Source organism: Vulpes vulpes, unplaced genomic scaffold (genome assembly GCF_048418805.1).
Source record: "Vulpes vulpes isolate BD-2025 unplaced genomic scaffold, VulVul3 Bu000000655, whole genome shotgun sequence".
NCBI lineage: Eukaryota > Metazoa > Chordata > Mammalia > Carnivora > Canidae > Vulpes > Vulpes vulpes.
In genome coordinates this window covers 163,712-235,800 of record NW_027325691.1, presented here as the reverse complement: position 1 = coordinate 235,800, position 72,089 = coordinate 163,712, and the positions used below count along the sequence as shown (strand labels likewise).

At 33.0% G+C, this 72,089-nt stretch overlaps 2 protein-coding genes and 1 long non-coding RNA gene across 7 annotated transcripts; 1 reads left to right on the top strand and 2 right to left on the bottom strand.

The window, feature by feature from the left end:
- Nucleotides 1-29,773: 29,773 nt before the first annotated feature.
- LOC140596641 (small ribosomal subunit protein uS11) lies at nucleotides 29,774-40,657 on the bottom strand. Of its 3 annotated transcripts, XM_072745160.1 has the most exons (3): nucleotides 38,884-39,021; nucleotides 38,592-38,717; nucleotides 29,774-30,706 (listed from the first exon to the last, which is right to left on the bottom strand). In XM_072745160.1, the coding sequence occupies exons 2-3, from the start codon at nucleotides 38,645-38,647 to the stop codon at nucleotides 30,241-30,243; spliced, it is 522 nt and encodes a 173-aa protein (XP_072601261.1). In that variant the 5' UTR covers nucleotides 38,648-38,717; nucleotides 38,884-39,021; the 3' UTR covers nucleotides 29,774-30,240. The 3 variants fall into 3 exon arrangements, with proteins under 3 accessions (XP_072601261.1, XP_072601263.1, XP_072601262.1); XM_072745162.1 differs by lacking the exons at nucleotides 38,592-38,717; nucleotides 38,884-39,021 and adding an exon at nucleotides 40,508-40,657; XM_072745161.1 differs by lacking the exon at nucleotides 38,592-38,717 and having other exon boundaries at nucleotides 38,884-39,025.
- On the bottom strand, nucleotides 38,780-41,278 carry LOC140596637 (uncharacterized). Its single transcript, XM_072745156.1, has 3 exons — nucleotides 41,215-41,278; nucleotides 39,562-40,573; nucleotides 38,780-39,074 (listed from the first exon to the last, which is right to left on the bottom strand). Exons 1-2 carry the CDS (start codon nucleotides 41,276-41,278, stop codon nucleotides 39,618-39,620), a joined length of 1,020 nt encoding a protein of 339 aa, XP_072601257.1. The 3' UTR covers nucleotides 38,780-39,074; nucleotides 39,562-39,617.
- Nucleotides 39,005-71,298, top strand: LOC140596642 (uncharacterized). 3 transcript variants are annotated; one of them, XR_011998538.1, is made up of 4 exons: nucleotides 39,029-39,143; nucleotides 51,864-52,064; nucleotides 69,181-69,228; nucleotides 69,650-71,298. It is a non-coding gene; the product is annotated as an uncharacterized lncRNA (long non-coding RNA). The 3 variants fall into 3 exon arrangements; XR_011998537.1 differs by lacking the exons at nucleotides 51,864-52,064; nucleotides 69,181-69,228; nucleotides 69,650-71,298 and adding an exon at nucleotides 47,402-47,506 and having other exon boundaries at nucleotides 39,005-39,143; XR_011998536.1 differs by lacking the exons at nucleotides 51,864-52,064; nucleotides 69,181-69,228; nucleotides 69,650-71,298 and adding an exon at nucleotides 42,755-44,206 and having other exon boundaries at nucleotides 39,008-39,143.
- The last annotated feature ends 791 nt before the right edge of the window (nucleotides 71,299-72,089 follow it).

Here is a 72,089-nt window from a genome sequence, read left to right as displayed (position 1 = left end):
TTATTTTCATGTCGATTCGATTATTTTGGTTGCGACTCGATAATTTTCATTTCGATTCGGTTATTATCGATTTGATTCGATTATTTTCGTTTCTATTTTATTATTTCGATTCGATTATTTTCATGTCGATTTAATTATTTTGGTTTCAACTCGATTATTTTCGCTTCTACTTGATTTTTTTCATTTCGATTCGATTATTTCCTATTCAATTTGATTATTTTCGATTCGATTCAATTATTTTAGTTTCGATTCGATTATTTTCGATTCGATTCGATTATTTTCATGTGGATTTGATTATTTTGGTTTCGATTCGATTATTTTTGTATCGATTGATTATCTTCGTTTCGATTTGATTATTTTCTATTCGATTCGATTATTTTCATGTCGATTCAATTCGTTTCTTTTCTATTCGAATTTTTTCGATTCGATTTGATTATTTTCAGTTAGATTTGTTTATTTTAGATTCGATTCAATTATTTTTGATTCGATTCGATTTTTCTCATTTCGATTTGATTATTTTCAATTCGATTTGATTTTTGTCGATTCAATTCAATTTGTTTCTTTTCGATTCGATTATTTTCATTTCTATTTGATTATTTTCGTTTCAATTCGATTATTTTCTATTCGATTCGATTATTTTCATGTCGATTCAATTCGTTTCTTTTCAATTCGAATTTTTTCGATTCGATCCGATTATTTTCTTTTCGATTCGATTTTTCTCGTTTTGATTCATTATTTTTGTTTTGATTCGGTTATTTTCTATTCGATTTGATTTTTTTCATGTCGATTTGATTATTTTGTTTTCGATTTGATTTTCATTTCGATTGATTATTTTCGTTTCGATTTCATCATTTTCTATTCTATTCGATTATTTTAGTTACTATTTGATTACTTTCGATTCGATTCCATTATTTTCATGTCGATTTGATTATTTTGGTTTCGTTTCTATTATTTTCGTTTCGATTGATTATTTTCGATTCGATTTGATTATTTTTGATTCAATTTGATTATTTTTGTTTCGATTTGATTATTTTTGATTCGATTTGATTTTTTTCATGTCAATTTGATTTTAGTTTCGATTTGATTATTTTCAATTCGATTTGATTTTTTTCATGTCGATATGATTTTAGTTTCGATTTGATTATTTTCGATTCGATTTGATTTTTTTCATGTGGATTTGATTATTTTGGCTTCGATTTGATTTTCATTTCGATTGATTATTTTCGTTTCGATTATGTTTTTATTCGATTCGATTATCTTCGTTTTGATTCGATTATTTTCGTTTCGATTCAATTCCATTCCATTCGATATTTATCAATTCGATGCGATTTGATTTTCTTCAATTCGATTCGATTCCATTCCATTTTTTTTCATTTCGATTTGATTATTTTTCTTTTGACTGTATTCTTTTTATTCCATTCGATTATTTTCGTTTTGATTCGATTTTCATTTCGATTGGATTATTTTTGTTTCAACTCAATTATTTTCGTTTCAACTCGATTGTTTTTGATTCGATTCGATTATTTTCGTTTCAATTCGAATTTTTAAATCGATTCGTTTATTTTCACTTCGATTTGATTATTTACATTTCGATTCAATTATTTTCGATTCGATTCGATTATTTTCATTTCGATTCGATTATTTTCGATTCGACTCGATTATTGTTGATTTGATTCGATTATTTTGGTTTCAATTTGATTACTTTTGATTCTATCTGATTATTTTCGTTTCGATGTGATTATTTTCGATTCAATTCGATTATTTTCATGTTGTGTGATTATTTTGGTTTCGATTATTTTCGTTTTGATGCGATTTTTTGTTTCGATTCGATTATTTTCGTTTCGATTATGTTTTTATTCAACTCGATTATCTTCATTTCGATTCGATTATTTTCATTTCGATTCGATTTTTTTCGATTCGATTCGATTCCATTCCATTCGGTTTCTATTGATTCGATGAGATTTGATTTTCTTAGATTCGATTCGATTCCTTTTTTTTATTTCGATTTGATTATTTTTGTTTAGATTCTATTCTTTTTATTCCATCCGATTATTTTCGTTTCGATTCGATTATTTTCATGTCGATTCGATTATTTTGGTTGCGACTCGATTATTTTCGTTTCTATTTTATTATTTCGATTCGATTATTTTCATGTCGATTTAATTATTTTGGTTTCAACTCGATTATTTTCGCTTCTACTTGATTTTTTTCATTTCGATTCGATTATTTCCTATTCAATTTGATTATTTTCGATTCGATTTGATTATTTTAGTTTCGATTTGATTATTTTTGATTCGATTCGATTATTTTCATGTGGATTTGATTATTTTGGTTTCAATTCGATTATTTTTGTATCGATTGATTATTTTCGTTTTGATTCGATTATTTTCTATCCGATTCGATTATTTTCATGTCGATTCAATTCGTTTCTTTTCAATTCGAATTTTTTCGATTCGATCCGTTTATTTTATTTTCGATTCGATTATTTTCGTTTCGATTCGATTATTTTCATTTCGATTTGACTTTTCTCATCTCGATTCGATTATTTTCATTTCTATTTGATTATTTTCGATTTGATTATTTTTGATTTGATTTTTTCGCTTCTACATGATTTTTTCGTTTCGATTCATTTATTTTCGTTTCGATTCAATCATTATTGTTTTGATTCATTTATTTTCGTTTCGATTCGATATTTTCGATTCAATTCGAATCGATTTTTTCGATTCGATGCTATTCGATTGGATTTTTTTCTTTTCGATTCGATTATTTTTGTGTTTCAATTTGATTTTTTTTGTTTCAATTCGATCATCGTCGTTTTGATTATTTATTTTCGTTTCGATTCAATTATTTTAATTTCGATTCGGTTATTTTCGTTTCGATTTGATTATTTTCTATTCAATTAGATTATATTCGTTTCGATTTGATTATTTTTAATTTGATTCGATTTTCGTTTCGATTGATTATTTTCATTTCGATTCGATTATTTTCTATTCGACTTGATTATTTTCGATTCGATCAATTATTTTCATGTGGATTTGAATATTTTGGTTTCGATTCGATTATTTTCATTTCAATTGATTATTTTCGTTTCGATTTGATTATTTTCTATTCGATTTGATTTTTTTGATTCGATTCAATTCGTTTCTTTTCTATTCAAATTTTTTCGATTCAATTTGATTATTTTCAGTTAGATTTGTTTTAGATTCGATTCAATTATTTTTGATTCGATTTGATTTTTCTCATTTCGATTTGATTATTTTCGATTCGATTTGATTTTTTTCGATTCAATTCAATTCGCTTCTTTTTGATTCAATTATTTTCGTTTCTATTTGATTATTTTCGTTTCGATTTGATTATTTTTATTTCGATTAGATTATTTTCGATTCGATTTAATTATTTTCGCTTCTACTTGATTTTTTTCATTTCGATTCGATTATTTTGGTTTCGATTTGATTATTTTCGATTCGATTATTTTCATATCGATTTGATTATTTTGGTTTCGATTCCATTATTTCCGATTCGATTTGATTATTTTCGATTCGATTTGATTATTTTCGATTCGGTTCGGTTATTTTCATTTCCATTTAATTATTTTGGTTTCGATTAGATTATTTTCGCTTCTACTTGATTTTTTTCATTTCAATTCGATTATTTTCTATTCGATTTGATTTTTTTCGATTCGATTCAATTCGTTTCTTTTCGATTCGAATTTTTTGATTCGATTCGTTTATTTTCGTTTTGATGTGATTATTTTCGATTCGATTCGATTATTTTCATTTTGATTGATTATTTTGGTTTCGATTCGATTATTTTCGTTTTGATGCGATTTTTTTCGTTTCGATTCGCTTATTTTCGTTTCGATTATGTTTTTATTCGATTCGATTATCTTCGTTTTGATTCGATTATTTTCGTTTCGATTCAATTCCATTCCATTCGATATTTATCGATTCGATGCGATTTGATTTTCTTCAATTCGATTCGATTCCATTCCATTTTTTTCATTTCGATTTGATTATTTTTCTTTTGATTGTATTCTTTTTATTCCATTCGATTATTTTCGTTTTGATTCGATTTTCATTTCGATTGGATTATTTTTGTTTCAACTCAATTATTTTCGTTTCAACTCGATTGTTTTTGATTCGATTTGATTATTTTCGTTTCAATTCGAATTTTTAAATCGATTCGTTTATTTTCACTTCGATTTGATTATTTACGTTTCGATTCAATTATTTTCGATTCGATTCGATTATCTTCATTTCGATTCGATTATTTTCGTTTCGATTCGATTTTTTTCGATTCGATTTGATTCCAATCCATTCGATTTCTATCGATTCGATGTGATTTGATTTTCTTAGATTCGATTCGATTCGATTCCATTTTTTTCATTTCGATTTGATTATTTTTGTTTAGATTCTATTCTTTTTATTCCATTCGATTATTTTCATTTCGATTCGATTATTTTCATGTCGATTCGATTATTTTGGTTGCGACTCGATAATTTTCATTTCGATTCGGTTATTATCGATTTGATTCGATTATTTTCGTTTCTATTTTATTATTTCGATTCGATTATTTTCATGTCGATTTAGTTATTTTGGTTTCAACTCGATTATTTTCGCTTCTACTTGATTTTTTTCATTTCGATTCGATTATTTCCTATTCAATTTGATTATTTTCGATTCGATTCGATTATTTTAGTTTCGATTTGATTATTTTCAATTCGATTCGATTATTTTCATGTGGATTTGATTATTTTGGTTTCGATTCGATTATTTTTGTATCGATTGATTATCTTCGTGTCGATTTGATTATTTTCTATTTGATTCGATTATTTTCATGTCGATTCAATTCGTTTCTTTTCTATTCGAATTTTTTCGATTCGATTTGATTATTTTCAGTTAGATTTGTTTATTTTAGATTCGATTCAATTATTTTTGATTCGATTCGATTTTTCTCATTTCGATTTGATTATTTTCAATTCGATTTGATTTTTTTCGGTTCAATTCAATTTGTTTCTTTTCGATTCGATTATTTTCATTTCTATTTGATTATTTTCGTTTCAATTCGATTATTTTCTATTCGATTCGATTATTTTCATGTCGATTCAATTCGTTTCTTTTCAATTCGAATTTTTTCGATTCGATCCGATTATTTTCTTTTCGATTCGATTTTTCTCGTTTTGATTCATTATTTTTGTTTTGATTCGATTATTTTCTATTCGATTTGATTTTTTTCATGTCGATTTGATTATTTTGTTTTCGATTTGATTTTCATTTCGATTGATTATTTTCGTTTCGATTTCATCATTTTCTATTCTATTCGATTATTTTAGTTACTATTTGATTACTTTCGATTCGATTCCATTATTTTCATGTCGATTTGATTATTTTGGTTTCGTTTCTATTATTTTCGTTTCGATTGATTATTTTCGATTCGATTTGATTATTTTTGATTCAATTTGATTATTTTTGTTTCGATTTGATTATTTTTGATTCGATTTGATTTTTTTCATGTCAATTTGATTTTAGTTTCGATTTGATTATTTTCAATTCGATTTGATTTTTTTCATGTCGATATGATTTTAGTTTCGATTTGATTATTTTCGATTCGATTTGATTTTTTTCATGTGGATTTGATTATTTTGGCTTCGATTTGATTTTCATTTCGATTGATTATTTTCGTTTCGATTATGTTTTTATTCGATTCGATTATCTTCGTTTTGATTTGATTATTTTCGTTTCGATTCAATTCCATTCCATTCGATATTTATCGATTCGATTCGATTCCATTCCATTTTTTTCATTTCGATTTGATTATTTTTCTTTTGACTGTATTCTTTTTATTCCATTCGATTATTTTCGTTTTGATTCGATTTTCATTTCGATTGGATTATTTTTGTTTCAACTCAATTATTTTCGTTTCAACTCGATTGTTTTTGATTCGATTCGATTATTTTCGTTTCAATTCGAATTTTTAAATCGATTCGTTTATTTTCACTTCGATTTGATTATTTACATTTCGATTCAATTATTTTCGATTCGATTCGATTATTTTCATTTCGATTCGATTATTTTCGATTCGACTCGATTATTGTTGATTTGATTCGATTATTTTGGTTTCAATTTGATTACTTTTGATTCTATCTGATTATTTTCGTTTCGATGTGATTATTTTCGATTCAATTCGATTATTTTCATGTTGTGTGATTATTTTGGTTTCGATTATTTTCGTTTTGATGCGATTTTTTGTTTCGATTCGATTATTTTCGTTTCGATTATGTTTTTATTCAACTCGATTATCTTCATTTCGATTCGATTATTTTCATTTCGATTCGATTTTTTTCGATTCGATTCCATTCCATTCCATTCGGTTTCTATTGATTCGATGAGATTTGATTTTCTTAGATTCGATTCGATTCCTTTTTTTTATTTCGATTTGATTATTTTTGTTTAGATTCTATTCTTTTTATTCCATCCGATTATTTTCGTTTCGATTCGATTATTTTCATGTCGATTCGATTATTTTGGTTGCGACTCGATTATTTTCGTTTCTATTTTATTATTTCGATTCGATTATTTTCATGTCGATTTAATTATTTTGGTTTCAACTCGATTATTTTCGCTTCCACTTGATTTTTTTCATTTCGATTCGATTATTTCCTATTCAATTTGATTATTTTCGATTCGATTTGATTATTTTAGTTTCGATTTGATTATTTTTGATTCGATTCGATTATTTTCATGTGGATTTGATTATTTTGGTTTCAATTCGATTATTTTTGTATCGATTGATTATTTTCGTTTTGATTCGATTATTTTCTATTCGATTCGATTATTTTCATGTCGATTCAATTTGTTTCTTTTGTATTCGAATTTTTTCGATTCGATTCGATTATTTTCTTTTCAATTCGATTTTTCTCGTTTCGATTCATTATTTTTGTTTCGATTCGATTATTTTCTATTCGATTTGATTATTTTCATGTCGATTTAATTCGTTTCTTTTCGATTCGAATTTTTACGTTTCGATTCGATTATTTTCTATCCGATTCGATTATTTTCATGTCGATTCAATTCGTTTCTTTTCAATTCGAATTTTTTCGATTCGATCCGTTTATTTTTTTTTCGATTCGATTATTTTCGTTTCGATTCGATTATTTTCGTTTCGATTTGACTTTTCTCATCTCGATTCGATTATTTTCATTTCTATTTGATTATTTTCGATTTGATTATTTTTGATTTGATTTTTTTCGCTTCTACATGATTTTTTCATTTCGATTCATTTATTTTCGTTTCGATTCAATCATTATTGTTTTGATTCATTTATTTTCGTTTCGATTCGATATTTTCGATTCAATTCGAATCGATTTTTTCGATTCGATGCTATTCGATTGGATTTTTTTCTTTTCGATTCGATTATTTTTGTGTTTCAATTTGATTTTTTTTGTTTCAATTCGATCATTGTCGTTTTGATTATTTATTTTCGTTTCGATTCAATTATTTTAATTTCGATTCGGTTATTTTCGTTTCAATTTGATTATTTTCTATTCAATTAGATTATATTCGTTTCGATTTGATTATTTTTAATTTGATTCGATTTTCGTTTCGATTGATTATTTTCATTTCGATTCGATTATTTTCTATTCGACTTGATTATTTTCGATTCGATCAATTATTTTCATGTGGATTTGAATATTTTGGTTTCGATTCGATTATTTTCATTTCAATTGATTATTTTCGTTTCGATTTGATTATTTTCTATTCGATTTGATTTTTTTGATTCGATTCAATTCGTTTCTTTTCTATTCAAATTTTTTCGATTCAATTTGATTATTTTCAGTTAGATTTGTTTTAGATTCGATTCAATTATTTTTGATTCGATTTGATTTTTCTCCTTTCGATTTGATTATTTTCGATTCGATTTGATTTTTTTCGATTCAATTCAATTCGCTTCTTTTTGATTCAATTATTTTCGTTTCTATTTGATTATTTTCGTTTCGATTTGATTATTTTTATTTCGATTAGATTATTTTCGATTCGATTTAATTATTTTCGCTTCTACTTGATTTTTTTCATTTCGATTCGATTATTTTGGTTTCGATTTGATTATTTTCGATTCGATTATTTTCATATCGATTTGATTATTTTGGTTTCGATTCCATTATTTCCGATTCGATTTGATTATTTTCGATTCGATTTGATTATTTTCGATTCGGTTCGGTTATTTTCATTTCCATTTAATTATTTTGGTTTCGATTAGATTATTTTCGCTTCTACTTGATTTTTTTCATTTCAATTCGATTATTTTCTATTCGATTTGATTTTTTTCGATTCGATTCAATTCGTTTCTTTTCGATTCGAATTTTTTGATTCGATTCGTTTATTTTCGTTTTGATGTGATTATTTTCGATTCGATTCGATTATTTTCATTTTGATTGATTATTTTGGTTTCGATTCGATTATTTTCGTTTTGATGCGATTTTTTTCGTTTCGATTCGCTTATTTTCGTTTCGATTATGTTTTTATTCGATTCGATTATCTTCGTTTTGATTCGATTATTTTCGTTTCGATTCAATTCCATTCCATTCGATATTTATCGATTCGATGCGATTTGATTTTCTTCAATTCGATTCGATTCCATTCCATTTTTTTCATTTCGATTTGATTATTTTTCTTTTGATTGTATTCTTTTTATTCCATTCGATTATTTTCGTTTTGATTCGATTTTCATTTCGATTGGATTATTTTTGTTTCAACTCAATTATTTTCGTTTCAACTCGATTGTTTTTGATTCGATTTGATTATTTTCGTTTCAATTCGAATTTTTAAATCGATTCGTTTATTTTCACTTCGATTTGATTATTTACGTTTCGATTCAATTATTTTCGATTCGATTCGATTATCTTCATTTCGATTCGATTATTTTCGTTTCGATTCGATTTTTTTCGATTCGATTTGATTCCAATCCATTCGATTTCTATCGATTCGATGTGATTTGATTTTCTTAGATTCGATTCGATTCGATTCCATTTTTTTCATTTCGATTTGATTATTTTTGTTTAGATTCTATTCTTTTTATTCCATTCGATTATTTTCATTTCGATTCGATTATTTTCATGTCGATTCGATTATTTTGGTTGCGACTCGATAATTTTCATTTCGATTCGGTTATTATCGATTTGATTCGATTATTTTCGTTTCTATTTTATTATTTCGATTCGATTATTTTCATGTCGATTTAGTTATTTTGGTTTCAACTCGATTATTTTCGCTTCTACTTGATTTTTTTCATTTCGATTCGATTATTTCCTATTCAATTTGATTATTTTCGATTCGATTCGATTATTTTAGTTTCGATTTGATTATTTTCAATTCGATTCGATTATTTTCATGTGGATTTGATTATTTTGGTTTCGATTCGATTATTTTTGTATCGATTGATTATCTTCGTGTCGATTTGATTATTTTCTATTTGATTCGATTATTTTCATGTCGATTCAATTCGTTTCTTTTCTATTCGAATTTTTTCGATTCGATTTGATTATTTTCAGTTAGATTTGTTTATTTTAGATTCGATTCAATTATTTTTGATTCGATTCGATTTTTCTCATTTCGATTTGATTATTTTCAATTCGATTTGATTTTTTTCGGTTCAATTCAATTTGTTTCTTTTCGATTCGATTATTTTCATTTCTATTTGATTATTTTCGTTTCAATTCGATTATTTTCTATTCAATTCGATTATTTTCATGTCGATTCAATTCGTTTCTTTTCAATTCGAATTTTTTCGATTCGATCCGATTATTTTCTTTTCGATTCGATTTTTCTCGTTTTGATTCATTATTTTTGTTTTGATTCGATTATTTTCTATTCGATTTGATTTTTTTCATGTCGATTTGATTATTTTGTTTTCGATTTGATTTTCATTTCGATTGATTATTTTCGTTTCGATTTCATCATTTTCTATTCTATTCGATTATTTTAGTTACTATTTGATTACTTTCGATTCGATTCCATTATTTTCATGTCGATTTGATTATTTTGGTTTCGTTTCTATTATTTTCGTTTCGATTGATTATTTTCGATTCGATTTGATTATTTTTGATTCAATTTGATTATTTTTGTTTCGATTTGATTATTTTTGATTCGATTTGATTTTTTTCATGTCAATTTGATTTTAGTTTCGATTTGATTATTTTCAATTCGATTTGATTTTTTTCATGTCGATATGATTTTAGTTTCGATTTGATTATTTTCGATTCGATTTGATTTTTTTCATGTGGATTTGATTATTTTGGCTTCGATTTGATTTTCATTTCGATTGATTATTTTCGTTTCGATTATGTTTTTATTCGATTCGATTATCTTCGTTTTGATTCGATTATTTTCGTTTCGATTCAATTCCATTCCATTCGATATTTATCAATTCGATTCGATTCCATTCCATTTTTTTCATTTCGATTTGATTATTTTTCTTTTGACTGTATTCTTTTTATTCCATTCGATTATTTTCGTTTTGATTCGATTTTCATTTCGATTGGATTATTTTTGTTTCAACTCAATTATTTTCGTTTCAACTCGATTGTTTTTGATTCGATTCGATTATTTTCGTTTCAATTCGAATTTTTAAATCGATTCGTTTATTTTCACTTCGATTTGATTATTTACATTTCGATTCAATTATTTTCGATTCGATTCGATTATTTTCATTTCGATTCGATTATTTTCGATTCGACTCGATTATTGTTGATTTGATTCGATTATTTTGGTTTCAATTTGATTACTTTTGATTCTATCTGATTTTCGTTTCGATGTGATTATTTTCGATTCAATTCGATTATTTTCATGTTGTGTGATTATTTTGGTTTCGATTATTTTCGTTTTGATGCGATTTTTTGTTTCGATTCGATTATTTTCGTTTCGATTATGTTTTTATTCAACTCGATTATCTTCATTTCGATTCGATTATTTTCATTTCGATTCGATTTTTTTCGATTCGATTCCATTCCATTCCATTCGGTTTCTATTGATTCGATGAGATTTGATTTTCTTAGATTCGATTCGATTCCTTTTTTTTATTTCGATTTGATTATTTTTGTTTAGATTCTATTCTTTTTATTCCATCCGATTATTTTCGTTTCGATTCGATTATTTTCATGTCGATTCGATTATTTTGGTTGCGACTCGATTATTTTCGTTTCTATTTTATTATTTCGATTCGATTATTTTCATGTCGATTTAATGATTTTGGGTTCAACTCGATTATTTTCGCTTCCACTTGATTTTTTTCATTTCGATTCGATTATTTCCTATTCAATTTGATTATTTTCGATTCGATTTGATTATTTTAGTTTCGATTTGATTATTTTTGATTCGATTCGATTATTTTCTTGTGGATTTGATTATTTTGGTTTCAATTCGATTATTTTTGTATCGATTGATTATTTTCGTTTTGATTCGATTATTTTCTATTCGATTCGATTATTTTCATGTCGATTCAATTTGTTTCTTTTGTATTCGAATTTTTTCGATTCGATTCGATTATTTTCTTTTCAATTCGATTTTTCTCGTTTCGATTCATTATTTTTGTTTCGATTCGATTATTTTCTATTCGATTTGATTATTTTCATGTCGATTTAATTCGTTTCTTTTCGATTCGAATTTTTACGTTTCGATTCGATTATTTTCTATCCGATTCGATTATTTTCATGTCGATTCAATTCGTTTCTTTTCAATTCGAATTTTTTCGATTCGATCAGTTTATTTTCTTTTCGATTCGATTATTTTCGTTTCGATTCGATTATTTTCATTTCGATTTGACTTTTCTCATCTCGATTCGATTATTTTCATTTCTATTTGATTATTTTCGATTTGATTATTTTTGATTTGATTTTTTTCGCTTCTACATGATTTTTTCGTTTCGATTCATTTATTTTCGTTTCGATTCAATCATTATTGTTTTGATTCATTTATTTTCGTTTCGATTCGATATTTTCGATTCAATTCGAATCGATTTTTTCGATTCGATGCTATTCGATTGGATTTTTTTCTTTTCGATTCGATTATTTTTGTGTTTCAATTTGATTTTTTTTCGTTTCAATTCGATCATTGTCGTTTTGATTATTTATTTTCGTTTCGATTCAATTATTTTAATTTCGATTCGGTTATTTTCGTTTCGATTTGATTATTTTCTGTTCAATTAGATTATATTCGTTTCGATTTGATTATTTTTAATTTGATTCGATTTTCGTTTCGATTGATTATTTTCATTTCGATTCGATTATTTTCTATTCGACTTGATTATTTTCGATTCGATCAATTATTTTCATGTGGATTTGAATATTTTGGTTTCGATTCGATTATTTTCATTTCAATTGATTATTTTCGTTTCGATTTGATTATTTTCTATTCGATTTGATTTTTTTCGATTCGATTCAATTCGTTTCTTTTCTATTCGAATTTTTTCGATTCAATTTGATTATTTTCAGTTAGATTTGTTTTAGATTCGATTCAATTATTTTTGATTCGATTTGATTTTTCTCATTTCGATTTGATTATTTTCGATTCGATTTGATTTTTTTCGATTCAATTCAATTCGCTTCTTTTTGATTCAATTATTTTCGTTTCTATTTGATTATTTTCGTTTCGATTTGATTATTTTTATTTCGATTAGATTATTTTCGATTCGATTTAATTATTTTCGCTTCTACTTGATTTTTTTCATTTCGATTCGATTATTTTGGTTTCGATTTGATTATTTTCGATTCGATTATTTTCATATCGATTTGATTATTTTGGTTTCGATTCCATTATTTCCGATTCGATTTGATTATTTTCGATTCGATTTGATTATTTTCGATTCGATTCGGTTATTTTCATTTCCATTTAATTATTTTGGTTTCGATTAGATTATTTTCGCTTCTACTTGATTTTTTTCATTTCAATTCGATTATTTTCTATTCGATTTGATTTTTTTCGATTCGATTCAATTCGTTTCTTTTCGATTCGAATTTTTTGATTCGATTCGTTTATTTTCGTTTTGATGTGATTATTTTCGATTCGATTCGATTATTTTCATTTTGATTGATTATTTTGGTTTCGATTCGATTATTTTCGTTTTGATGCGATTTTTTTCGTTTCGATTCGCTTATTTTCGTTTCGATTATGTTTTTATTCGATTCGATTATCTTCGTTTTGATTCGATTATTTTCGTTTCGATTCAATTCCATTCCATTCGATATTTATCGATTCGATGCGATTTGATTTTCTTCAATTCGATTCGATTCCATTCCATTTTTTTCATTTCGATTTGATTATTTTTCTTTTGACTGTATTCTTTTTATTCCATTCGATTATTTTCGTTTTGATTCGATTTTCATTTCGATTGGATTATTTTTGTTTCAACTCAATTATTTTCGTTTCAACTCGATTGTTTTTGATTCGATTCGATTATTTTCGTTTCAATTCGAATTTTTAAATCGATTCGTTTATTTTCACTTCGATTTGATTATTTACGTTTCGATTCAATTATTTTCGATTCGATTCGATTATCTTCATTTCGATTTGATTATTTTCGTTTCGATTCGATTTTTTTCGATTCGATTTGATTCCATTCCATTCGATTTCTATCGATTCGATGTGATTTGATTTTCTTAGATTCGATTCGATTCGATTCCATTTTTTTCATTTCGATTTGATTATTTTTGTTTAGATTCTATTCTTTTTATTCCATCCGATTATTTTCATTTCGATTCGATTATTTTCATGTCGATTCGATTATTTTGGTTGCGACTCGATAATTTTCATTTCGATTCGGTTATTATCGATTTGATTCGATTATTTTCGTTTCTATTTTATTATTTCGATTCGATTATTTTCATGTCGATTTAATTATTTTGGTTTCAACTCGATTATTTTCGCTTCTACTTGATTTTTTTCATTTCGATTCGATTATTTCCTATTCAATTTGATTATTTTCGATTCGATTCGATTATTTTAGTTTCGATTCGATTATTTTCGATTCGATTCGATTATTTTCATGTGGATTTGATTATTTTGGTTTCGATTCGATTATTTTTGTATCGATTGATTATCTTCGTTTCGATTTGATTATTTTCTATTCGATTCGATTATTTTCATGTCGATTCAATTCGTTTCTTTTCTATTCGAATTTTTTCGATTCGATTTGATTATTTTCAGTTAGATTTGTTTATTTTAGATTCGATTCAATTATTTTTGATTCGATTCGATTTTTCTCATTTCGATTTGATTATTTTCAATTCGATTTGATTTTTGTCGATTCAATTCAATTTGTTTCTTTTCGATTCGATTATTTTCATTTCTATTTGATTATTTTCGTTTCAATTCGATTATTTTCTATTCGATTCGATTATTTTCATGTCGATTCAATTCGTTTCTTTTCAATTCGAATTTTTTCGATTCGATCCGATTATTTTCTTTTCGATTCGATTTTTCTCGTTTTGATTCATTATTTTTGTTTTGATTCGATTATTTTCTATTCGATTTGATTTTTTCATGTCGATTTGATTATTTTGTTTTCGATTTGATTTTCATTTCGATTGATTATTTTCGTTTCGATTTCATCATTTTCTATTCTATTCGATTATTTTAGTTACTATTTGATTACTTTCGATTCGATTCCATTATTTTCATGTCGATTTGATTATTTTGGTTTCGTTTCTATTATTTTCGTTTCGATTGATTATTTTCGATTCGATTTGATTATTTTTGATTCAATTTGATTATTTTTGTTTCGATTTGATTATTTTTGATTCGATTTGATTTTTTTCATGTCAATTTGATTTTAGTTTCGATTTGATTATTTTCAATTCGATTTGATTTTTTTCATGTCGATATGATTTTAGTTTCGATTTGATTATTTTCGATTCGATTTGATTTTTTTCATGTGGATTTGATTATTTTGGCTTCGATTTGATTTTCATTTCGATTGATTATTTTCGTTTCGATTATGTTTTTATTCGATTCGATTATCTTCGTTTTGATTCGATTATTTTCGTTTCGATTCAATTCCATTCCATTCGATATTTATCAATTCGATTCGATTCCATTCCATTTTTTTCATTTCGATTTGATTATTTTTCTTTTGACTGTATTCTTTTTATTCCATTCGATTATTTTCGTTTTGATTCGATTTTCATTTCGATTGGATTATTTTTGTTTCAACTCAATTATTTTCGTTTCAACTCGATTGTTTTTGATTCGATTCGATTATTTTCGTTTCAATTCGAATTTTTAAATCGATTCGTTTATTTTCACTTCGATTTGATTATTTACATTTCGATTCAATTATTTTCGATTCGATTCGATTATTTTCATTTCGATTCGATTATTTTCATGTCGATTCAATTCGTTTCTTTTCAATTCGAATTTTTTCGATTCGATCCGATTATTTTCTTTTCGATTCGATTTTTCTCGTTTTGATTCATTATTTTTGTTTTGATTCGATTATTTTCTATTCGATTTGATTTTTTTCATGTCGATTGGATTATTTTGTTTTCGATTTGATTTTCATTTCGATTGATTATTTTCGTTTCGATTTCATCATTTTCTATTCTATTCGATTATTTTAGTTACTATTTGATTACTTTCGATTCGATTCCATTATTTTCATGTCGATTTGATTATTTTGGTTTCGTTTCTATTATTTTCGTTTCGATTGATCATTTTCGATTCGATTTGATTATTTTTGTTTCGATTTGATTATTTTTGATTCGATTTGATTTTTTTCATGTCAATTTGATTTTAGTTTCGATTTGATTATTTTCAATTCGATTTGATTTTTTTCATGTCGATATGATTTTAGTTTCGATTTGATTATTTTCGATTCGATTTGATTTTTTCATGTGGATTTGATTATTTTGGCTTCGATTTGATTTTCATTTCGATTGATTATTTTCGTTTCGATTATGTTTTTATTCGATTCGATTATCTTCGTTTTGATTCGATTATTTTCGTTTCGATTCAATTCCATTCCATTCGATATTTATCAATTCGATGCGATTTGATTTTCTTCAATTCGATTCGATTCGATTCCATTTTTTTCATTTCGATTTATTTTTCTTTTGACTGTATTCTTTTTATTCCATTCGATTATTTTCGTTTTGATTCGATTTTCATTTCGATTGGATTATTTTTGTTTCAACTCAATTATTTTCGTTTCAACTCGATTGTTTTTGATTCGATTCGATTATTTTCGTTTCAATTCGAATTTTTAAATCGATTCGTTTATTTTCACTTCGATTTGATTATTTACATTTCGATTCAATTATTTTCGATTCGATTCGATTATTTTCATTTCGATTCGATTATTTTCGATTCGACTCGATTATTGTTGATTTGATTCGATTATTTTGGTTTCAATTTGATTACTTTTGATTCTATCTGATTATTTTCGTTTCGATGTGATTATTTTCGATTCAATTCGATTATTTTCATGTTGTGTGATTATTTTGGTTTCGATTATTTTCGTTTTGATGCGATTTTTTGTTTCGATTCGATTATTTTCGTTTCGATTATGTTTTTATTCAACTCGATTATCTTCATTTCGATTCGATTATTTTCATTTCGATTCGATTTTTTTCGATTCGATTCCATTCCATTCCATTCGGTTTCTATTGATTCGATGAGATTTGATTTTCTTAGATTCGATTCGATTCCTTTTTTTTATTTCGATTTGATTATTTTTGTTTAGATTCTATTCTTTTTATTCCATCCGATTATTTTCGTTTCGATTCGATTATTTTCATGTCGATTCGATTATTTTGGTTGCGACTCGATTATTTTCGTTTCTATTTTATTATTTCGATTCGATTATTTTCATGTCGATTTAATTATTTTGGTTTCAACTCGATTATTTTCGCTTCCACTTGATTTTTTTCATTTCGATTCGATTATTTCCTATTCAATTTGATTATTTTCGATTCGATTTGATTATTTTAGTTTCGATTTGATTATTTTTGATTCAATTCGATTATTTTCATGTGGATTTGATTATTTTGGTTTCAATTCGATTATTTTTGTATCGATTGATTATTTTCGTTTTGATTCGATTATTTTCTATTCGATTCGATTATTTTCATGTCGATTCAATTTGTTTCTTTTGTATTCGAATTTTTTCGATTCGATTCGATTATTTTCTTTTCAATTCGATTTTTCTCGTTTCGATTCATTATTTTTGTTTCGATTCGATTATTTTCTATTCGATTTGATTATTTTCATGTCGATTTAATTCGTTTCTTTTCGATTCGAATTTTTACGTTTCGATTCGATTATTTTCTATCCGATTCGATTATTTTCATGTCGATTCAATTCGTTTCTTTTCAATTCGAATTTTTTCGATTCGATCCGTTTATTTTTTTTTCGATTCGATTATTTTCGTTTCGATTCGATTATTTTCGTTTCGATTTGACTTTTCTCATCTCGATTCGATTATTTTCATTTCTATTTGATTATTTTCGATTTGATTATTTTTGATTTGATTTTTTTCGCTTCTACATGATTTTTTCATTTCGATTCATTTATTTTCGTTTCGATTCAATCATTATTGTTTTGATTCATTTATTTTCGTTTCAATTCGATATTTTCGATTCAATTCGAATCGATTTTTTCGATTCGATGCTATTCGATTGGATTTTTTTCTTTTCGATTCGATTATTTTTGTGTTTCAATTTGATTTTTTTTGTTTCAATTCGATCATTGTCGTTTTGATTATTTATTTTCGTTTCGATTCAATTATTTTAATTTCGATTCGGTTATTTTCGTTTCGATTTGATTATTTTCTATTCAATTAGATTATATTCGTTTCGATTTGATTATTTTTAATTTGATTCGATTTTCGTTTCGATTGATTATTTTCATTTCGATTCGATTATTTTCTATTCGACTTGATTATTTTCGATTCGATCAATTATTTTCATGTGGATTTGAATATTTTGGTTTCGATTCGATTATTTTCATTTCAATTGATTATTTTCGTTTCGATTTGATTATTTTCTATTCGATTTGATTTTTTTGATTCGATTCAATTCGTTTCTTTTCTATTCGAATTTTTTCGATTCAATTTGATTATTTTCAGTTAGATTTGTTTTAGAATCGATTCAATTATTTTTGATTCGATTTGATTTTTCTCATTTCGATTTGATTATTTTCGATTCGATTTGATTTTTTTCGATTCAATTCAATTCGCTTCTTTTTGATTCAATTATTTTCGTTTCTATTTGATTATTTTCGTTTCGATTTGATTATTTTTATTTCGATTAGATTATTTTCGATTCGATTTAATTATTTTCGCTTCTACTTGATTTTTTTCATTTCGATTCGATTATTTTGGTTTCGATTTGATTATTTTCGATTCGATTATTTTCATATCGATTTGATTATTTTGGTTTCGATTCCATTATTTCCGATTCGATTTGATTATTTTCGATTCGATTTGATTATTTTCGATTCGGTTCGGTTATTTTCATTTCCATTTAATTATTTTGGTTTCGATTAGATTATTTTCGCTTCTACTTGATTTTTTTCATTTCAATTCGATTATTTTCTATTCGATTTGATTTTTTTCGATTCGATTCAATTCGTTTCTTTTCGATTCGAATTTTTTGATTCGATTCGTTTATTTTCGTTTTGATGTGATTATTTTCGATTCGATTCGATTATTTTCATTTTGATTGATTATTTTGGTTTCGATTCGATTATTTTCGTTTTGATGCGATTTTTTTCGTTTCGATTCGCTTATTTTCGTTTCGATTATGTTTTTATTCGATTCGATTATCTTCGTTTTGATTCGATTATTTTCGTTTCGATTCAATTCCATTCCATTCGATATTTATCGATTCGATGCGATTTGATTTTCTTCAATTCGATTCGATTCCATTCCATTTTTTTCATTTCGATTTGATTATTTTTCTTTTGATTGTATTCTTTTTATTCCATTCGATTATTTTCGTTTTGATTCGATTTTCATTTCGATTGGATTATTTTTGTTTCAACTCAATTATTTTCGTTTCAACTCGATTGTTTTTGATTCGATTCGATTATTTTCGTTTCAATTCGAATTTTTAAATCGATTCGTTTATTTTCACTTCGATTTGATTATTTACGTTTCGATTCAATTATTTTCGATTCGATTCGATTATCTTCATTTCGATTCGATTATTTTCGTTTCGATTCGATTTTTTTCGATTCGATTTGATTCCAATCCATTCGATTTCTATCGATTCGATGTGATTTGATTTTCTTAGATTCGATTCGATTCGATTCCATTTTTTTCATTTCGATTTGATTATTTTTGTTTAGATTCTATTCTTTTTATTCCATTCGATTATTTTCATTTCGATTCGATTATTTTCATGTCGATTCGATTATTTTGGTTGCGACTCGATAATTTTCATTTCGATTCGGTTATTATCGATTTGATTCGATTATTTTCGTTTCTATTTTATTATTTCGATTCGATTATTTTCATGTCGATTTAGTTATTTTGGTTTCAACTCGATTATTTTCGCTTCTACTTGATTTTTTTCATTTCGATTCGATTATTTCCTATTCAATTTGATTATTTTCGATTCGATTCGATTATTTTAGTTTCGATTTGATTATTTTCAATTCGATTCGATTATTTTCATGTGGATTTGATTATTTTGGTTTCGATTCGATTATTTTTGTATCGATTGATTATCTTCGTGTCGATTTGATTATTTTCTATTTGATTCGATTATTTTCATGTCGATTCAATTCGTTTCTTTTCTATTCGAATTTTTTCGATTCGATTTGATTATTTTCAGTTAGAGTTGTTTATTTTAGATTCGATTCAATTATTTTTGATTCGATTCGATTTTTCTCATTTCGATTTGATTATTTTCAATTCGATTTGATTTTTTCGATTCAATTCAATTTGTTTCTTTTCGATTCGATTATTTTCATTTCTATTTGATTATTTTCGTTTCAATTCGATTATTTTCTATTCGATTCGATTATTTTCATGTCGATTCAATTCGTTTCTTTTCAATTCGAATTTTTTCGATTCGATCCGATTACTTTCTTTTCCATTCGATTTTTCTCGTTTTGATTCATTATTTTTGTTTTGATTCGATTATTTTCTATTCGATTTGATTTTTTTCATGTCGATTTGATTATTTTGTTTTCGATTTGATTTTCATTTCGATTGATTATTTTCGTTTCGATTTCATCATTTTCTATTCTATTCGATTATTTTAGTTACTATTTGATTACTTTCGATTCGATTCCATTATTTTCATGTCGATTTGATTATTTTGGTTTCGTTTCTATTATTTTCGTTTCGATTGATTATTTTCGATTCGATTTGATTATTTTTGATTCAATTTGATTATTTTTGTTTCGATTTGATTATTTTTGATTCGATTTGATTTTTTTCATGTCAATTTGATTTTAGTTTCGATTTGATTATTTTCAATTCGATTTGATTTTTTTCATGTCGATATGATTTTAGTTTCGATTTGATTATTTTCGATTCGATTTGATTTTTTTCATGTGGATTTGATTATTTTGGCTTCGATTTGATTTTCATTTCGATTGATTATTTTCGTTTCGATTATGTTTTTATTCGATTCGATTATCTTCATTTTGATTCGATTATTTTCGTTTCGATTCAATTCCATTCCATTCGATATTTATCAATTCGATGCGATTTGATTTTCTTCAATTCAATTCGATTCCATTCCATTTTTTTCATTTCGATTTGATTATTTTTCTTTTGACTGCATTCTTTTTATTCCATTCGATTATTTTCGTTTTGATTCGATTTTCATTTCGATTGGATTATTTTTGTTTCAACTCAATTATTTTCGTTTCAACTCGATTGTTTTTGATTCGATTCGATTATTTTCGTTTCAATTCGAATTTTTAAATCGATTCGTTTATTTTCACTTCGATTTGATTATTTACATTTCGATTCAATTATTTTCGATTCGATTCGATTATTTTCATTTCGATTCGATTATTTTCGATTCGACTCGATTATTGTTGATTTGATTCGATTATTTTGGTTTCAATTTGATTACTTTTGATTCTATCTGATTATTTTCGTTTCGATGTGATTATTTTCGATTCAATTCGATTATTTTCATGTTGTGTGATTATTTTGGTTTCGATTATTTTCGTTTTGATGCGATTTTTTGTTTCGATTCGATTATTTTCGTTTCGATTATGTTTTTATTCAACTCGGTTATCTTCATTTCGATTCGATTATTTTCATTTCGATTCGATTTTTTTCGATTCGATTCGATTCCATTCCATTCGGTTTCTATTGATTCGATGAGATTTGATTTTCTTAGATTCGATTCGATTCCTTTTTTTTATTTCGATTTGATTATTTTTGTTTAGATTCTATTCTTTTTATTCCATCCGATTATTTTCGTTTCGATTCGATTATTTTCATGTCGATTCGATTATTTTGGTTGCGACTCGATTATTTTCGTTTCTATTTTATTATTTCGATTCGATTATTTTCATGTCGATTTAATTATTTTGGTTTCAACTCGATTATTTTCACTTCCACTTGATTTTTTTCATTTCGATTCGATTATTTCCTATTCAATTTGATTATTTTCGATTCGATTTGATTATTTTAGTTTCGATTTGATTATTTTTGATTCGATTCGATTATTTTCATGTGGATTTGATTATTTTGGTTTCAATTCGATTATTTTTGTATCGATTGATTATTTTCGTTTTGATTCGATTATTTTCTATTCGATTCGATTATTTTCATGTCGATTCAATTTGTTTCTTTTGTATTCGAATTTTTTCGATTCGATCCGATTATTTTCTTTTCAATTCGATTTTTCTCGTTTCGATTCATTATTTTTGTTTCGATTCGATTATTTTCTATTCGATTTGATTATTTTCATGTCGATTTAATTCGTTTCTTTTTGATTCGAATTTTTACGTTTCGATTCGATTATTTTCTATCCGATTCGATTATTTTCATGTCGATTCAATTCGTTTCTTTTCAATTCGAATTTTTTCGATTCGATCCGTTTATTTTCTTTTCGATTCGATTATTTTCGTTTCGATTCGATTATTTTCATTTCGATTTGACTTTTCTCATCTCGATTCGATTATTTTCATTTCTATTTGATTATTTTCGATTTGATTATTTTTGATTTGATTTTTTTCGCTTCTACATGATTTTTTCGTTTCGATTCATTTATTTTCGTTTCGATTCAATCATTATTGTTTTGATTCATTTATTTTCGTTTCGATTCGATATTTTCGATTCAATTCGAATCGATTTTTTCGATTCGATGCTATTCGATTGGATTTTTTTCTTTTCGATTCGATTATTTTTGTGTTTCAATTTGATTTTTTTTCGTTTCAATTCGATCATTGTCGTTTTGATTATTTATTTTCGTTTCGATTCAATTATTTTAATTTCGATTCGGTTATTTTCGTTTCGATTTGATTATTTTCTATTCAATTAGATTATATTCGTTTCGATTTGATTATTTTTAATTTGATTTGATTTTCGTTTCGATTGATTATTTTCATTTCGATTCGATTATTTTCTATTCGACTTGATTATTTTCGATTCGATCAATTATTTTCATGTGGATTTGAATATTTTGGTTTCGATTCGATTATTTTCATTTCAATTGATTATTTTCGTTTCGATTTATTTTCTATTCGATTTGATTTTTTTCGATTCAATTCAATTCGTTTCTTTTCTATTCGAATTTTTTCGATTCAATTTGATTATTTTCAGTTAGATTTGTTTTAGATTCGATTCAATTATTTTTGATTCGATTTGATTTTTCTCATTTCGTTTTGATTATTTTCGATTCGATTTGATTTTTTTCGATTCAATTCAATTCGCTTCTTTTTGATTCAATTATTTTCGTTTCTATTTGATTATTTTCGTTTCGATTTGATTATTTTTATTTCGATTAGATTATTTTCGATTCGATTTAATTATTTTCGCTTCTACTTGATTTTTTTCATTTCGATTCGATTATTTTGGTTTCGATTTGATTATTTTCGATTCGATTATTTTCATATCGATTTGATTATTTTGGTTTCGATTCCATTATTTCCGATTCGATTTGATTATTTTAGATTCGATTTGATTATTTTCGATTCGATTCGGTTATTTTCATTTCCATTTAATTAGTTTGGTTTCGATTAGATTATTTTCGCTTCTACTTGATTTTTTTCATTTCAATTCGATTATTTTCTATTCGATTTGATTTTTTTCGATTCGATTCAATTCGTTTCTTTTCGATTCGAATTTTTTGATTCGATTCGTTTATTTTCGTTTTGATGTGATTATTTTCGATTCGATTCGATTATTTTCATTTTGATTGATTATTTTGGTTTCGATTCGATTATTTTCGTTTTGATGCGATTTTTTTCGTTTCGATTCGCTTATTTTCGTTTCGATTATGTTTTTATTCGATTCGATTATCTTCGTTTTGATTCGATTATTTTCGTTTCGATTCAATTCCATTCCATTCGATATTTATCGATTTGATGCGATTTGATTTTCTTCAATTCGATTCGATTCCATTCCATTTTTTTCATTTCGATTTGATTATTTTTCTTTTGATTGTATTCTTTTTATTCCATTCGATTATTTTCGTTTTGATTCGATTTTCATTTCGATTGGATTATTTTTGTTTCAACTCAATTATTTTCGTTTCAACTCGATTGTTTTTGATTCGATTCGATTATTTTCGTTAATGATATCCTGAAACATGAAAACACTAACTGACAGCCTACCTATGTCAGTTTTCTTACAGAGAAGTGTATTAAGCAAACAATTTCTTTTCAAGGAAATCTATCTTATTTCTTTTGTGTTAAAGCTTAATTCAATTTTTAGCATTTCTTTTTTTTTTTTTTAATTTTTTTTTTTTTTTTAATTTATGATAGTCACAGAGAGAGAGAGAGAGAGGCAGAGACACAGGCGGAAGGAGAAGCAGGCCCCATGCACCGGGAGCCTGATGTGGGATTCGATCCCGGGTCTCCAGGATCGCGCCCTGGGCCAAAGGCAGGCGCCAAACCGCTGCGCCACCCAGGGATCCCAATTTTTAGCATTTCAAATAATTAAAATGTTTTCCTTGAGCTTCTGTATTTTATGACTTTTTGATATGACATCAACTCAAATTGTACAAAATTTTACCACTTTAAATTCTGACTCAATAATAGTAAGAATTTTGGAAAATGAAAAAGCCAGGTACAGAGCCTTTTAAAGCACATAGTAACATAAAGATTTCATATTATCTTAAATGTTAAAAAAAGGGAAGTTGTACAGTATGATAAAAGTTAACTGCTTAGAAGAAAGTTTTTTCTGCTGTATGAAAATACTGCTGAAAACAAACATGTAAGATCACTATAAACTTAGCTGGTTAATAAAAAGTAATGCTACTAGAATACTGTATCTTACCTAATGCACTTATTGAATGAAAGTGTTTTAAGAAGTCACTGAGACACAAAGATGACAGAACAGCACCACCTAGTTCTCTATATAAAAGTTTAAAATATGTATGCATCTCTGACTTACTTCAGAGAACTGAATATACTCTCAAAAATAAGTCATTTAATATAAAACTATATGCTTGCAAATTATTACCTGCAACAGAGCATTTACTTCAATTGCTTTGATTTTAACGTTTCATTTAAAAGAAAAAGCAAAATTAAAGATAACAGTTAAGCTGAGGTTTTTTAGTTGTGCAAGGCACTGCATTCTGTAATCCAGATAAGTAAATCTCTAAGTAGACTAACTGTACATGCTTGACCACCACCATTATGATTTCCAAAAGTATATATCTTTTTTTTTTTTTATTCTATCTACTACAAGATATATATATCATCTACCCCGGGGACACCGATGGACAATAAATAATAATATAAAAACACCATATGACCTGTTAGGAATATGACCTCATGTGCATGTTGAGGTCATCAATCAAAGTTAAATACTAAAAGAAATAATATAAAGATATCGAGAATATTTGTATCCCACTCATTATTTTACATATTCCAACATTTCACACAACTGTATATACAATTCATTTTATTTTTAAAGTTTTTAAGTGGTATTCTCATCTATTCTCCAGCTTTATTTATCAGGTGATTCTTATTTCAGCCATATTCAGGGCAGCTTGAGCAGGAGGAAATATTTCAAGAACAACATTTCATCGGCAGTCTCGAGAAGCCATATACTAGTAGCACAGGTTTTAATCAGGCACAATGTAGTATTGTAATATAAGCAAGGGACAGAGTTTTAATATATATGACACAGTATAAGGAGCATTGTTTCTGGATAGGACACCTTAAAAATGTTTTCCCTGAGGCATCAGCAGCTCTTTAAATGACTGTCACTGGTAACATCAGAATTGCTCAAGCAGAACTTCAGCTCTAAAAAAACTAAATATTGTTGCTTGTTACATAGATTCTTCTCACAGACCTCTTCTCCCCTACATTCCCTCTGCTGACCTGGTCATCTACTGTTCTGGCCCACTGAGCCTTTATGAAATTAAATGAATCATCCTCTTGAACAAATCAGTTAGAATAGACCATGCTTGAATATTTCTTGTTCACTTGTCAGCTTCTTTCAAGTTGTATTAATAAAAAAAAAGAAAGAAACTGGAATCATACTGAGAATGTTTTCAGGATAAACAACTGGAGGAAATGAGAGCTCTTTAGGCCAAACTTAAATAAAAAAAAAATGTTAAAAGCTCAGTGAGGCTTATAGTAATGCTCTTAAATCAGTGATTTCATATTTTCATTGATACATCCACATTAGGTAACTATTGAAAACATATTACTATAAAAATGGATTTTTTATTTTAGAAAATAAGCTAGGGTGTTACATATTTTTGTGTAACTAGTGTCTCAGCTACTAGACTATTAACCCCATGAGGGTGGAAACCGTTTTCCACCTTGTTACTGTGTATATCTAACATTTAAAACAGTGCCTGCAAGTAGATATTGGTTTAAAAAAATTAAACAGTGAATGAGTAAGTTATGCTTAAGAAAACCAAAGCCTATGAAGAATAAAATGATTATAGAAATTTACACATGCACACATTGAATAATGCACAAAAGCAAAATTCAATTTAAAATTGAAACAGTCTATTTTCTTATAATAAAAATGGCTAATGGAATGAGAGCTGGTGTTGTATGAAAGTGATGAATCACTGAATTCTGCTTCTGAAACCAATGTTGTGCTGTATTACTACCTATAATTTAAGTAAAAAATTTAAAGAGAAAAAAAATAAAATAAAGGACTAACAGCAAAAATTTACTAATTTTTGAAGTTGATATCTACGGATGTAATTTCATGAGAAAGGCATGTATGACCCAAGCTCAGGCTGATGACTACAAAACTAATTCATAAAACTCATTGACAGAGACAGAAAGCTCTGAAATTTATGTAGACATATGTATCAGAATAAAAATCTCTTTACAGTGTAAAATCTTAACTGAATAATGCACGGGTAGATATCAAAAATTAAATTTTAGTAAAAGGTATTTTTTAAGACTACACAGTGAATGTTACACTGTGTTACAAACTATTTTTAGGTGGAAAGTGAAAAGAGATATGCCATTTCTGTAGTCTTCAATCATCCATAATATTCTTCTACAACCCATGACCAAAGAATGAGTGTGATTCCAGTTTCTCAGTCTACAGAAGAAACTGCAGAAGTAACTTGCTTGGTTACTGGGTGTCTCGGTCAGTTAAGCATCTGACTCTCGATTTTGACTGGGGTCATGATTTCAGGGTTGTGAGATCAAGCCCCCCATTGGGCTAACGCTGGAGATGGAGCCTACTTAAGATTTCCTCTCTCCCTCTCCCTCCCCCTCACACAGAAAAGAAGAAAGCAAAAGAAAGTAACTCGCCCAAGGTCTCTAAAATAGTGGCATGGTGTAGATGAGAACTGAGGCCTTTTCATTCCTACCATTATGTCTTGCTGCTGCAGGGCACTTCCAAAATTCAGAGTTTGAGTTAGTCCAGCGATATCTCCTCGCTGTACAGAATATGGAACCTACCACCACGAGGCCAGAGTCTTTACTGTGCCTCCACGCTAGCAGTAGTTTGGCATGGCTGCTGCGTATGTTCTCCTGAAGGATCAGGGCTGTGATTCATGCCTCCTCCCCTGTCACAAGTTACTCCCATTCTCTGTTCAGTCCCCCAAGATGATATGAAAGTTTTCAGAGGAAATTATCTCTAACACCTGATCAAGTTTACTACTGGCTTGTGATAAGACCATCATTAAATGATAGGAAGACTGTCTTCCCAACTTGTCCACACCCATCCATCAAACAAAGTTGTGGTATTACAAAATACACTTTCAGGCTGTCCTGTCCTTCAAGGATAACTTGATGTTCTGCTTTGTTGGTCGTCTGTACTTGTGGAGCCAATAAAATTCGGTAAAGCGAAGTGAAGGTTTAAAATAAATCTGACCTTACTGAACTCTACTAGATCTCTAAAAAACTATGAACTTATCACTGTATCAATACTTTCATCTTAGCTATTCCACGGAAGTGAAAGGATAGGGAGGATTGAAGTTTCAGAATACGATTAGTCTTACCTCACCCATAGCATTTTTATGTTTAAAGAAAAAAATGCAGGCCAATGGGCATGAAACTATCATATGTAAATTTTACTTGGCCTTTTAAAGATATGTTTTTTATATTAAAACTAGATATATAACTTTATATATTAAAAATATATAATTTTTACTGAACACACTTCATTTTCATGCTAGTTAGCATCAGGTCTTTCCATAAAGACATTGTTCAGTATTCTTTTGAAGAATATAACGGATATTGTTTTTAATTTGGTGACTCTGGACAAAAACTTTGGCCTGAAATGCTTTCCTTCTATCAAATTAAAAAAATTCATTTTCTGAGTGGGTCATTATGACTAAAACTCTTGAGAAATAAACAGGTATAACTCTTCCTCACATTTCCAGTGTTTCTGATATTAAGTGGTTACACATTAAAAAATCATGTCACTTCTAAAAATGGATTTACAAGAATATTCTCTATATAATAAAAATTCAGTAACATATTATAATATTTTTTTCACCATAACAGGGAAACAGTCAACAAAAACTGCTTCTGAATCTACCTTCCTGTTTATTCCCTAGGCTCTGTAAAGTCAGTCAGTAAGGGCCGAACCGAAGCCACATTAGAAGGTTATTCTGCAGCTGTTGCATCACATTGACAGTCACAGTTTAACATAAAGAAGATTCTAAGTACAGCAGCTATGGGTGAATATAATTCTTAATATCAACTCCATAAAGTGGTAACAACATTTAATAAATTGAACTAGTTTAATCTGCTTGGGATATTTTTATTTACTGAATGTGCATTTCTACACAATGACGATAGAGTGATTTCAGCACCTTCCATCAGGTAAATCTTTTTTTTTTTAAATTTTTTATTTATTTATGATAGTCACAGAGAGAGAGAGAGAGAGGCAGAGACATAGGCAGAGGGAGAAGCAGGCTCCATGCCCCGGGAGCCCGATGTGGGATTCGATCCCAGGTCTCCAGGATCGCGCCCTGGGCCAAAGGCAGGCGCCAAACTGCTGCGCCACCCAGGGATCCCCCATCAGGTAAATCTTACGTTAGCCTAGTCAATAATACCTTTTCAGATGCCCAAAGTCATGAAACAGTTAAAAATCCAAAAGATATCAAGAAATTGATTTTCTAAATTTGAAGAAAAATTCTATGGCTTTAAAGAAAAGCTATATTTCCCTGGGACTTTTAAGAAAAAGCATTCTTAAAACACTTTATGTGGCATTAAAGTCACTACGAATTGTAGAAAGTCTTTTTTCCCTTGGTGTTCAGCTCCCAGTAAGTATATTTAAATTCTCTTCAAAAAGCAGTTAATATTCCCATCCTACCACCCACGGTCTTTCAAAATGCTAAAAGGGAAATAAATCAAATTCAACCACAGCAAACATGTGTCTTCAATTGCAGAAGTATGACTAAGTATCAAGAAAAACCCCAAAACATTTAGGATTTTCTTTAAAAGGCCTTTCAAATAAAATGGATGTAATCTTCCCAAGTCAAATTAAGTGAAGTGCACCCTGAATCCATACTTCAGAGAAGATTCCCAGAACATCTACTCCACAGCTTTGGCAATAACAAAAGCAGGTCAGTCCCCACTGATAATCTGGCAGATCAAGGTCAGTTTGTAATTCCTCTTTGTTCATACATTTATCCGGAAATACTGGTTACTCTAAGTAGAACAGTAAGATGATTTGGTTTCATGTTTACCTAAAGCCATCATCAGGAATATTTGGAGGGCTACAGATAGAAATCTTTAATAAGTAAAGAAAAAAAAAAAAAAAAAAGACAAGGGGTTATGATGCCCGGAGAAATCAGGGAGATTCAAAGCTATGAGATGAATGTTTTCAGTGCAAATTCGAATTGCTTGCCCTAATTGAAAGCAATGGTCTCATAGTTTTGTGAAGGATGTCATTATTCAGAATTGTTTGTGTTTCTTAGTAGCCATTTTTTTGTACTCTCTCTGTACCTTAAATACGAATAAACATTCATTGCAAATATTTATTCTATTCAGAATAGTGTATTGGCACTTTGGCAGTTATAACATAAATACTTAAATATTATTTGGATCCAAGTAAAGAGATGTGTCAGGATTAAATGGATTGGAAGAGAACTAATCAATCAGTAGAATGAAAACATTAAAAAAAAAAAAAAAAAAAAGACACAGACCAGACCTTAGATTAAGCACTTGAAATAAAATGAAGAATAAGACCCTGTACTTTATGGGTTTATAATCCAGTAGAACAAACAGACAGATAAATACCAAACATTCAAAATACTATAATAAAAATACACAAAGGGGTTATATAGATCACAGCACAGACAAAATAAAATGTTTCAAATATCAAGGGCAGATGGCATTCTTTTGTCTACTTAAACACATCAGATGTTGGCCAAAATTTTTCTTAATAAAAAACTCCAGTGAGTTACTGGAGACCAGTATTTTTTTAAACTATCATTAATAATAATGTGGCTTTCAAATAATAATGTGGCTCAAATAATGTGCTTACAAAGTTTCAAAGTTTTTTTTTTTTTTTTTTTTTTAGCTTACACAAAGGCAATTTATTAACAATTTTCTGTTAAACTATTTTCAAACTATTTTCAAACTATTTTCAAACTATTTTCAGTTTGAAGAATCCTGTTCACAGACGGCGACCACGGCGACCCCCCTTCCTGCGGGTGCTATCGGAGGGGATGGGGGTGACGTCCTCAATCCGCCCAATCTTCATTCCTGAGCGGGCAAGGGCTCTGAGGGCTGACTGGGCCCCAGGTCCAGGGGTCTTGGTTCTATTTCCTCCTGTGGCTCGGAGTTTGATGTGGAGAGCAGTGATACCCAGCTCCTTGCACCTCTGGGCTACATCCTGGGCAGCCAACATGGCAGCGTAGGGAGAAGACTCATCTCGGTCAGCCTTCACCTTCATCCCACCAGTTACACGACAGATGGTTTCCTTGCCAGAAAGATCAGTGACATGGACAAAAGTGTCATTGAAGGATGCAAATATGTGGCAGACACCAAACACATTTTCTCCTTCAGCAACTTGAGGTCCAAGGCTGATGACCTGTTCTTCCTTCTTTTCCTTCCCCTTACGAGGTGCCATTTCTGCGCGTCTTCAAAACAAAAATTGGTTAAAATTGTTAGTATATATCAAAGTTAGTTAGTATATACAAAATGCTTTTGATTGCAGTAGTCATAAATAAAAGAAAAAAGTGTACTTACAAGTCAAACTGAAGTTTTCTGATGATATGACACATAGGCCAATGCAAGTCAAAAGGTACAATTAAGATAAGTATGCCTTCAAACTCGTGCAATGCAGGAAAATATCCTCCATATAAGTGGTGACATGTACTAAATGAGCCAATTCTTATAACCATCCCTCCACAAATGAAGTCCCTATTTAAAAAACATCTGTCTTTCTTTCTCTTTCTCTCCTCTTCCTCTGTTGGGTTCAATGTCCCTATATAGTTTCACAGTTGTTCAAATTGCATCCAAAACAAAAATCGAAAAAATCATGTCTCAGATTTGACAGTGCACTGACATTTGGCAGCCCATGCAGTTGAAGGCAATTAATACTATCTAAAAATCTATAGCCTCAAATAATAACCAGCGTAACTTGAAGATCCCACCACAGCAAATGTGTTAACGGACTAGTTATGGAATAGAGTATTGATTTAGGAACAATTTTTGATTCTTGTTTTGAGAGAGTGAAAGGGACAATCCCTATTCAAGATAAGGGATACACATTTTCACTCATTATTTTATTTCATTCCCAGGCCAAAGAACTACTTAGAAATAACAGATACTGTATTATGTATCACAATGGTGAATTTCATTCTGCCTTGGCAGGGTAACTAGTAAGTGTAGAATGTAGCTGCTTGCTATACTGGAGTCATGGGTATATAATTGCCTTCAGAAACATCCTTCTCTGAATACCACCTACACATTAATACATGACGGTGAACTTACAGCCACACTCCTGTTCTATCCCACATGATCCTTGAAAAGGCTTTGAAATGAGGCCACGTGCATAATTAAGGCACAGTGAATACCACAGTACATGTAACAAGCTAGAGTATTATGAATCCTTAGGGGAACCTCATAGAACTAATACATTTTCTAAAGGAAGCTGCACATGAGTAAAGAGGGCCCAAAATGCTAATTAGATCCTCTCAGTGAAAGCTATATTAAAGTTGATTCTTGAATCCTGAAGTTGGGCACAGAATGGAACATTTGTATACAGAAACACTGAAGGGGGGGGGGGAAGAATTTGACATAAAAGCCCCTCAATAGATGGTTTACACAATTCATGAGAAAATAAATAATACAAAATAAACAAAATAACAGTGGGAGAATGTCAACCCTCCTGAAAGGGTTAAGTATGAGAACAGATTTCCTATTAGAAAGGGATTATGTAACAACAGAGGGAAATACTCACCCTAGCATATGCTAATTTAGTCAGCTTTGCCAGGTGTTTCTGTGTGTTTGGCTGGCTGACTCACCTTCCTTGCCTCTCCTTTTTGCCATTTCATTATGAAAGTAAGGAGTTTGAACTCTCACAAAACGCAATAATAGCAATAACAAAAACAAGCAAAAGCACATTATATGAGTTTTATCCTTGCTAAAACATTGGGGTATGCATTGTGGAGGTCAAAAGGAAAATCACCCAAACTGTATGTATTCAGCACATAGGCTTTAGCAAATCTCCCTTTCTTGAACCACTCTTCATTCCTCATTAATTACTTTTAATAGGTCTTTCAGGTTAGGAGTATGGTCGGGACTGGGGGGATATTATATTCCTGGACAGTGCAAAGGAAGCTGAGTTACTGTGTTACTCAGACTTCAAAATAGAAAATAGAGAGCAGGGATCCCTGGGTGGCGCAGCGGTTTGGCGCCTGCCTTTGGCCCAGGGCACGATCCTGGAGACCCGGGATCGAATCCCACATCAGGCTCCCGGTGCATGGAGCCTGCTTCTCCCTCTGCCTGTGTCTCTGCCTCTCTCTCTCTCTCTCTCTCTCTCTCTCTCTCTCTCTGTGACTATCATAAGTAAATAAAAAATTAAAAAAAAGAGAAAATAGAGAGCAGCAAAGGAGTGACAATTAGACAAGCTTATTGTATATTTTTTGTTTGCTTTTTAACACAAATATTCTAACCATCTCTCATTTCAACCTAAATCTACTACTTAAGATTGGAAAGTAGGGGGCATATAAGGTATGAGAATGAATGGAAGATACGTAGGTGTCATGGGCATTTTCCCCCAGAGGGGATAGAGGACAAGCTAACATCAAATATGAATTCATTAAGAGAGTAAAAATGTATTTTACACACCATAAATTTGAGTTTGGATGTTTAAGTAAACCTTAAGGGAGTCACTTGCATTTTGAAAGGCAAACACTTTTAACAAAGAAGCCAAAAATATTTCTCTATAAGAACAAATTAATTGTTTTTTATAAATCATACTGAATCAATATAACAGCTATACACTTAACAGTTGGCAGCACATGCTTGTCAGGAAAGGTGCTTTCTTGCTCTATTCCCAAAGATGACTTTAGATAAACAATGAGTGCGCCGTTACTGTAAATAAGCCATCATCAAAAACATAAAATTGTTAGGGGATCAATTTGACCAATAAGAACTGTTGCTTTCTTAATGTGAAGTGATTTGCACTACTTGATCATACTTAGCTCTGAGATTTTTTTATTTCTCAAAGCAAAATACAAAATAATACAAAATAAACAAAATAACAGTGGGATAAAATATTTATTTTATTTAAAAATAAACAAAATAACAGTGGGATAAAATATTTATTTTATTTAAAAATAAACAAAATAACAATGGGATAAAATATTTATTTTATTTAAAAATAAATATTTTTATTTTCTAATCTCTAATGACCTCTGCATCTAGCCCCCAGAATGACTGTTTATCGCTAAATTGGAGCTTCCTGTTCAGCATTCAAGTGGCTGAAAGATAATTTAAAGATTCAAGTAAAAACTATTTGTTGACTTAGAGTTATATCAAATGTTGAATAATGACTGTCTTAATATTTACTTCAAAGACCTCTAAAATAGAATGTAAATAATTAGTAGCCAGCCCTCTCTAAGGCAGATCCCTTTACAACTTCAGCCCTGTGTCTATTCGTGTAGTGGAAGGGTCTCATTACTTAGTTTCATAAGCACAAAAGAAGATTCAGAATAGATGCTCAGCTCTATCACAAATTCAGAAATGTATATCTTGCTTGTGTGTTTTTAAGGGGAAACGTTAATCATTGTTAAAGCCTAAGAAAATTTATTCAAAAATATACTTTTTAACCCTCATAAAAAGGGTAAGAGAAAATAACTGAGTGCAAAGAAAACAAACTCTTGCCTTTTCCTCACATCACATCCCATCCCTGACAGCTCCCAAATTATAAAGATACTGAAGAAACCCCCCCCCCCCCTTTAAGTAGTACCAGCCCTAATCCAGAGGCAGCCCATCCAGGTGCCTTCCTGAAGTTTTAGCAACAAAAAGCATTCTGTTTGTGATAAGAAAACCATTTCCCCCCACTCCCTGATTGGAATGTCCCTGAATAGGTTCATGTTGACCTGAGAAATCGATAACCTGAATGCTATGCTACTGCCAAGGTTCTTTTGTCTTTAAGAGGTTTTTTTTTTTTTTTCTTTTACCTTTAAAAGATGCCTGTAATTGCTAATTGGGCTCTCTTCCTCCTGGGAGGCAGAGAGCCCATTTGCACAAACGTTCAATAAACCCTCTTGCTAATTGCATCTGCCTGTCTGGGGTCAGAGTCACCTGGACACGTTGGCACCCGTGAGCCAGGGTCCAACAACTTAAAAAAGTTTAAGTGCTGACATATTATGAAGAGATGCAGCTACTTAAGTCCATTAGGACATACCTATTCATGCCAACACTATTTATTATGTATCTACTAAATTGAGAATAAGAAGATTGCACAGATGACAAAGGCTCAGGGCTTGCCCTCAGGAAGCTTAAGTTTAGTAGTCATTGGGCACTAGAGCTGTTCTAGGAGGACCAAAAAACCAATACCTGCCAATTCCACAAAGAACTCTAACTTCAGCTTTTGAGTTTGGCTTCCTCAGTTTGTGATTTCTCACCACTTCCTCAGCCTACTAAGCCAGCTGTTACACATTGGGTGGTTTTGCCAAGGTTATTCAATGAGCCTATTAAAATGAGGACGCCTTCTCAATAAATCTCGTGGAACGCACATCAGTGTTATCAAATAAAACATCAATACGATAGGTCTATTTATATTATGAATGTACCCCAAATCCTTCATAATAAATAAACCTTACTTGTCTCAACCATCTGATACCCCATAGATTTCTCATTTTAAAAAGAAAATTAATATTATTTGATATTGATTTTACGTCACTTTAAAATGCATGACTCACATTTCTTCCAGCATTTTTGTACTTCCATTTGCTCCTTAAGTAATTCAAGTAATTTTTTTCATTAAAAAAAAAATGGCATCTCACTATTTCAACGTGGGGCAAATAGTTCTCAAGTATCTGATCTTTCAGGGGAGAAAGCAGAAAGAGGCCTCTCAATCAATGCTTACTTTGGTCATGTTATGCTCCCACAGTTCTAATAGTTGTAGAAATGGTGAAGACAATGAAGTAAGTTTCCATATCTTGATAGAAAATCTGCCCAGAGACTCCCCATATTTGCAGGGAGATTTTCCTAATTACTAAGTGTTTGGGGTTTGACCATTTAAATCATAGTCTTTGGCTCTTATGTACAGATTCTACTCTTTAAAGTTTCAGTTGTTAATCAAGAAAGGGAGGAATAGGGTTCTTGCATTCAACATAAGAAATGAGCTCAACAAGACTAAGGCTATTACAAATAGAAGGAAATGAATGGGAGAGAGAGGCTTTTGAGAAGCATTAAGTTATCAGTATTTTATTAAGTGTATGTAGGTGTGTTTGTACTTTATAATACACTTTCTAAAAATGTAAGGGGAAGTTTATGTTCAGTGTATTCACTGAGGCAAGTACTATGCATGTCCAATTGACCTTCAATTTGAAAGTCTTTCTAAAATAACAGATCATTCATCAAAATATCTCATGGAAAATAAAACAAGACAAAACCAAACACTAAAATCCCAGTATTTGTGTTGGATGTGTTTTTCTGTAAGACTAAATCTAAAAAGGAAACAAAGTTCTCAACAAAATCTCTATGTATGTCTATTTTCTGGTTGTATTTTTGTCCTTTCTTCTTTGCCCTTTCTAGGACCGTTTTCTTGTGCTAAACAAGACAGTCTCCATCTTTGCAGTGCCCCCTCAGGCATGGAAAGGGGACACAGCTTCAGCCAGGGTTAGCAATTGAACTGGATCTGCTCTGTAACCAAGAGAGGTTTTAGTTCCAGGTGGCAAGCTTTTGCACGCCTCCTTCTAAAGAAATTCATTTCTCTAAACTGTTCTGTACCCTCATTCCAGATTTTTCCCCTACCTGTGATGGAGGAAAATAAACAAGGATGCCCCATAAACTAACACAGAAGCAAATTTTTGTTATCTAGTCTAGTCTATCTAGTCTATACATTGCGAGTTGTGCTTTGGTCAGAAACATATTTATTTCCTTCTAATGATTCATTTTCATTTCCTAAGAATCCACTGAAGACAAAATGGTAGATTTTTAGAATAGTACTATTTTTTTTAACTTATTTTATCATTGACTTGATTCTCACCACTGGCTCATTAACTTTACATATTAACAAGCCAAAAGGTTGATTTTGCTTCCCAGAAAGAGTAAAATATTGGTGACAATATAAAACACAGAGAAGATACGTTCAAATGAGTCTTCTTGTCTAAAATAAGGCATAGTGCAAGAAAGGGGATAATAATAGAAATGCTAAATTAATTGATCAGTATTACTTAAGTCACAGATACCACCATAGTTCCGATAAAGCTAAAAATAAGAAGCTATAGGCTGCCTATAGCATTTGCCTAGTCATAACTACCAGCAGGCAGAACAGACTCCCTCTAGCCAAAATCAGTTAGTTGCTCACTAGTTCCGCCGCCACCCTTCTTTCTCTGCACATGGAAAGGAAAGACCTGCTAAGTGTTTAATCTGTGTCCAGGAAATAAAGCTTTTCATTTTACAACCTAACCAAGTCCTAATAAAAGTGTAGGATGCTGGGAGAAACAACCTCAACCCTGAAGCAATGTTTTTGGCCAAGAGTAAAACAAGGAAGGCCTGAGCAATTTGTTTGAGCAGGAACTGACAATATCAACAAAGTGCGATGTGTCTGTGGAGCAGTGTTTGATCAATGTGAGGCAGCCATAAACATGAGACTACAATCCAATGGTGCTTTGCACCCCCTCCCCCTCTAGTTTTTTTTTTTTTTTTCCTTTTAAATCCTCTTCTGTCCTTTGGTGTCTTAACATGGCCTGATCTAAGATGCTCATAAGTACACAGACCCTGTTGGGCTGGTGCTTTCTCCCTGGTTGCTGTAGAGGACGCTTATTTATTTATATACTTGGACCTGATGCTGGTGCTGCTGTGGGTTGCAGTGGTGCATTTTCTCTGGCATGCCCACACCCCTTGCACCACCACCTCTAATCTGCTGTGAAAAGCAGCACTTTTTAAATAATTGGCTTACATACTTAATACAAGAGACCCATGTTTTTAATAAAAGAGAATGCAGCTGATGGAATCTCTCCGGGTAGAGAGAGAGAAAATCCTCCTCCAGGCTGAGAGAATGAGACACCAGCAGACAGTTATTTTGCACTGCAGTGAATCGACAATTCATGGGAAATGTTGAAGGCAGAGGAGGCGACCCCCAAGTGCAGTCCTTTGCCCACATGCTCTATAATAAATAATCTCACACCAGCCCAGCAGTGTGTGCAATGACGTGCCGGGGCCAGCACGCACAGATTGGCAGGGAAAACACATCCAGCGGTGTCGAGTTTTCATCGCAATCACCGAATTAACTGATTTCCCCACATCACACTCCCACTACCCTGCGTAGAGAGCACGCGCGCGCGCGCGCACACACACACACACACACACACACATGCAGAGTTGAGAAATGCAAGTTACTGAGAGGTGAAATAGGGCATCTAGGAACACGTTTCAGCATGGATTAGAGACCCAAGTGATGTGTCAGCCTCCCGGGGTACTTGTGAGAAGGTGGGAGTGCGAATGGTGGGAAATGGGAGGAGGCAGCGTAAGCAGGGAGAAGGCTGCCGGCTTTCTCGGGGATGCTGGCACATTTCATATCTGGAATTTACATTTAACATAAAACACAAAAAAGATGGTAAGAAATACCTCCGCAAGGTCAGTTAGTTAATTCAGAAAAACTCTGTCCACTCTGTTTTCCTTCACATCATAAATATGCATAAATAAAATCCATCCCAGTCCATATCCTGCAAGATAGGAGGCAGGATGCATTCCAAGGACTTGCTGAAAGACGGTTCATTGACCTCATTTAAATCCTCCAAAGGCCAATTGGGTTTTGCACGCCTGCGGTCTACTTGTGTCTTACTTCCAGATTCATTTTACCAAGGGACAAATACATTTGATCAACTTATCCTTCCCACAACTACAGAAATGACGACAGAGGGGTTAGAGGTGGGCAAAGATTTAGCAAGAAATCAAGAGTCACCTAGCTTTGAAAATCCTATAGTCCATCATTTCCCATCCATCCTTCCTGTATCTCACTCCCGCATCCCTGTATGACTCCTCTCTTCAAAGCAACAACTTTCCTCCCCCCGGCCCGGCCCCCCCAGCCCTGGCCTGCCGCCCCCGCCTCACCACCCCCCAAGTGCGCTCTCCCCACGCCCTCCTACTCCGCACATGGCCATTCACTTCATCACCCGCGTCCTCCTCCCCTTCCACAGGGCCCCCTCCTCCTCCTGCAAGAGGGAGGATCTGAGGAAAAGTGCACCCCGGTTCCCCAGCCGCTCTGCATCCAAACCCAGTGATTTGCATCATAACAGCGTTTTGTGCGGTTCCCCCCACCGCGGTCGCAGGGGTTCGTACATTGCACGTGAAAGGACAATATTAATGACGGAAAGAAGCGGCAGGAGCAGAGCCATAGAGAGGTCGGGAATCCGAGGGGAAATCCCTTCGCAGTAAAGTAACTGCTTAGGTGCGTAGATTTCTTTGCTTAAAGAAAAAAGGAAAACAAAAAAAAAGAACAGAGAGGAAAAGAAAACCAGACAGGCTGATTAATTTTAAAAAACAGGCTTGTTGATAAAGTAGCTTTGAGTCTTTTAACTTTTCCCTTCCCCTTTCCCTTGTTTATTTCTTGATTTATTCTCTCTCTCCTTACCCCCTTTTTCTTTTTCTTTTCCTTCTTCCTTTCTCTCGCTCTTTTACATCCCAGACAGTCTCCTCTCCTTTCGGAGGTGCATGACACGTCTCACGACACACCTGCCCCCGGGGATGTCACTGCAGTGCACATGGCGCTGCCGCTGCTGCTGTTCTCGCCGTCTCCGTAGCTCGCTCCCAGGCTCTCACTCACTTTTCAAAGACACACGGATGTGATGGTGGGAAGCAGAGAAAAGAGCAAGGCGACCCGGAAAGGGGGAGGTGAGAGCGAGGAGGAGGGTGGAGAGGGCGGGTCAGGAGCGTGATGTGGGAGGTGGCCGGTGGGGGTGGGTGGGAGGGTGTGATGTTCAGAGAAGGCGCCAAGTGCCCGCCGGAAGGCGGGAGGGGTGGGGGGTGCTGCTGGCGGGGACTGAGTGAGGGATGGAGGCAGCTCAGGTGGGTGAAGAGGCGGAAGGGGCCGCGCACGGGGCTGCCTGCTGGGAGCGCAAGGCTGAGCCAGGGCCGGAGACCCGAGGGCTGGAGCCAACTGCCGCCGCCCCTGCCGCACCGGGGAGTAGGGGGGGGGGTGCACATCGCCGGGGACTAGGGGACTGGAAGGGGCAGAGTGGAAATGCGGGGTGCAGTGGGCGTGATGGGGAAGGGCGTGAAGCTGATGCTCCCTCGGCGGGGCGGGGATGACCTGGTAGAGGAGCCCGCAGACGCTGTAGAAGCGGAGGACGGCGCCGCGTCTCCAGGTCACGGTCCCTTCTCTAAGGGGCTGGGAAGGAACGAGGGGGCGAGAAGATGCTGGTGACGGGGGCCCCAGAGTGCAGGGGCCGCCGGCGTCCTCCTGGCTGGACCCTCGGTCCCCGCTGCGGTGCTCGAACCCTCGGACCCGGACTGGAGGCAGCAGAAGCGGCAGCTGCGACGCACCCGCAGAATGGGGTTGCGGTGGGCGGAAGAGTGTCTCCTGCTGCTGCTGCTGCTGCTGGTGGTGGTGCAGCCGCGACAGCCCGTCAGGCAGGCACCGGGTCGGAGCTCGCCTTCCCCTCGGCTCGCACCGCAAGTCCCAGAGCCCGCCGGGGCTGCCCGAGCAGGTGGTGCAGGAATCCGGGGTGTTGGAGAAGGTGCAGGCGAGGGCTGCAGGGGTGGGCAGGTCACGGAAGGGAGGGGGGGCAGAGGGGGCGCAGGCAAGCAGCAGCCGCCGCTCGCGCTCGGGGTGTCTCGGGGTCCTGGCAGGGGAGGCGGCGGCGGTGGACGCAGCGCTGGCGGCGGCGGCTCCCGGATGCTCGAGCTGCAGCAGCAGCAGCAGCAGCAGACGCACCGGCGGCGGCGGCTCCCGGATGCTCGAGCTGCAGCAGCAGCAGAGGCACCGGCGGCGGCGGCGGCGGCGGCGGCGGCGGCGGCGGCAGCAGCTCTACCCAGCGCCAGACCCAAGGGCAAGCTCAGCGCGGCGGAGACCCCGCCCCCACCCTGGCAGGGACAGACACAGCCCCCGGCCAATGGGAGCGCACCCGCCTCCCGGGCCTGGCCAATGAGAGGAGGCGGTGGGAGGAGACAAGCGCCGGGAGAAACCAACTGGCTTCTCAAGGACCCTTGGGGCAGGGAGGACCCGACCCCCGCCCACACCCCTCCCACGGTCTCACCTCCTTGGACACGTCTCGCCCCGACTTCACAGGGGAGACCCTCGCCCGCCTTGACCGCGCCTCGCCCTCAGGAACGGTTCAGCCAATCGCCACCGCGAGGGGGCGGGGTTAGCCACGTCCCCGGCAGGTTCTGGGATCCGTGGGGCCTGGGCCAGATCCTGGGTGCGAGGTGCTTGTGCGCATGCGGACTCCGAGAGCAGATGGTGGCTGCACCTGCCCACGCACCAGCTGCAGCACATTCTCCAACGCTCTCAGCAGCAAAGGGAGAGAGGGCAGGGGGCGGGGGGAGGCTAAGTGTAGGGAGCGGCGCACCTGCCTGCCTGCAGCATCACTCACCAGAGTTCATATTTTACCTTACGTTGCCAAGATGCCCTGTCCAGCAGTGAGGAACCCTATAATTCCCAATCTCTGTGTCACTTTCAAGTGAGGATTAAAGATAGGCATGAGTTTTCTACACACTCCCTTTTCACATCTTTACAATCTTTGCTCCTACGTGTTCCAGATAAGGAAGAGGGCTGCTGATCTCTACATAAGACTTTCCCGAAGCAGCTATGTCAGAGGTTTCCAAGACTATCACCAGATTCAGTGATTTGCTAGAACCCACAGGGCTCAGAAGTTCTTGTACACATAATTATGGCTTATTACAGCAAATGGACAAAAAGCAAAGTGATTTTTTATAAAGCAAAATGATTAAAGGAAAATAGTACATGGGGCAAAGTCTGAAGGAATCCAGATGTAAGCTCCCGAAAGTTCTCCCTCAGTAGAGGACATGGTTAATTTCCCTAGCAACAAGATGAGGAAACCTGCTTGAAGTATTGTCTACCAGTGAGGTCACCTGAGCCTACAACACCAAGGCTTTTATTGGTGGTCCACCACGTAGGTATATAGCCATTGCCTACAAGACCAGTTTCTGAGGCTCCAGAAACCCAGGAGAACAGGTGTTCACCATAAATCACAACGTTTGCACATATTCTCTAGAAAGACTGGTATAACACCTCAGGGACACAGGCATACAAAACATTTATATTGTTTAGAATCCAAATATTTTTTAACAACTTTGTTGAGCCATATCTCACATACCACACTATTCACCCATTTAAAATGTACAATTCATTGGTCTTTTCCTATTCAGAGATATGTACAACCATCTCCACGATTTTAGAACATTTTCATTACTGGAACTGTGATTTACAGTTCTGCACATAGGAAGCTGAGAAGTCAACTCTCTGTCCTAACAACAAGTAAACAAGCTGAATAGACTTAAAAATCAACTCTTCTCAGATCTTTAAGAGGGGGAAGACACAGGAAAAATCACTGATCCCAAGATTGGATATATAGAAAGGTGAATGAATAACAGGAGGGAGTCATAGCTTACCTGGAGCAGACACTCACAAGCGGAAACACCTGTAGGAACCAGGCCTGAGATGAAAATTTGAACTGTGCTTGTACTTGAAAACTTGAATTTCTGGAGTCTCAGAGCAAGCAACTCTGGGGATTAAAAACTCCAAGGGGATCTAGTCATAGAAGAAACTCCCACAATACTGTTAGACTCACTTCTAGGAGCTCCATCAGATTCCCACAATAAATACTATTAAAAAAATTCCCTGGGGCTTACAGCAGGGAAGGGGAAGAGAAACCATTTTGAAACATGCCAAAGCACTCCATTTTTCTTAATTTCTCTTCACTCCACACCTATCTATGTAGAAGTCTGAAAATTCAACAAAAATATTTCTGGAACTATTAAATGAGTATAGCGAGGCTACAGAATGACAGGTTAATATACAAAGGTCAACTGATTTCCTACATGCCAGCAATGAACAAGTGGAATTTGAAATTAAAAACACAATGCCTAGCCAACACTTGTCTCCTATGTTGTTAATTTTAGCCATTCTGACAGGTGTGAAATGAGATCTTTTGTACTTTTGATTTGTAATTCCCTGATGATTGATGTTGAGCATGTTTTCATTGATGTTGAGTCTGTTAGCCATCTCTATGTCTTCTTTGGAAAAATGTCCATTCATGTCTTCTCCTCATTTCTTAACTGGATGATTCATTTTTTGGGTGTTGAGTTTGATAAGTTCTTTATAGATTTTGGATACTAACCCTTTATCAGATATGTCATTAACAAATATCTTCTCCTATTCTACAAGGTTGCCTTTTAGTTTTGTTGATTGTTTCCTTCACTGTGCAAAAGCTTTTTACATTGATGAATCCCAATAGTCTATTTTTGTTTTTCTTTCCCTTCAGGAGACATATGTAATAAGAAGTTGCTACAATTGGTGTCAAAAAGGTTGCTGCCTGTGTTCTCCTCTTGGATTTTGATGGTTTCAGATCTCACATTTAGATCTTTAATCCATTTGAACGTAAGAAAGTGGTCCAGTTTCATTCTTCTGCATGTTGCTGTCCAGTTTTCCCAGCACTATTTTTTGTTAAAGTGACTTTTTTTCCAGTGGGTATTCTTTCCTGCTTTGTTGATCAGCTGACCATATAGTTGTCAGAATCCATTTCCGGGTTCTCTACTCTGTTCCACTGATTTTGGTCTGTTTTTGTGCCAGTACCACACTGTCTTAATCACTACAGCTCTGTAATACAGCTTGAAGTCCAGAATTGTGATGCCTGCAGCTTTGTTTTTCTTTTTCAAGATTGCTTTCGCTATTCAAGGTCTCTTCTAGTTCCATACAAATTTTAGGATTGTGTGTTCTAGCACTGTGAAAAATCCTGGTGGTATTTTGATAGGAATTGTATTAAATATGTAGATTGCTTTCAGTAGTATAGATATGTTAACAATATATGTTCTTTTGATCCATGAGCATGGAATGTTTTTCCATTTCTTTGCATCCTCTTTAGTTTCTTTCATCAGTATATTATAGTTTTCAGAATACAGGACTTTCACCTCTTTCGTTGAGTTTACTCCAAATATCTTATGGATTTGAGTGCAACTGTAAATGAATCAATTCTTTAATTCCTCTTTCTGCTGTTTCACTATTGATGTATAGAAATGCAACAGATATCTGTATATTGATTTTCTACCCTGTGACTGTACCGAACTTGCGTGCCAGTTCTAGCAACTTTTTGGTAGAGTCTTTTAGGTTTTCCGTATAGAGTATGATGTCATCTGTAAATAGTGAAAGTTTGATTTCTCCCTTGCCAATTTGGATGTGTTTTATTTCTTTTTGCTGTCTGACTGTTGAGGGTAGGACTTCCACTGCTATGTTAAATAACAATGGGTGAGAGTGGACCACACTGTCTTGTTTTTAACCATAGAGGAAAAGCTCTGTTTTCCCCACAGACAATGATATTAGCTGCGGGTTTTTCACATATGACCTTTGTGATATTGATATAGATTCCCTCTATCCCTACTTTGCTGAGGGTTTTTATTATGAATGGATGTTGTATTTTAAGGGGAAACCTCTCACACTGTTGGTGGAAATGAAAACCGGTATAGCCACTCTGAAAAATAGTACAGAATTTCCTGAAAAAGTTAAAAATAGAACTACCTTATGATCAAGGAATTGCACTACTGTGTATTAACCCAAAGGATATAAAAATACTAATTCGAAGGGATACATTCACCCCAGTGTTTATAGCAACACTATCAACAATAGCCAAATTATGGAAAGAGCCCAAATGCCATCGACTGATGAATAGATAAGCAAATGTGTATATATAAATAAATGGGATATTACTCAGCCATAAAAAGAATGAAATCTTTCCATTTGCAACAACGTGGATGGAGCTATGGAGTATTATGCTAAGCAAAGTAAGTCAGTCAAGTAAGATAAATGCCTTATGATTGCACTCATATATGGAACTTAAGAAGCAGAACAGATGAACAGGGGGTAAAAGAGAGGCAAACCAGGAAAAAGACACTTAGCTACATAGAAGGAACTGATGATCACTCTTCCCAGGTGAGCAGGGGATGCATTACATGGGGGATGGGTATTAAGGAGACCACTTTTGATGAGCATGGGGTATTGTATGTAAGTGATGAATCACTAGGTTCTGAACCTGAAACTAATATTGAATGGTTAACTGTAATTTACATAAAAAATTGGAAAAAAAAGACCCACAATAACATTTACATTAACAGTCTCAAAATTGAAATACTTAGGGCAGCCCAGGTGGCTCAGTGGTTTAGCACCACCTTCGGCCCAGGGCCTGATCCTGGAGACCCGACATCGAGTGCCACATCAGGCTCCCTGCATGGAGCCTGATTCTCCCTCTACCTGTGTCTCTGCCTCTCTCTCTCTCTCTCTTTCTCTGAATAAATAAACAAATAAATAAGTAAAAAAATGAAATACTTAGATGAACAAAAAAACAAACAAAAACTAAATAAATGGAGATATATTCTATTTTTATGGACAAGATGATTCAATATTATGAAAATGTAAATATATATATATATATATATATATATATATATATATATATATATATATATATATAAAGGGGGGATAGAGGGAGCTATCAATGTAATACCAATTAAAATCCCATCAGGTTATTTTATATGTATCAAAAATTAATTCTAAAATTTATATGGAGAGACAAAATATCTAGAATAGCCAACACACTATTGAGGGAGAACAACAGAGTTGGAGGGCAGATGCTACTTGGTTTTAAGACTTACTACTCAGCTATAGTAATCAAGGCAGTGTGGCATTGACAAAAGAACAGACAAATAGAGTAATGGGCCAAAACAGAGATCCCAGAAATAGATCTCCATAAATACAGTCAACTGATCTTTGACAAAGGAGAAAAGGTAATACAATAAAGATAGTCTCTGCAAAAAATGATGCTGAAAAATTGGGCAATCATCTGCAAAAACATGGGCCTAGACACAAATCTTGTACCCTTTACAAAAAATAACTCACCTACATGTGAAAAAGAACAGTATAAAACTCCATGAAGAGAGTATATGAGAAAACCTAGATTACCTTGGCTATCATAAGGTCTTTTTACCACACCACCAAAGGCAAGATCCATGAAAAAAAAAAAGATAAGCTGAATTTCATTAAATTTAAAAGCTTTTGCTCAATGAAAATCAATATCCAGAGAATTAGAAGATAAGCCACAGAATGGGTAATATTTTTTTCCAAAAAATGCACCTGATAAAAAACCATTATCCAAAATATACAAAGAACTCTTTTTTATTTACAAGATTTATTTATTTATTTTAGAAAGAAAGAGAGTGAAAGAAGATGCATGGGAAGCATGAGTGGGGGTAGGAGCAAAGGAAGAGAATCCTCAAGAAGACTCCTTGCTGAGCTCAGACCCTGAGGTGGGGCTCAGTGTGGGGAAGGAACGCCAGGCTCCCATTCTACCTCACTACCTATGTGATTATGACTTGAGCCAAACCAAGAATTGGTCACTTAATCGACTGAGCATTCAGGGGCCCCTTAAATATGCCAAGAAGTCTTAAAACTCAATAATAGGAAAACAAACAGCTCGATTTTAAAATAAGCCAAAGATAGGTTAGGGGCACTTGGGTGACTCAGTTGGTTAAGCATCTGACTCTTGATTTTGGCGTGGGTCATAATCTGGGGTCCTGGAATCAAGCCTCCCATTTGGCTCCATGCACAGTGGGGAATCTGCTTAAGGATTCTCACTCTCCCTCTTTCTTTGTCCCTCCCCCTGCTTGCACATTCTCTTTATGTAAAATAAAAATAAATAAATCTTTAAAAATAATGATAATAATAAATAAAAATAAGCCAAAGACCTTAACTGATACTTTACCAAAGATAATACACAAATGGCAGATACACGTATTAAAAAATGCTTCACAATATATGTTATCAGGTAAGTGAAAATGAAAATAACAGGGAGATACCTGCACACACTTACTAGAATGGCCAAAATCCAGAACACTGACAACACCAGGTCCTAGTAAGGATAGGAAGCAAGAGGAAATTTCACACACTATTGGTGAGGATCAAAAGTGGAACAGGCACTTGGAAGACAATTTCAAAGTTTCTCGCAAAACTAAACATACTCTTAATATATAATCTAGCCACATTCTCCTTGGTATTTACTCAAATAAATAGAAAATCGTGCCCACACAAAAACTGGCACATGTATGTTTATAGCAGCTTCAGTTTAATTTGCCAAAAGTTGGAAAAAACCAACATGGCCTTGAGTAGAAGAGTGAATGAGTGAATGGATGAATGAATGAATGAATAAATATTTATCTAGCACTAAAAATAAATGAGCTATCAAGCCACAAAAAGACAATGAAGAACTTTCAGTACTAGTATATTAGCATATATATTAACATTTTAGTAAGAAATAGAAACAAATAGAGAAGGCTACATGATTCCAAATATGTGACATTCTGGAAAAGATAAAACTCTGGAGACAATAAAAGTATCTGTAGTCAGCTGGGGTCGGGGTGGTTGGAAAAATGAATAGGTAGAGCACAGAGGATTTTTAGAACAGCGAAAATACTCTGTATGATATAATAATGATGTATGTATGTCATTATATATTCATTCAAACCCATAGGATGAATAACACCAAGAGTGAACCCTAAGGTGAACTATAGACTTTAGGTGATTATGATGTGTCAAAGTAGCTTACCGTTTTGGTAGAAAAAAAAAAAGTAGGCTGATTGTTGATAATGGGATAATGTGTGTGGGATATAGGGGGAGAGATGGGATCTCTCCCTCCCTCTCAGTCTTGTTGGCAACCTAAGCTACTCTAAAATAGTAAAACCTTAAAAAAAAATCCAGTACCCTTTAGCTTTCACCACCTTATGATCCCAGCTACCTTCCAAGCCATAAGCAATCAGTCATTTATTTTATGTTTCTATACCTTTGCCTATTCTGGATTTGTAGTGAATCTTCAAGATTGCTAATACTGTGGCTGCACTGGCTCATATGATTTTTATTTTGGTTATAGGACACATTTCGGCAAGAAATCATCAAGGAACTTCGAAGAACAAGATTTATAACTCACACGTCCTGGAGGGAATATGGCATGCCAAAGGCACAGAGTAAAGGCAAGGTAGAGAGAAGGGGGTGAGAGACATAGAAGATGGAGAGAGAAAGGGACGGACAGAGAGACAGACAACCCTGAACTTGGGGTTCTGCCTTTATTAGGGTTCAAGTGTGGAGTGTTTATAGAGTTTCATGCGTTCACTTTTCACCAGCTAATTTAAAGCATAAGAGCAGGAATTAGGGTTGGGGATGTAAAAGCAGGGTCCCTCAAGCTGTCAAGTATCTCAGTTAACTAAGGCTTTTTTGCGAAAGGACACTTCATGGCGGGGGTGGCCTAATTCCATGCCTGGTTGTTTTGCTAGTAGTTGGGTCACAGAACTAATAATATATTTATTCAAGATGACTGTCTTTTAATAAAAATTTCCTGGCCATAAAAAAAACCTAATGTCAACCGCTCATACAACACCACCATCAACAACAAAAAGCTTCATGTCAGGCACTTATATTACACAGAGAATCTACATTATCACATTTGCTTGTTTTATGTATCTCCTCGCACTCTTGCTAGAGACAAAGGAGAACTCCCCAGGATAGAACAGCTTCACTCTGTCTTCCCAGCAGGAATTCCAAAATTTCTGTGGACAAGTGCTTGATATATTTGCCTGTTAGTGAATGTAGTAATCCTGCCTTTGATCTACCATGCATTTTCTGCATGAATTTATGGAGAGATGAAAGCTGATGCCCTGTCATTTTAGACCATTGAGCTCCGGACTCAAAGGAACCACATTTGAACATATGAAGAAACTATGTGACATTATCATTGCTATATATTTTCTCTGAGCACAGTTTTAGTGCATTTCATAAGTTTTAGTATGTTGTGCTCTCATTTTCATTAATTTCAAAGAATTTTCCAATTTCCTTGTTATTTCCCCTCTAGCTAATGGCTAAGCACATTTCTTAGCCTCCACGTATCTGTGAATCTCTCAAAATTTATTTTCTAATTTAATTCTGGTGGATTTCTAATTTAATTCTGTTGCAGTCAGAGAACATACTTTGTGTTATTTCAGTCCTTTACTATGTATAAAGGCTTCTTTAAATGGCTAATCTATAATCTATCCCAGAGAATGCTTCATGTGTTTTTGAGAATATTGTGATGTATCAGGGGAAAAGCTTCTAAGAGCGTTCTGATAGCCGTTCCCTTCTTTATCCCTTCACGTCTAAGGGGTAAAAGACGCATTGATTGCTTGCTGCTGCTTCATGTTCAGGGCAGGCGCTTCACCGTTCTTTACATTTCCCTTAATCATCCCAACTCCTGTATAAATACCACCTTGTGTAACTCTCTCTCATTAGACTTTTTCCAGTTACCTCTTGAGTGTGCCTGTTTTATGCTAGTAGTTTGAAAAATACATGAGATTCTCATTGGGTACAATTACTGGATAGAGATTTGCTTCTGTTTGGCAGAATGTGTGGGAAGAAATAAGCAAAGGACTATTTGGTTCTATTTGGTTTAACCATTGTACAGAAAGTAATTTTGCATTTTCCATGTACTTTGAAATGTTTCTCAACCTACTTCTTTAGTGTTGGGTTGGTGGGCATGTTCTTGATTCCAGCCAACAGATTATAATAAGAGGTGCCATGTATCATTTGTAAGCAGAGGCAGTTCAGAACTGTAGTAAATTCTCCATGCTTTATTTTCCTCTAACTTAGCCGCAGCTAAGGCCAGATTTTCTCAGGATAAAGAAGACTTGCCCTCCCAATACCAGCTCTCCAAATTTTCTGACGTAAAACCATGAATACGTTAGACTAAGTAATGAAAATTTTGACATATGAGTACTACCTTGCATGTTTTATAGTAAAGATACATCTGCACAATAATAAAGTCCATTTGTAAAGTGTTTCTCTGTTACATCATTTGTAACAGCAGAAGACTAGAAACTATTAAAGCTTCCACAAATAAAAACAAGTTAAATAAACTGCGGTTTAAACACACAGATACAGAAAAATTGCAGGCTATAATGCTACGTTACCTGAAGAACACTCTCTATGGATTGTCAACTTTTTGTAAGAGGAAGAAATATAAGTACATATTCCTGTTTGCTTTATTTGTGTGAAGAAAAAGTAATATAATAACAAAAACATAGTAATGTAGTGGTCTCAAGATGAGTGAGGATTGGGTGGAAGTAACAATTCTAAATGTACAGCTTCTCAATTAGTTTGAAACATTTTTGAACCATTGAATGTAATGATTTATTTAACAAATGACAATTGAATATTTTTATCTCTAACATCAGAAAAATAAAAATGAGTAAGAGCAATGCACTATACATTCTCAAAAAAATGAATCAATGGAACACCAAAGAAGGCCTCAGAAGAAATGCAAGTGAAGCAAATATTCAGCTGTTGACACCTGTAGGTAGAGGATCAATTTGTTTCAATAATGATGCTGGAGAGATTAAATTCCTACTGCAAAATGTAGATAATGTATGTGTCTCAAAATATATTTTAAAATAAGATATTACTCAAAGATATATTTTGAAGAATTATAATATGCACAAATTATTTTTGAAGGGTGTGAATATATATGTGTATATATATCCATATATAAAGATTAGCTTAAATAAATATAAGATTTCTGCATGTCAAAAATCATAAAATTTCAAAACAAAAGACTTAGGCAAAAAAAATGTGAGAGAATATAATTTTCCAAAAAATAGTGAAATAAAAATCTGATATCCTTAAACAAAAAAGAGATAAAATGGTCATTTGAAAAAATAGTAATAGAGAAACTGAAAAAAGCTGTTATGCCTAGAAACTTTCAAAGGAGGAAATACAAGTAATCAATAATTGCATTTATGTAGTCCAATGTTAATTGTGATCAACTGATAACCAGATATCGTTCACTAGGCTGTCATAACTGAAAATGATTTTTTAATGCACAATAATTTACAGTTGTTCCGGGAATATATGTGGTAAGGTGCTTGTAGACATATCAATAGGTGAATAGGCAACTTAGCAACACACGTCAAAAGCCCTAAGAATATGAGAAAATATAGATGTTTCCCCAATTGGGGCTATTGCAAGTAATAATTCGTTGAGCAAAATGTCAGCTATTTTCTCTAATTTTAGGTTACATACTACTCAATATAGAGTTATTTTTTTAGTATGTGTATAAACAATGACTATAACTTTTCCATATATTTATGGCTGCATGTTTTATTCTATGAAATGCTTTCTTGTGTTGATCTCATGACTGGAAGTGTTTTCATTTGATGAAAATAATTATTAGGAGCAAACAGTTTTTAACCTGATAGTTTCTTTTCCATTAGCTTTGCGAACAAGAATTAATACAAGAACACTTCTCCAAAAATGATCTCTCATTCAACAACTATCAATGAGCATCTACCATATATCAGATCAGGTATGGTGTTAGGTGCTAGGAATAAGGCAGCAAACTGTAAAAACAAGACAAACAAGTAAAAAAATAATCCTGCCTGTATACAGTAACTAATATTCTAGTGCATTTTGAAGCACTGAAAAGATGATAGTTTCTGTAACCAGATATGTGAAAATAATCAAAATAAAAAGATACCTTCACATGTTCCTACCACTTGCTCTTTTTTAAATAATCACATACAGCTAATTGCCTTCCCTGTCCCTTTCCAACACAGTTCTTTTTCTTTATGATAATAATAAAATATTCATTAAATAATTAATTCGGAGAGACAATATTAAGGTAAAAGATTTTCAAGTTCTCAAACTCATCATTGATACATATCCTCCAATATTCATTTATATTTTGTCTATAGTTCTACATTAAAATATTTCACTTGCCTGGGGAAACATTTAACAATATTTATAACAAAGAAAACCTACCCTTGGAGAGTGGAAGCAATGCTGAATTGTTTCCTACTATTCATTAAAGCTCAATTATAAAAAAAAAAATATTTATGGAATTAATCTGTTTTCTTTCTCCTCTTCTTCCCCATTTTTCTCCTCTCCCTTTCCTCCTTCTTCCCCCTTTTTTCCTCCTCCTCCTTTCCCTCCTTCTTTCCCGTGACTCTAAAGTGATGTGCTATATCAGATTTTGTATATATTTGTGCTTATGTTTGAGTATAAATATATATCTTCTGATATATTATACATATATAATCTACATATATAGCTACATTATACATATATATTATGACTACTCTAATATTTAGTAAGTTTTTAAGTGATTATTTTTATAATGAGACTTTTGAATAAAATATTTAGGCTCCCCTTTGTATTCATTATGAGAAAAAAATCTTGCATTCTCTTCCTCCCTCATACCTTCCTCTGCTCCGTCACTTAATATTATCTTCCTTTTGTGTTTATCTTTGTATGAAATCTATGCTTTTGTCCCTGAATTTATCATTTTATTTTTTAAATTTATTTATTCATAGGGACACAGAGAGAGAGAGAGAGGCACAGACACAGGCAGAGGAAGAAGCAGGCTCCACGCAGGGAGCCAGACGTGGGACTCGATTCCAGGTCTCCAGGATCACACTCCGAGCTGCAGGCTGCACTAAACCGCTGTGCCATCGGGGCTGCCCGAATTTGTCGTTTTAAAAGATGTCCTTTGGCTGCAAGCTATTGTGCATAAGGTAATAAGGAGAATTATTTTAATATCCAAATTATTTTGTTTTCCTTTATTCATTTGATATTATCAGAATATCCAATATTTATATTCTATCCTATTATTCCTATTCCTGCCTTGGTTTTTATGGTTTCAATTTTTAGTTGAATATATTAAATTCATTCCACTGGAGGATCCCTGGGTGACTCAGCGGTTTAGCGCCTGCCTTCCGCCCAGGGCACTATCCTGCAGTTCCTTATCAGGCTCCCTGCACGGAGCCTGCTTCTCCCTCTGTCTCTCTCTCTGTGTCTCTCATGAATAAATAAATAAATAAAATCTCTAAAAATAAGTAAATAAATAAATTCTCCCTAATAGTCTTTTGCCAGGATCTTTCCATTCACTTCTTACCTAACTATAGCCTTTCTTCCAGAAAGGCTTGTATGAAAAATGTATCCTGCTATTTTACGGTAAAAACTGTTTTGTCTATATACTTTATACTTGGAAGATGACTTTGCTGGATATAAGATCCTTGTATCATATTTTCTTTCCTTGAGTCTCTTTGCAAGTGTTGATCTTCTATCAATGAATATTGCAGCCAAAGTGATTACCTGGACCTTCATTTTCAATTTATCTGTCTTGTTTCCTTTCCTTTATAAGTGACATACTCTTTTTCACCAAGAAGCCAAATGGATCTTTCCTAATAAACTCAACGGAACATTTGTTTATTTCATTTTCTCCTTCACATATTCAGTTTTGCACATGTTATATATTTGGTTCCTGTCTTTTCTTTACTACTTGTTCACTACTTATTTGAATTTAGTTTCCTTTTGTTAATTTTTCTCATTTCACTTTTCTATGTATCCTACTGTTCTGTTTCTTTTCTTCCTATTTATCTTCCTCTTTACTGGCCATTCTTTCCTGTGTGCTTAGTGTTTTTTTTTTTTTTTTGTAAAAGTTGTGATTACATATTTAATATTTTTGTGTTAATGTTGGGAGTGTTGGATTCAAATTTTATCTGCTTTAATGTCTCGGTTTTCTTCCATGTTTTTTCTCTGTTGGGAAGTTTTCCTATTACCCCTTTTCTTTTTTTTTTTTTATTACCCCTTTTCTTAAAGTAACATTATATGGATGCTTTATCTATTCCCCTTTGTTGGTTTTGTTGTTGTTTCTTTCTGTGAGGTTTTTTTTTTTTTTTTTTTTTTTTTGGTTTGCTTTTTGGCCTATTTTTGTTGAGTTGGATTTTCAGAGAAGAAATTAGCAGGGGATAGCAATGACCGCATTCTTAAGTACTGGTTCTTAACAACTTTTGTCTAATTTCTCTGTAGATGTTTGCCTTTTATTTATTGATATTATTTGATTACTGATATTAAGAGCCCTTTATTTACTAGAAATTATTTTGTTACATGCATAGTGTTATTTAAATGAGCATAGAAGTCCATGTAGTATTATTTTATAAATCTTTATAAATCCTCATTCACTTTATGTATAACCTTTTGTCATTGATGGTTCTATTAGGATAACATAAACCTCTTTAAATATTGCAAGCAATTTAGAGTTTAGCACAGCAAATTAAGTGCTTACAAATCTGTTGAAAGGACTGAGAAGTAAAAGGTCAGGGCATACCACCAATAGATCTCAGGTTTGTTGATAGCTTTGGGGGAATTATGAAGTTCCTATTTCCAACCCTGCTCAAAAGGTACGGGAAGTCACTGCTGTTGGTTGCTGCAGGGCAGGCTGTAACACTGAAGAGAATGATTCTTAATGGCCAGCAGACACTAAAAATTCTCACATTCACCATATCCATGCTTTTGCTTTCTGATGCAAAAGGAAGAATAGAACTGTTTCACTTCTGCCTTCCAGATCTAACAGTCACTCATATTATTATAATCTAAACCAAAGCCCTGCCACAAAGCACCCTGGGAAATTTGTGTTCTAGACATGCTTCTAAGCTATAGGAGAGAGCACGGAAGGTGGTGAGAATGGTTCTGAGTACCAACAATCCTTTTCCTCAGTGCCAGTACACAGCCTTCTATTCAAGCTTATCTCCCAAACAATGGCAACAAGATCATGTGACTGACAAAGATGATGTGCAAGTGACAATGTGTTTGCTCTTTTCCTGAAATCCTCATCATATGTTATACTATATATAGCATTAGATAGTCTTTATTTCTTTTCTAGTGTAATCACAAACCCCCTTCTATAACCTGTAAAGACTGATTAATAAGTCATTCCCTCAACCCTTTATAAAAATTGTGCAGAAAAAAAGAAAGTCTTCACTTTTTAAATTCATATTATTTACTTGTTTATTTATTTATTGTATACTCCATACCCAGTATGGAGCTTGAACTCACAATCCTGAGATCAAGAATCGCAAGTTCTACTGACCAATGTAGTCATGGCGTGCTGAGAAAAGAAAAGCTTTAAAAAAGGCAACTGATAAGATACAGAACAATGAAGACAATATGATTATTTGTCTAGTCTTTGTTTAACAACTGGTATTTAGTTGCTATTTAAAACTTGTTTCTTTCACTTTCCACGCTACGTTCCATTTATACTCAGTCAGTGCCTCAAAAGTTTGTGATACTCTGCTTAGTAAGGTGATTCAAACTTTGACTCCTTAAATATCATGCTATGTTTGATATTTGATTGCTGTGGCCTTGAGAACCCATGAGTTGGACAAACATAATCCTCTCTGCTTCTACTGTGTAGCAGAAATTATATTGCACCTTACTATTAAGATTGTAACTACAAACAGTTGGCCTTTACCTATTAATTTGGTTGCATTAGAAACTCAGTAAGAGTAAGGTTTTTTTTGTTTTGTTTTGTTTTTAATTTCGAGTTCATTGAAACCATCACTGTGCCCTTGTAAAACAATTCCGCCTTTGGAAACGAACACCTGTAAACCATCAAAGCAGTAAATTATAGGGAGGGGAGACAAAATCATTTTTGAGGGTGTTCTGAGGGATTATAATGAAAGGAGTCATTCTCACTTTCAACCATTGAGTTTCCAATCTGTTTTCTAAGACAGAAAAAAACATTTGTGGTCATAAATAAAAAAAAATTTAGAACATTTCTTCAATTCTACCAGGTATTTTCTATAAGCCATTCCACTATATAACTGGACCAACTGCTTCTGGGTAATGAGGCACCCAACAAGGTGAGTGATTCCCTTGGGTATGAGTCCTTTGCTTTACTCTTTTGTTGTAAAGTGAATGCCTTGGTCAGAAGCAACATTGTATGGGATGATAATTGTAGCAAATAATGTATTCTATAAATCAGTGGGTAAGACTGAGGGCAGGAAAATTAGAGACACAGAATGGAAATGCTTATCTATAGTAAGTGATAATATCAATGGGGGGAAGGATTACTACTCTTTGATTCAAAAGGGTAAACATTCATTAAACTGCCACCAGAGCTTACTTCCACCCTTCCCTCTGGGGCTAGTGTTTGAGGTTTTTCTGACTCCAAGATACTTGGCAATAAAATCAAAGTGTAAGCCAATCTTCAATATGAGATCAAATGATGCTAACTTACATACACACATTTATAGTTGTATTACCAAAAAGATCCCTGGAAAAATGATAGGAGCTGATAGATTTTTTTAAATATATATATATATATATATATATATATATATATATATATATATATATACACACACACATATATACATATACATATACATACACACACACAAGGGAAAATAGAGGTTCTATAATGCAATGTGAAAGATGTTAGTTTTTCTGATCCTGCTATGGTAATAGCTGAAATTAATCTCTCAACAGCTGAGAAATTTGGCAGAGGTATTTGGAGGCTGAGAATGTCCCTATGAGAAGAAGAAATTTTTAAAAATATAAGAGGAATAATCAAGAATAGAGAATTCCTGTTCACCTTTCCAGCTGTCACAAAGTGGTGGCTCATATTTTTAAAAATGATATAAAGAAAATTCCCCAGGGAAGGAATCAAGCCAACAGCTTTAAAGAGTAAAATAGCTGCAGAAATCTTTAAAGGAGTACATAGACTGAGAAAGTCAGGGTGAGGACATGGAAGCAGTAATCCAAATGGAAATAACAGGTCTGTAAAGATAGGATGGTGAGAGAAGAGAAAAACAGACAAGAACAAAGACACTTCCTACAGACATCTGAGGTTGTGCAGAGATAGAGTATGGAGAGTAAAAGGAAAAAAAAAGTTGCAGTTTAAGTTGGCACTAAAGAAAAACAATGGTGATACTTGTGCTCCCTAAATGATGGTAGCAATATTTATAAAGGAACTTCAGAAATAGGAAAGAAGGAGTCTGAGCTGATGCAAGGTGGCAACAAAATAATAAGCACTTGCTTATTTATTGGAAATGATCAGCTCAAGAACTAAGTTCAAGGAAGTAAGTACTCTAAAGAAATGTTTTACATATTTAAGCACATCTTACATATGATTTACTACACTATTTAAAAATAGTAATTGCAAACAGAATCTCGCCTTGGTAATTTTTGAAAATTGAAAGACTAAAAGTTGTAGACAATGAAACTGGACCTTGATTTCAAGAATTTTCTAAGCATAGCATAAAACATATGATAGGCACAACGGTAGCAAGGAGAAAAGCTATTGGGTTGAGGAATTTGAAGAGATACCATGCTTTAAGAGGAAAGTGGGAAGAATATTAATTTTATTTCTATGAAGCAAATGTTTGATTAGGAAAACAACAACACAAACAGTTTCTGTTTAAGACCATCTGTCTGAACACTGATGAAATATGTGAAGACATTTCCCAGCAACCCCATCAGCAGCCCATACGCAGTGGTGGGGGATTGTGTGTGAAGGGTGTATAGTGCAAGGTGCCAGAGAAATGAGACAAGCCTGCTTTTATAGCTTCTGTCTGTATATATGGCCTGGAGACTTTTTTACAAGGAGATTCTCAGGTACTTCCAGGAAAGTAAAATACACAAGTGAAACTGGGACTCTAATATACACTCAAAAATGAATTTTATTTAATGCAGCTGACATTGCTTTTTACAGGAGGAGCACAGGTTGTAGACAGATACGAAGAGAGTTCTCTAGAGAACAGTAGGAAGTACAATTAAACAGATCAAAGTAGCAAAACCATAAATGTGCTACCAGATGCAAAAGTGGCACTGTGGAATGTGACCATGCAGAGAGACTGACTCAAGGAGAACTACTGGCTTGCACTCTTTAGAGAGGACTGTGGTACAAAACAAAACGTGGAGAAGAAAAGCAAATGAAATGAAGGCAAAATCCACTATTAGAAAGTAGAGCAAGGCTGAACAAAGAGCTTCCAGGGATCATTTTTGTGTGTGTGTCTTAGTTCTATGTGGTCTCCTCACAAGCAGGTTACTCACGCTACTTCAAGTTCCATTGCACACACAGGAGCAGCTTAACGGAGGGTTACGTACCTGTTTACAGGAGAACAATTACAGTTTATTGTTGTATTTTCCTGTGTCAAAGTGAACTGGAACATTACTTTGGGGAACAAATTTCACATTTCACTAACTCATGTGAAAGCATGAGCAGATAGGAATGCTTTCCGGAAGATAAATTTTTGAAGGAAGAAAAAGGGAAATCTTGAAAAGGATATGGTGAAGTACAGTATATGACAGCATAGGAGTATAAAAAGCCACTTAAAAAAGCAAAACCAAGAAAGTATCCTACTTAGAAATAACAAAGGAAATCTCTCTGTATAAAACAGAAATTGATGAGCTTGAGGATGAAGATATTAAAAACAGTTTTCAAACATCTAAGGGAAGTAGTAGAACAGAGTCAAAATAAAGTGGTCTTTTTGGAAAGAAAAGAAACTTCTGGTTAAAATATATATAATGTTCTGCCTGAGGGAACCAGGAGTGGAGGAGACCAGGGAACACACTATGAAGTGCTTGAGAATCAGACGGCTCAAGTAATGAAAATAAATAATCGTAATGATGTCACATACACAAACATGCATACATGATAACCTGCTTACATGATATTTTACGTGAGTTGTTTGATGTTTTTAATAATCCTTCAGTCTAGTTATCTTAATTCCCATGTTGCAGGTGAAAACACTGAGTTTCAAAGAGATCTATCAAGATTTCCATGAAAAAATAGTTATTAATCTCCCTTATCATCACTTTTGCCTATGGACTCCTTATTTATGGAAGTGGATTCCTATATTTAGAATGAAATATAAAAGCTTGGGTTTTTATTTGGCATGTCTTTTTTTAACATTTCTTTCTAAAAATTCTTATTGTATTTTATGTAATTATTGGTCTGCATTTGAAGATAAATCAGGAAATAAAACTTTCTTTACCACCACTAGGTAGAAAAATACTGTGCTAGAAGACAAAATCATTCACTAGAAGGGCTAACCAGAGAAATTATAACATAAAAATAAAAAATAATAATTAGAAGAGTATTAAGGGAAAAGTGGTAAAAACTGGAGTGAATTCAATTTATGATAATAGATGTTACTTTTTAACATGTTTGTTGGTGTAAAACACATAGGTATCATATACACAGAACTTCTTAACATAGAGGGAATCCCACCTTATAAATAGGCTTCGATTTTCCACCTTACACCATTCTGGCATTGTGTTAAACACTATGAGAGACATGGAGTGATAGAAGAATTTTGTATTCAGGAGTGAATAAAGGGGAGAGGGTGGTATGCACAGATCAGGCAATATAACTATAATTAACCCTGAACATTTACTTTTCATTAAATTATTCCATTAGTTTTGTATTCATTCATTCACTCAACAAAGAATTTATATATTTATCTATATAATTATCTATAGCCACTAAGGAAACCAGTATGGACTTTCCATAATAAGTTAAAAATAGAACTATCATATGATCCTGCAATCCTACTTTGGGGTACATATCCAAAGGAAATGAAAATAGCATTATTTACAACAGGCAAGATATGGAAATAATATGTGTCACTTAATGGACAAATGGATTAAAAAAAGATGTGATACATATATATAAACACATGATGAAATATTATTCTGCCATGGGAAAGAAGGAAATTCTGGCATTGAAGACAATATGGATCTTGAGGGCTTATGCTAACTGAAATAAGCCAGACAGAAAAAAACAAATACTGCATGATATTATGTATGTGTGAAATCTAAAAAGAAAAACAAACAAAAAATCCAAAACACAGAAACACAAAACTCATAGAAACAGATAGTAGAAAAGCAGTTGCCAGAGATGGATCCATCTCTGGTAAGAGGGAAAAGAGGGAGAACTTAGTTAAAGGGTACAAACTTTCAGCTACAAGATAAAAGAAGTCTGAGCATCTAATGTGAAACATGGTAACTATAGACAACAACACTGTTACATAATTGAAAATTGCTAAGACATTAGAATTTAAATATTCTCACCAAAAACAAAACAAAACAAAACTATCATACCTCAGGGATAAATTATTAACATTTTTGTGGGCTTCATTCCAGGTTTAATTTTGTATATATACATATATGCATATGCACACGTGTGTATATCTTGTTATATATATATATAATTTAAGGACCCTTTGTCATCTTATAGATCATGAACAGTTTCTTAATCATTTAGTAGTCTTCTATAATGCCATTTTAATAGCTATATATTTTTCCAGTACATGTGTGTATATGTGTACATGTGTACTATTAATTTAATAATTTCTCTGTGTTGGGTATTTACATCACTGTCAACATTTCACTACTATAAAAATGTTGTATTAAGCATACTTGAGGTGAACATGAACATATCTGTAAATTCTTCTTGTGAGGAGTGCCTAGAAGTCTAATTGTTACATATGATATTTTGCACAGTTTTCTGATTTATAATATACATTGGTATTTATATTCCTAAATCACACTACAGAAAAATTTGAACTTTTTTTCAAACCAGCTGTTAAACATGAGTGTCAATTTCTTCACGCTCTTGTGAACAATGGGCACAATTAAAACTGTTTTAAACAACAACAAAACAAAATTTAAAAACTAAGGGAGAGTTTGCCCATTTACACTTTTCTTTTTTTTTTTTTTTTCCATTTACACTTTTCAAACAAATTCCTACTGGCACATATATCTTTTTCTTTATATATAGTACATAAATCTCTATAGTATATCTCTATTCTCTCTCTCTCTCTTTTAAATATTTTATTTATGTATTTATGAGACACACACACAGAGAGAGAGAGGCAGAGACACAGGCAGAGGGAGAAGCAGGCTCCAGGCAGGGAGCCTGACATCGACTCCCTCCCGGGTCTCCAGGATCACACCCTGGGCTGAAGGAGGCACTAAACCGCTGAGCCACCCAGGCTGCCCTCTATTTTTATCTTTGTCTCTGTATATTTAATATGTATTCTTATATAACTATTCCTCATTGATGAACCACCTAAGCTCCTTACTCTGAAGTCCTAGGCATATATATAGGTTCCTGTGTTCCACATATTGGTTTCTGGGCTTTCAGTGACTCCGGGTCACCAAAATTTTCTACAATTGTCTGGTGAATTAAGTGGAAGGTATTTCATGAAAGAAAGGTGTGGGATGAAGATGAGAGTGGAAAGGAAGGCTGGTGGAAAAATCTTAGAAGGTGCAAAATTTGGAAGCCACAGGGTTTGTGGCTGCTAGGGAGACTTTAAGTGGAAAAAAAGGTTTATTTGGAGAATAAACCTCTGCAGAGAAGTGGTTCTGATGGAAGCAAAATTGCTAATTCACTCCTGAGCAGAACTCCCCAGACTCAGAGTTAACTAAAGAAAGAAAGAAAAAAAGTTCTACATCTGCTTGCATAAAATTATTTATAACTCAAAGTAGTGTTTGGAATTTCACCAAGAAAAAAATTATTATGGTTAGCGTATACCCAATTTTCCAATACAAATAAACAGAAAGGGTTTGAGGTTATTAATCAATCATGTGTTGATACAGGTAAGTTTATGCTTATTGTTTTTTTTCCCTCACAAACATAAACTAAGTTACTCTGCAAAAAGAAAAATTGTGATTTGCTCTGAGTTTGCTTCTTGGAATGTGGATTACAGAGATATGTATTCTAATTATTCCCAGTGTAGGGATCTGAGGAAATTTACTGGACACTGGGAAGGAAAGCACCAGCATTGTAAGAAAATTGGAGAGTGATATTGTCGTTTCCAGAATTAACATGTCTTATTTCAAAACTGCCCCTAAATTTGTTGGTATGGGGAAAAAAAAGAGAGAGAGAGAGAAAACAGCATCTTCTCTGAGGTTCTAGATACCTGGTCCTGTCACTCAAAATACAGGTAATTATAATTATAATTTGAGAAAGTTAAATGACCTGGACTTCCTGGTAAGGCCTGTTTCTCTATCATTTGTAATAAGCATTCTATGGAAAGACGTCGTCCAATATTATATCAATGGATTTTTTTGTCTATTCCTGCTATTTCAAACAGCAGTTCTAATTCTTAATGGTGTTACAGAGAAAACAAAAGTCCCTTCCCATAAACAAGAAATTTTCAACCTGATTTTTAAGCGGACTGCTAATTGGAACATAAAGCATATTAAAATATGATGGGGACTCCAAGTGCCAGGAAAGACCAAAAGGGGGGCAAACTATGGGTTTATACATCAAATCTCAGGACACATCTTCAGCAAAAATCAAGGTCTCTGTGTATTTATGTGTGGTTTGAACAAGAAGACATCATACTAATTCAGAGCATAACTTTTTACTGGACGAAGACAAGTAATTTCTTTTTCAGTTATTAACCAAATAATAAATTATTTAAATAGGAGGTATTTAGATCCTGTTCACAGGTATGTATGTAGAGACTACCTATTTGAAAACAAGCCCTTTTTTGTGGGTTGAAAATCCTTTCAACCCACAAAAATAAGCCAATCTCAATATTCTAACTACTCTTTTGTCTTTTATGCTAGCTGTTTTGAGATATATTTCATTAAGGGGAGGATTTTTCTCAAATGGATAAAATGAGTAAATAATGTTGGAAAGCAAGGGCAAAAGTAGCAATTATTTGAAAAAATGGCCTGTAGGGTGAATTAAATAGTTATATATATATAATAAAATGATCAATGATTTTTTGGAAAGAAAATTTTTCATTTTCTGATGTATGATTCTCTGTAATCTCTATTCCTAAAAGACTACACCTATAAATGGGGCTACTGTGCCAGCAGCCAAACACTTTAGATTTCTTTTTTTTTTTTTTTTTTAAACTACAGGTCACAATCCAGAGTGTAAGTGTGAATGTGTGTGTGTGTGTGTGTGTGTGTGAGAGAGAGAGAGAGAGAGAGAGAGAGAGAGAGAGATGACAGAGACAGAAACAGAGATAGAGAAAGAGAGAGAGAGAGAGAGAGAGTGAGGTGAGAAGGGGTGGAAGGAGAAAGAGAAAATATTTTGTTGCATTCCCCTATACAATGCAGTGCATCTTTGTTCTTTATTTGATTGCTATTTTATTTTCCTCCTCTCCAGTACCACATCGCTTTTTGTTTCTTTTTTTCCTCTGGGTATCTATATGTCGGCATATCTAACAACACTTCTTCACATTTGAAAGATGAGAAAATTACTAAATCCGCAAGTCCTTATATCTCATATAGCATCTGGCTTATATGGTATCTAGCAAATGAACCTAAACACCTTTAAGAGCTTAATAGTCTCTTTTTCTCCTAAATTTTAAAATTATTTCACAGTAAAACATTTTGGTATTTGGGAATGCATTTTAAGCTTCCCGTTGAAAATCACTGAATGTATATCCATCACCTCTGTATAACAAACTAAGCCAGAATGTTTTATAATTACTATTAAAATGGAAATCCCTAAGAACTAAAAATTTGAGATTTCCTTCTGTAAAACTGATTAATTAAAATTTTGATCCTGAGTTTTCCTGATTTAATTTTTTCATAAATAGACAAATAGATATTTATATGGTCTGCCAACTTCAGCTTCAGTATCTAGGGGGAAAAAGTTGTCAGACAGGCATGTAATAATCATATTGGTCAATCTAGCTTGATTGCTTTCTTCCAGCAATGGGCAGTTGTAATTTCCTATCACATTTATAGTCAGTATATTTGAGAAAGGGCAAAATAGGTTAATGAAATCATTATAATTTCATTCAAATGATATATATTTTAAAAGCTCAATTAAAGAAACAGATACCAGGGCACCACATTTTATTTTGCCTTATGGAGACCACTTTGCTGTAGTACCTTTAAAAGATACTGAAAAAAAACACATTTACCAGTGCTGAAATGAATGTGAAGTCATTATCATTACTAAACATATCCATAAAGTAAATTTATTGTGAAAAGAGATGATGGGGTTTTTTTTTGAAATTCATTTGTTCTTTCATCTATCCAATGCATGTTTTATCAAATTCTTCTCCTTTTAAGATGGCATAACTGGTTTTAAAAGAGTACTCAGAAGTTAGACTAAGCCGGAATTTAACATCATTGCTTATTATTTGTTTGTTTTTAAGCAAGGTAATAAGTTTCTTTAATGATAAGTTTCTTTGTAAGATGGACATATTGATGTTACTATCCTCATTGTAATAAGGGAAAGAAATAAATATAAAATTACAGCGACTGATATACAAGATGTTAATAAATTTTATTATCATTTTTATTGTTATTATTATGTTGCAGCCTTTAGAGCTGTGGAACAGGTAGAGTTGAATAGTATATTCCCTTCCCCTCAGCTTACTGGTGTCCAGGTAAGAAAGCAGAGAGATAATATTAATATGGTAATATTGTGTCAAGATATGACCTAAACACACTTTATCTAAATTAACTCACTTATATTGTCAATGATTGTATGAGGTGAAATTTGTGGGTGTCCCCATTGTACAGACAAAGAAATAGTATCTCCAAGTTATACAGCTAGTTAAAGCTGAGTTGGGGGGCAACTGAGTGTCTAGGGGTGCCTGAGTGGCTCAGTTGGTTAAGCGTCTGCCTTCAGCCCAGGTCATGATCTCAGGGTCTTGGGATGGAACCCTGCATTAGTCTCCTTGTCCAGCAGGGAGTCTGCTTCTCCCTCTCTCTCTCCTTCTGCCTCTGCCTACCACTCCTCCTGCTTGTGCTCTCTCTCTCTCTCTCTCTCTCTCTGTCAAATAATTAAATAAATAAATAAATAAAGTCTTTAAAAAATGCTGAGTTGGTATATGAATCTAGGCAGTCTGGATTCAGAGTCATTGTCTTTGTGTTTGTTTAATCCTTAACATTATAACTGTATGCTTCCTAATTCATACTACCTATGAACCCTTGATTCTTTGGATTAGAACAATACCTAGAAAAATCTGAGATACTTCAGAATCTTTCTATCAGTACTCTATTCATGGCTATGAAATCTCAGGTAATAACCATAATTTCTTCCCATAAAAGAAAGAGAAATGGCTGTCCCCAACCACATTCAGTGTTTTTCTTCTAGTTATAACTCAGCCATCTGGATATCGGTCTCTGCACACAAAATAACCCAAATTTCCAGAGTGAAAAGGAATTTCTCCATATTTTACAATTATTCTAACATCCCTTGCCCAAGATAAGCAAAATCCATAAGGGCATTCGGCCATGACCTTTCCCCCAAACACTACTGCTCCTTCTGGCACAAATAATCCATGTTCTTCACCCAAGTCATTTATTGCACATTTGCTCTGGACCCAGCAGCAGGAAGATAATGAGAGAAATTCAACGCTACTATCCCCACCTTCTGGAAGCTTACAACCTTTTTAAACAAATATGCAACCATAATGTATGACCTCATTATGGCATCATGAAAAAAGAATAATATCTATGTCCAAAACAAACTTGCATATATGTAAAATGGCACTTGGTTATAAATACAGTGCATTCTGCTTATTTTAGAATTATTTTCTGCCCTCACTCAATGATAAAGAATCCAGACATTTTTCATTTCCATAGTGGGGCAGGGGAGGCATAATTCCTATTTCATCCTTATAGAGACAATGTATTTTCTGGGGAATTCCAGGTTTATGGGAGTATATTTTGACTTTAAAAGAAAATTGTTTCTCTCTTGGCAACACTTTAGACACCAAATATGTAGATTTTCTACACCAAGAAATTCTCCAATTTTCTGCAGATACCAATTACATGTCCTACAATTTATTTTAATTCCGTTACTAACTACCCAGGATCAGTATGCAGACCCCAATGATTAAAGCTTCAGACTGTCCCACCTCAAACACCAATCACAAGTAGTGGGTCCCCAGGTTACCCACATTTTTGCTGGAATTGGCTACAAATCAGAGATTCTTTTTTAAAAATAATTTATTTATTTATTTGTTTGTTTGTTTGTTTTAGAGAGAGCACACATACGCACAGGTGCCAAGGAACACTGTATATACTTTTTTTTCTTCCAAAAATATGTAGCTAAGTGCAAGAATAACATACATTTTACAAGTTTTAACTAGTCAAGCTAACAGTTTTCACAACATATCTTCTTCTAATATAATTACAAGGAAACATTTCATGTAGTGTGATTGTCACTAGAAAGATTCCAATTTAACTATAATAGCATTAGTGAGTAACAGGGCATGGAAATGAGCTGTACAAACTAGCACCATAAGGAAAAGATTTTATATCCACACTATTTAGAATGGGATCACTACTATCTTTGTGTCTCTGTGATTCCTAAGTTTCTCAGGTAAAAATAAACTTAACATAGTTAAACAAATAACATTTAAAATGAAAAATTCAAGTTTCTATTGAGTCAGAATTTGAGGCAAAGATACAATTAATGTTTCCTTTACCTACACTCTCCCCCATACACACATAACTAAAATCAATTAAGACCTATCGTCTCAATTGATAGTAAATTTCATATAGACTAAAATATGCTCATCCATTTTAAGCTATTCTTTTGTCTCAGATTTCCAGCACACTTGGTTACATACAGGTATAGATATAGATTAAGGCTACATAAGGTATCTGCAATATAGGGACTTATGCAGATATGAACAAAGTGATGGAAGTAAATATTAATTGATTAATATTAATATTAATAATTAATTCTAATAACTTTTTGACGTATGACAAGGAGGTAATTCCCAAACTGGGAAACATTTTCATTATCTTTCCAACCCATGCATTCTGAGAGGTAGTTTTAATAACATATACCACTAATATAATACATTTGACTGTTTATTGATTGATTGATTTTTGTTTTATTTTATTTCTTTTTAAGTAGGCTCCACACCCAGCATGGAGCCCAACACAGGGCTGGAACTCACAACCCTGAGATCAAAACCTAAACTGAGATCAAAAGTAGGTCGCTTAACTGACTGAGCTACCCAGGTGCCCATAAGTTTGACTATAAAAAAAAAAATTAAGTATTGTTTCTCTAAATCAAACCATAATAATTGAAGGGTACTAAATTTCAGTCTGTAGTGAGCTATTAATTAAAGATGAACATATCTGTGTATTTCAACAGAGCAGAAGGTGTTGAATTTCAGGAAATTTGCAGGCCTAGGAGATATTTGCATTTTTAAAAGGAATCACAAGAAACACTATTGTATGAATTTTACACCCACGGATCTCCTAAATTTTAAAATGAAACCAATAATGTGTCTTGTTCCAAAAGTATGATTGACTTAATGTGTTGAAGTTTTTTGTTTTTAATATATATAGTTTTTCCATGACCAATTAGTTGATATACAATGGCCTGTGTCTTCTCCTACAGTATGTGATACATTTTTGGTGAACATGCACTATATTTGCTGCTTCCATAATAAATCTTCAAGTTATCTAACAGAAAGATGTTTATACAATGGGTACAGATGGTATAGACTGACAAATTTTTAGACATTACTTCTTAACACAGTGTCTTTTAACACAGCTTCTCTGGAATGTTGCATATAGGAATTCTAGTTAGAGAAAACATATGTAAACTATGTCTTATAATAAAAGGTAATTTTTTAATCTTTATATTTGTTGTTTAAAATGGGATTGCTAATGTCTCTGTTTCAGCCTTTATGCTAGTTTTATTTTTTGAGATGTAATTAACTACAATAAAGTCTAATTTATAGTTAGAATTTGGTAAGTTGTGACAATATATAAACCTGTGAAACAATTAATACAATCAGGATATTGAACCCATCTCCATAACCTACAAAAATTTGTGTCTTCCCTTGGTAATCACAGTTCCCAACCAAGCTACCTCCAACCTTTCCTAGGCAATAACTGATTTTATTTCTGACATCTTTTATTGGTTTGAATTTTCTAAAATTTTCTTTAGTTAGATCCTATAGTATATGCTTTTTTGTGTGTGTCTTATTTTTTTTAAGATTTTATTTATTCATGAGAGACACACACACAGAGAGAGAGGCAGAGACATGAGCAGAGGGAGAAGCAGATTCCCTGGGGGGACCCTGATGTGGGACTTGATCCCAAGAACCCAGGATCATGACCTCACCCAAAGACAGATGCTCAACCGCTGAGCTACCCAAGTGCCCCTCAGTTTTAAGATATTATGAATAATAATATTATGAATATTATGAATAAAACTACAAACAATTTGCATATAAATCTTTGTATAGGTATTGCTTTTTTTTTCCTCTCAGGTATATGTCTCAGATAACACAGTAGTGTTATGTTTAACCATTCAAGGTTTAAATCTTACTATTTTTGTTTCCATTTTTCCATGTGTTCTTTGTTGCCTTTTTCTTCTCTTTAATTTATACTAATTGGATATTTTTATGAATTCACATATCACTTTTGTTCACCAATTAACTATAAATACTTATTTTAGTGATTGCAGGTTGATGGTATATATGTTTAACTTTTCAACACTTCAAGTAATATTAAACCATTTCATGTAAAGTGTGAGAACCTTATAATAGTATACTTCCATTTCTATCCTCATGGCCATTTGTTATTGTTGTCACACATTTATTTCCCCATATGTTATAAACTCCACACCACATTGTTATTATTTTTGCTTTAACGGTAAATAATCATTTTTTCCAGTTTAAAATTGTGGTAAAATATACATGATATATTAAAATTGACCATCTTGAGGGGATCCCTGGGTGTCTCAGTGGTTTAGTACCTGCCTTCGGTCCAGGGCAAGATCTCGGAGTCCTGGGATCAAGTCCTGCATCGGGCTCCCTGCAAGGAGCCTGCGTCTCCCTCTGCCTGTGTCTCTGCCTCTCTCTCTCTCTGTGTCTGTCATGAATAAATAAATAAAATCTTAAAACACACACACATACACACACACACACACACCTCCCTGTTTATCTACAATGGCTGTGCAAATTTGCATTCTGATCAACAGTGCACAAGGGTTCCAATTTCCTGGAAAATATCCCATGTACAGTTGAAAAGAATGATTGTTGTTGGGTAGAGAACTCTATATATATGTTTGTTAGATGTAACTGGTTTAGTTGTGTGGTTCAAGTCCTCTATTTCCTTCTTCCTTTTCCAGAGAAATCTCTTCTGATTTTTCTAATCATTATTGAGAGTGAAGTATTAAAGCATCAAACTATTATTGCAAAACTATTTCTTTAAGGCTTCTTCCAAGAAGAAAGATTAGATTACCAAGGGAAGACAACCTTGCTTTATATATTTTGATTGTTATTAGGTATATAAATGTTTATAATTTTGTATCATGCCGTATGAACATTAATATATAATGTCCCTTAACTTTTATTACCTTTTTTTCATTTAAAGTTTATTTTTTCTAGTGTTACTATAGCCACCCTCTCCTCTTTTGGTTACTATTTGCAAGGGTTTTTTCCATCTTTTCACTTTCCACACGTTCGTGTCTTGGATCTAAAGTGAGTCTCTTATAGACAGCAGATAGTTTAACCATGTTTTAACCCATTCAGCCATTCTCTATGTTTGGATTGGAGAATTTAATCAATTTATATTTAATGTAATTACTGATAAAGACTTCTGTCATTTTGCTATTTGATTTACATCAAATATGTCTTATAGCTTTTTTGTCCCTAATTTCTTGCATTACCATATTCTTTCATGTTTAGTTGATTCTTTTAGTGAAACATTTAAAGTCCTGTCTAACCCCCTCTTGTGTGTATTCTAAAGCTATTTTCTTTGTGAATACTATGAGGATTATATTTAAAATTATACCTGAAACTATAATAATATGCTAATTTGAATTTGTCAATACTATATGAAAGCTCTGCTCCTTTATAGCTCTATCCCTATTCCTTTCAGGTGCTGATGTCACAAAATTACATCTTTATATGCTGTATATCCAAAACCGTAAGTTGATATTTTTTTAATTCACCAGTTTTTTTAAATTATGTAGAAAACAAAATGTGGAATTACAAACCAAACTTCCAATGATACTTTTAGACTAATAATAGTATTTTAAAAAGTTTTCATTTCTTATTCCTACAAAAAACAGAAAGTAAAGTTACCAACTATTGTTACAGTAATAATAGCTTTTGTAATTGCTTATATATTTATATTTCCTGAAATCCTTGTTTCTTCATACATCTTTCAGTTACCATCTATTATATTTTCCTTTTGACATTCAAGACTCTAGTATTTCTTGCAGAGCATGTGTAGTGGTAACAAATTCCCTCAGATTTTTATAAGACAAAAATCTTAATTTATGATATTTTTGAAGTACAATTTTGCTGGATATATTATTCTTGGTTTATACTTTTTCTTCTTTTAGAACTTGGAATATATCAGCTCACTTTCTTATGGCCTCCAAAATTTCTGGTGAGAAATCTGCTTATAATTTTAGTGAAGATCCCTTATATATGATAAGTCATTTTTCTTTTGTTACCTACAAGATTCTCTGGTTTTGGCTTTTGGCAGTTTGATTAAAATGGGTCTTGATGTGGGTCTTTGAGTTTATCCTGAATAGATTCGGTTGAGCCTCCTATACTGGCTTGAATAGTAATCTCCCAAAATATATATCCACTCAGAACCCATGCAGGTGACTTTATTTGAAAGTGGTGTCTTTGTAGATACAATCAAGTTAAGATGAAAACATAGTGGATTAAGGTGGAGCTTAAATCCAATATGACTGGTGTTCTCATAAGAAGAAAGAGATTCATAAACAAATCCAAAAGGAGAGCACCATGTAAAGACAAAGGCAGAGAGTGGAGTGATATATCTACAAGTCAAGTAATTTCAAGAATGGCCAGCAACCACCAGGAACAAGGAGAGAACCTCCGGTCACCACCAATCTTGTCAACACTTTAATTTGAACTTCCAATCTTCTGAATTAGGAGAAAATAAATTTTTGTTGTTTTAAGCTACCCAATTTTTAGTAGTTTGTTACAGTGGCCCTAAGAAACTAATAAAACTCCCCTTAGTCTTTAGATGCATAAGGTTGCAGCTGAATTTGGAACTTCAGTTGTAGACCTATTGGAATATGTTTCTTTCACAAATTAGAATAGCAAATTAATGGAATCCTTATTTCCTAGTGATGAAGTTTAGGTAATGTGAGATTATATAGTGTCATGGTGTTTGAAAAATGTATGAAGAGTTTTAGGTTTATGTGGATGTAAACTCGGGGTCCTTGCTTTCTGTTGTCCTTTTAAGATACGTCTAGGGTTACTGTACAAAAAGAAGGACTTTCGAGAGACTGGAGACAAGGATAAAGAAGAAAAGATCTGAGAGCTATTTCTAAGGAGGAAAAAATGGCCTACCCCAATATTGATTCCCTCCCTTATGTTTTCCAGAAATATTTCAGGATTTCTATGAGCCATTGTCTGCTATAAGCTTATCACTCTTACTCTTCCCTAAAATACTTACTTATTATGACTATCTGATATAAATTCACCATAATATTTTAGTTTAAGGAAATAAGTTCATTTTTTATTGTATTATTATTGTCACTGTTACTATTTTCAATAACAAGCTGTCAATTTAATCGGGAGCAGATATGACTTAACACACTTGAGTAGAAAAGGTAACTCTAAGTTTCTACCAGCTATCTTGCTTTGTCTTTTTGCCAACAGAGATGTCCCAAGCAGAGATTGTTCCTTTAATCACAGTCCGTAATGGAAAGGCATATAAAGCATACAAACATATAGCTCCTGACTAAAAGTAAATGTGCTTAAAATTACTAAAAGTAATGTTTTATGCCACTGAAGTTTGGGAGCTATTTGTTACCAAAGCAAATCTATCTAAAAACAGTCTTTAAAAATAAAAATGTAACAACTTTTACAAGACTAAGTTTAATGGTTGGCAGATGATTAATGGGTAAAATGAAATTTTGTAAATTTCTTCATCTTTCACAGCTTAGATGGAATATATATTGTTGTAATTGAAATATCACAAAAAATAAAAACTAGAACTATTACCATTTAATATTTCTTTCTTAATTCTCTCTCCTATTAGTAGCCTTAAGTAACATTTATTAGATTTAGCAAATGTGTATGCATTGTAATAGGACTTTATGGAAACTCATATCATGGTTTGGAATCACTTTCCACATTTATGATTTGGAATCATTTTCCACATTCATGATTTTTCACATCCTTGTGATGCGCTCTGCGCAATAAAATATAAGGGAAATCACAGTGGATCAGTTATGCATTTAGGCCTCAAGTGTTATTGAATACTTCTGCCTATTTTCTGGAACTCCTTCTATGACTATGAGAGAAAGCCAAAGATAGCTTATTGGAAGATGAGAGACAGGGGGGATGCTAGAGCCAGCTCTTATTGACTTGGAGGAGCCAATCATGTGTATCTTTTACGAACTTCACATTCAGCTAAATCACATCGTCGTTGCTAGACCAAAATTACCAAGGCTGAACACTGATCTGCCTTTCTGAGTCAAAATGTTTTCTCAGTGTTATCTCTTTGTATTGGGGTCTTAATTCGGTAAATTTTTTCAACATTTGAAATCACTGAGTTTCTGAAATCTCTATTTTATTTTTTATTCCTACTTGCAAACTGGCCACTTTTTTTCAGTTTGCCTCTTTTTTTCAAAATACGTTTCTTAAAGAAATCACCCCAAACTGAAACATACTACCAATGCCAATCTTTAGATCTAAACATTTCTTAGTTATCCAGTCTTCCTTGTAAATTACTTCAAAAAACAATTTTATCAAATATTTCACCAATGCAGTCTTTAACTTCTGATTAACGTTGTCTTT

What these genes read in the sequence shown, in the direction of transcription:
- LOC140596637 (XM_072745156.1), bottom strand. Translation starts at nt 41,278, where the DNA reads ATGTCCTCTACTGAGGGAGAACTTTCGGGAGCTTACATCTGGATTCCT. An exon ending in TCCTTCAGACTTTGCCCCAT is followed by an intron (nt 40,574 to 41,214) that starts GTACTATTTTCC and finishes ACCGTTCCTGAG; the next exon opens with GGCGAGGCGCGGTCAAGGCG.
- LOC140596641 (XM_072745160.1), bottom strand. Translation starts at nt 38,647, where the DNA reads ATGGCTCTGCTCCTGCCGCTTCTTTCCGTCATTAATATTGTCCTTTCA. An exon ending in ATTGTCCTTTCACGTGCAAT is followed by an intron (nt 30,707 to 38,591) that starts GTACGAACCCCT and finishes TTTGTTTTGAAG; the next exon opens with ACGCGCAGAAATGGCACCTC.